Source organism: Schistocerca serialis, chromosome 5 (assembly GCF_023864345.2).
Source record: "Schistocerca serialis cubense isolate TAMUIC-IGC-003099 chromosome 5, iqSchSeri2.2, whole genome shotgun sequence".
Lineage (NCBI taxonomy): Eukaryota > Metazoa > Arthropoda > Insecta > Orthoptera > Acrididae > Schistocerca > Schistocerca serialis.
Genome location: NC_064642.1, coordinates 803,128,541 through 803,200,629, shown reverse-complemented (window position 1 = coordinate 803,200,629; position 72,089 = coordinate 803,128,541).

Below are 72,089 nucleotides of genomic sequence, written 5' to 3'. Positions count from 1 at the left end.
AAGGGATACAGTAAACCTGAAGTGAAGCTTCGGAATATAAAACTGGACTCACAGGAGAGGTCCAAATCATAGAAAGTGAGAGTGTCAGTCCTCTTGTACTTAAGTCGGCATAGTGTCATTTGTATTATATTCGGGTGCAATTTCTGTGATTCATCGTCAATAAGAGGGTCCAAGGGATACAGTAAACCTGAAGTGAAGCATCGGAATCTAAAACTGGACTCACAGGAGAGGTTCCAATCGTAGAAAGTGAGAGTGTCAGTCCTCTTGTACTTAAGTCGGAATGGTGCCATTTGTACTAAATTCATGTGCAATTTCTGTGTTTCATCGTTAATATGAAGGTCTACGGGATACAGTGTACCTGAAGTGAAGCATCGGAATCTAAAACTGGACTCACAGGAGAGGTTCGATTCATAGAAAGTTAGAGTGTCAGTCCTCTTGTACTTAAGTCGGCATTGTGCCGTTTGAATTTAATTACGATGCAATTTCTGTGTTTCATCGTCAATAAGAAGGTCCAAGGGATACAGACACCCTAAAGTGTAGCATCGGTATCTAAAACTGGATTCACAGGAGAGGTTCAAATCATAGAAAGTTTGAATGTCAGTCCTCTTGTACCTAAGTCGGCATTGTGCCATTTGTATTAAATTCATGTGCAATTTCTGTATTTCATCGTCAATAAGAAGGTCCAAGGGATGAAGGTTACCTGAAGTGAAGCACCGGAATCTAAAACTGGACTCACAGGAGAGGTTCAATTCATAGAAAGTTAGTGTCAGTCCTCTTGTACTTAATTCAGCATTGTGCTGTTTGAATATAATTTAATTTAATTTAATTTAATTTAATTTAATATAATAATTAAAGTTTGAGTGTCACTCCTCTTGTACTTAAGTCGGCATTGTGCCATTTGTATTAAATTCATGTGCAATTTCTGTGTTTCATCTTCAATAAGAAGGTCCAAGGGATACAGTAAACCTGAAGTGAAGTATTGAAATCTAAAACTGGACTCGCAGGAGAGGTCCAAATCATAGAAAGTTAGAATGTCAGTCCCCTTGTACTTAAGTCGGCATTGTGAGTTTTGTATTAAATTCGGATGCTTTTTCTGTGTTTCATCGCCAATAAGAAGGTGCAAGGTATACAGTAAACCTGAAGTGAAGCATCGAAATCGAAAACTAGGATCACAGGAGAGGTTCAAATAACAGAAAGTGAGAGTGTCAGTCCTCTTGTGCATATGGCGGCATTGTGGCATTTTTATTAATTTCGGATGCTATTTCTGTGTTTTATCGTCAGTAGGAAGGTCCAAGGGATACAGTAAACCTGAAGTGAAGCTTCGGAATCTAAAACTGGACTCACAGGAGAGGTTCCAATCGTAGAAAATGAGAAGGTCAGTCCTCTTGTACTTATGTCGGCATTGTGCCATTTGTATTAAATTCAGATGCAATTTCTGTGTTTCATCGTCAATAAGAAGGTCCAGGGGATACAGTAAACCTGAAGTGAAGCATCGGAATCTAAAACTGGACTCACGGGAGAGGTTCAAATCAAAGAAAGTTAGAATGTCAGTCCTCTTGTACTTAAGTCGGGATTGTGGCATTTGTATTAAATTTGGATGCAATTTCTGTGTTTCATCGTCAATAAGAAGCTCCAAGGGATACAGTGAACCTGAAGTGAAACATCGGAATCTAAAACTGGACTCACAGGAGAGGTTCAATTCATAGAAAGTGAGAGTGTCAGTCCTCTTGTACTTAAATCGGCATTGTGCCCTTTGAATTTAATTCGGATGCAATTTCTGTGTTTCATCGTCAATAAGAAGGTGCAAGGTATACAGTAAACCTGAAATGAAGCATCGGAATCTGAAACTGGACTCACAGGAGAGGTTCAAACCATAGAAAGTAAGAGTGTCAGTCCTCTTGTACTTAAGTCGGCTTTGTGCCATTTGTATTAAAATCATGTGCAATTTCTACGTTTCATCGTCAATAAGAAGGTCCAAGATATACAGTATACCTGAAGTGAAGCATCGGAATCTAAAACTGGACTCACAGGAGAGGTTCAATTCATAGAAAGTGAGAGTGTCAGTCCTCTTGTACTTAAGTCGGCATTGTGCCATTTGTATTAAATTCGGATGCAATTTCTCTGTTTCATCGCCAATAAGAAAATCCAAGGGATACAGTAAACCTGAAGTGAAGCATCGGAATAAAACTGGACTCACAGGAGAGGTTCAAATCATAGAAAGTTAGAGTGTCACTCCTCTTGTATTTGAGTCGGTATTGTGCCTTTTGTATTGAATTCGGGTGCATTTTCTGTGTTTCATCGTCAATAAGAAGGTCCAAGGGATACAGTAAACCTGAAGTGAAGCATCGGAATCTAGAACTGGACTCACAGGAGAGGTTCAAATCATTGAAAATGAGAGTGTCATCCCTCTTGTACTTAAGTCGGTATTGTGCCGTTTGAATTTATTTCCGATGCAATTTCTGTGTTTCATCGTCAATAAGAAGGTCCAAGGGATACAGTAAACCTGAAGTGAAGCATCGGAATCTAAAACTGGACTCACGGGAGAGGTTCAAATCATAGAAAGTGAGAGTGTCAGTCCTCTTGTACTTAAGTCGTCATTGTGATTTTTGTATTAAATTCGGATGCATTTTCTGTGTTTCATCGCCAATAAGAAGGTGCAAGGTATACAGTAAACCTGAAGTGAAGCATCGAAATCTAAAACTAGACTCACAGGAGAGGTTTAAATAAATGAAAGTGAGAGTGTCAGTCCTCTTGTGCTTATGTCGGCATTGTGGCATTTTTATTAATTTCGGATGCAATTTCTGTGTTTTATCGTCAGTAGGAAGGTCCAAGGGATACAGTAAACCTGAGGTGAAGCTTCGGAATATAAAACTGGACTCACAGGAGAGGTCCAAATCATAGAAAGTGAGAGTGTCAGTCCTCTTGTACTTAAGTCGGCATTGTGCCATTTGTATTAAATTCGGGTGCAATTTCTGTGTTTCATCGTCAATAAGAGGGTCCAAGGGATACAGTAAACCTGAAGTGAAGCATCGGAATCTAAAACTGGACTCACAGGAGAGGTTCCAATCGTAGAAAGTGAGAGTGTCAGTCCTCTTGTACTTAAGTCGGAATGGTGCCATTTGTACTAAATTCATGTGCAATTTCTGTGTTTCATCGTCAATAAGAAGGTCCACGGGATACAGTATACCTGAAGTGAAGCATCGGAATCTAAAACTGGACTCACAGGAGAGGTTCATTTCATAGAAAGTTAGAGTGTCAGTCCTCTTGTACTTAAGTCGGCATTGTGCCGTTTGAATTTAATTACGATGCAATTTCTGTGTTTCATCGTCAATAAGAAGGTCCAAGGGATACAGACACCCTGAAGTGTAGCATCGGTATCTAAAACTGGACTCACAGGAGAGGTTCAAATCATAGAAAGTTTGAATGTCAGTCCTCTTGTACCTAAGTCGGCATTGTGCCATTTGTATTAAATTCATGTGCAATTTCTGTGTTTCATCGTCAATAAGAAGGTCCAAGGGATGAAGTATACCTTAAGTGAAGCACCGGAATCTAAAACTGGACTCACAGGAGAGGTTCAATTCATAGAAAGTTAGTGTCAGTATTCTTGTACTTAATTCAGCATTGTGCTGTTTGAATGTAATTTAATTTAATTTAATTTAATTTAATTTAATTTAATATAATAATTAAAGTTTGAGTGTCACTCCTCTTGTACTTAAGTTGGCATTGTGCCATTTGTATTAAATTCATGTGCAATTTCTGTGTTTCATCGTCAATAAGAAGGTCCAAGGGATACAGTAAACCTGAAGTGAAGCATTGAAATCTAAAACTGGACTCGCAGGAGAGGTCCAAATCATAGAAAGTTAGAATGTCAGTCCTCTTGTACTTAAGTCGGCATTGTGAGTTTTGTATTAAATTCGGATGCATTTTCTGTGTTTCATCGCCAATAAGAAGGTGCAAGGTATACAGTAAACCTGAAGTGAAGCATCGAAATCGAAAACTAGGATCACAGGAGAGGTTCAAATAAAAGAAAGTGAGAGTGTCAGTCCTCTTGTGCATATGGCGGCATTGTGGCATTTTTATTAATTTCGGATGCTATTTCTGTGTTTTATCGTCAGTAGGAAGGTCCAAGGGATACAGTAAACCTGAAGTGAAGCTTCGGAATCTAAAACTGGACTCACAGGAGAGGTTCCAATCGTAGAAAATGAGAAGGTCAGTCCTCTTGTACTTAAGTCGGCATTGTGCCATTTGTATTAAATTCAGATGCAATTTCTGTGTTTCATCGTCAATAAGAAGGTCCAGGGGATACAGTAAACCTGAAGTGAAGCATCGGAATCTAAAACTGGACTCACAGGAGAGGTTCAAATCATAGAATATTAGAATGTCAGTCCTCTTGTACTTAAGTCGAGATTGTGGCATTTGTATTAAATTTGGATGCAATTTCTGTGTTTCATCGTCAATAAGAAGCTCCAAGGGATACAGTGAACCTGAAGTGAAACATCGGAATCTAAAAGTGGACTCACAGGAGAGGTTCAATTTCTAGAAAGTGAGAGTGTCAGTCCTCTTGTACTTAAATCGGCATTGTGCCCTTTGAATTTAATTCGGATGCAATTTCTGTGTTTCATCGTCAATAAGAAGGTGCAAGGTATACAGTAAACCTGAAATGAAGCATCGGAATCTGAAACTGGACTCACAGGAGAGGTTCAAACCATAGAAAGTAAGAGTGTCAGTCCTCTTGTACTTAAGTCGGCTTTGTGCCATTTGTATTAAAATCATGTGCAATTTCTACGTTTCATCGTCAATAAGAAGGTCCAAGGTATACAGTATACCTGAAGTGAAGCATCGGAATCTAAAACTGGACTCACAGGAGAGGTTCAATTCATAGAATGTGAGAGTGTCAGTCCTCTTGTACTTAAGTCGGCATTGTGCCATTTGTATTAAATTCGGATGCAATTTCTCTGTTTCATCGCCAATAAGAAAATCCAAGGGATACAGTAAACCTGAAGTGAAGCATCGGAATAAAACTGGACTCACAGGAGAGGTTCAAATCATAGAAAGTTAGAGTGTCACTGCTGTTGTATTTGAGTCGGTATTGTGCCTTTTGTATTGAATTCGGGTGCATTTTCTGTGTTTCATCGTCAATAAGAAGGTCCAACGGATAAAGTAAACCTGAAGTGAAGCATCGGAATCTAAAACTGGACTCACAGGAGAGGTTCAAATCATTGAAAATGAGAGTGTCAGTCCTCTTGTACTTAAGTCGGTAATGTGCCGTTTGAATTTATTTCCGATGCAATTTCTGTGTTTCATCGTCAATAAGAAGGTCCAAGGGATACAGTAAACCTGAAGTGAAGCATCGGAATCTAAAACTGGACTCACGGGAGAGGTTCAAATCATAGAAAGTGAGTGTGTCAGTCCTCTTGTACTTAAGTCGTCATTGTGATTTTTGTATTAAATTCGGATGCAATATCTGTCTTTCATCGTCAATAAGAAGGTCCAAGGGATACAGTGAACCAGATGTGAAGCATCGGAATCTTAAACTGGACTCACAGGTGAGGTTCAAATCATAGAAAATTTGAGTGTCAGTCCTCTTGTACTTAAGTCGGCATTGTACCTTTTGTATTAAATTCGGATGCAAACTCTGTGTTTCATCGTCAATAAGAAGGTCCAAGGGATACAGTAAACCTCAAGTGAAGCATCGGAATCTAAAACTGGACTCACACGAGAGGTTCAAATCATAGAAAGTTAGAGTGTCACTAGTCTTGTACTTAAGTGGGCATTGTGGCATTTGTATTAAATTCGGATGCAATTTCTTTGTTTCATCGTCAATAAGAAAATCCAAGGGATACAGTAAACCTGAAGTGAAGCATCGGAATCTAAAACTGGATTCACAGGAGAGGTTCAATTCATAGAAAGTGAGAGTGTATAGTCCTCTAGTACTTAAGTCGGCATTGTGCCATTTGTATCAAATTCGGGTGCAATTTCAGTGTTTCATCGTCAATAAGAAAATCCAAGGGATACAGTAAACCTGAAGTGAAGCATCGGAATAAAACTGGACTCACAGGAGAGGTTCAAATCATAGAAAGTAAGAGTGTCACTCCTCTTGTATTTGAGTCGGTATTGTGCCTTTTGTATTGAATTCGGGTGCAATTTCTGTGTTTTATCATCAATAAGAAGGTCCAACGGATACAGTAAACCTGAAGTGAAGCATCGGAATCTAAAACTGGACTCACAGGAGAGGTTCAAATCATAGAAAGTGAGAGTGTCAGTCCTCTTGTACCTAAGTCGGAATTGTGCCTTTTGTATTAAATTCGGATGCAATTTCTGTGTTTCATCGTCAATAAGAAGGTCCAAGGGATACAGTAACCCTAAAGTGAAGCATCGGTATCTAAAACCGACTTACGGGAGAGGTTCAAATCATAGAAAGTTTGAGTGGTAGTCCTCTTGTTCTTAAGTCGGCATTGTGCCATTTGTATTATATTCATGTGCAATTACTGTGTTTCATCGTGAATAAGAAAGTCCAAGGGATACACTATACCTGAAGTGAAGCACTGCAATCTAAAACTGGACTCACAGGAGAGGTTCAATTCATAGAAAGTTAGAGTGTCAGTCCTCTTGTACTGAAGTCAGCATTGTGCCGTTCGAATTTAATTTAATTTAATTTAATTTAATTTAATTTAATTTAATAATTAAAGTTTGTGTGTCAGTCCTATTGTACTTAAGTCGGCATTGTGAATTTTGTATTAAATTCGGATGCATTTTCTGTGTTTCATCGCCAATAAGAAGGTGCAAGGTATACAGTAAACCTGAAGTGAAGCATCGAAATCTAAAACTAGACTCACAGGAGAGGTTTAAATAAATGAAAGTGAGAGTGTCAGTCCTCTTGTGCTTATGTCGGCATTGTGGCATTTTTATTAATTTTGGATGCAATTTCTGTATTTTATCGTCAGCAGGAAGGTCCAAGGGATACAGTAAACCTGAAGTGAAGCTTCGGAATATAAAACTGGACTCACAGGAGAGGTCCAAATCAAAGAAAGTGAGAGTGTCAGTCCTCTTGTACTTAAGTCGGCATTGTGCCATTTGTATTAAATTCGGGTGCAATTTCTGTGTTTCATCGTCAATAAGAGGGTCCAAGGGATACAGTAAACCTGAAGTGAAGCATCCGAATCTAAAACTGGACTCACAGGAGAGGTTCCAATCGTAGAAAGTGAGAGTGTCCGTCCTCTTGTACTTAAGTCGGAATGGTGCTATTTGTACTAAATTCATGTGCAATTTCTGTGTTTCATCGTCAATAAGAAGGTCCACGGGATACAGTATACCTGAAGTGAAGCATCGGAATCTAAAACTGGACTCACAGGAGAGGTTCAATTCATAGAAAGTTAGAGTGTCAGTCCTCTTGTACTTAAGTCGGCATTGTGCCGTTTGAATTTAATTACGATGCAATTTCTGTGTTTCATCGTCAATAAGAAGGTCCAAGGGATACAGAAACCCTAAAGTGAAGCATCGGTATCTAAAACTGGACTCACAGGAGAGGTTCAAATCATAGAAAGTTTGAATGTCAGTCCTCTTGTGCCTAAGTCGGCATTGTGCCATTTGTATTAAATTCATGTGCAATTTCTGTGTTTCATCGTCAATAAGAAGGTCCAAGGGATGAAGTATACCTGAAGTGAAGCACCGGAATCTAAAACTGGACTCACAGGAGAGGTTCAATTCATAGAAAGTTAGTGTCAGTCCTCTTGTACTTAATTCAGCATTGTGCTGTTTGAATTTAATTTAATTTAATTTAATTTAATTTAATTTAATTTAATTTAATTTAATAATTAAAGTTTGAGTGTCACTCCTCTTGTACTTAAGTCGGCATTGTGCCATTTGTATTAAATTCATGTGCAATTTCTGTGTTTCATCGTCAATAAGAAGGTCCAAGGGATACAGTAAACCTGAAGTGAAGCATTGAAATCTAAAACTGGACTCGCAGGAGAGGTCCAAATTATAGAAAGTTAGAATGTCAGTCCTCTTGTACTTAAGTCGGCATTGTGAGTTTTGTATTAAATTCGGATGCATTTTCTGTGTTTCATCGCCAATAAGAAGGTGCAAGGTATACAGTAAACCTGAAGTGAAGCATCGAAATCGAAAACTAGTATCACAGGAGAGGTTCAAATAAAAGAATGTGAGAGTGTCAGTCCTCTTGTGCATATGGCGGCATTGTGGCATTTTTATTAATTTCGGATGCTACTTCTGTGTTTTATCGTCAGTAGGAAGGTCCAAGGGATAGAGTAAACCTGAAGTGAAGCTTCGGAATCTAAAACTGGACTCACAGGAGAGGTTCCAATCGTAGAAAATGAGAAGGTCAGTCCTCTTGTACTTAAGACGCCATTGTGCCATTTGTATTAAATTCGGATGCAATTTCTGTGTTTCATCGTCAATAAGAAGGTCCAAGGGATACAGTAAACCTCAAGTGAAGCATCGGAATCTAAAACTGGACTCACAGGAGAGGTTCAAATCATAGAAAGTTAGAATGTCAGTCCTCTTGTACTTAAGTCGGGGTTCTGGCATTTGTATTATATTTGGATGCAATTTCTGTGTTTCATCGTCAATAAGAAGGTCCAAGGGATACAGTGAACCTGAAGTGAAACATCGGAATCTAAAACTGGACTCACAGGAGAGGTTCAAATCATAGAAAGTTAGAGTGTCTATCCTCTTGTACTTAAGTCGGCATTGTGCCTTTTGTATTAAATTCGGATACAATTTCTGTGTTTTATCGTCAGTAAGAAGGTCCAAGGGATACAGTTAACCTGAAGTGAAGCATCGGAATCTAAAACTGACATCACAGGAGAGGTTCGAATCATAGAAAGTGAGAGTGTCAGTCCTCTTGTACTTAAGTCGGCATTGTGCAATTTGTATTAAATTCGGATGCAATTTCTGTGTTTCATCGTCCATAAGAAGGTCCCAGGGATACAGTAAACCTGAAGTGAAGCATCTGAGTCTAAAGCTGGACTCACAGGAGTGGTTCAAATCATAGCAAGTGAGAGTGTCAGTCCTCTTGTACTTAAGTCGGCATTGTGCATTTTGTATTAAATTCGGATGAATTTCTGTGTTTCATCGTCAATAAGAAGGTGCAAGGTATACAGTAAACCTGAAGTGAAGCATCGAAATCGAAAACTAGGATCACAGGAGAGGTTCAAATAAAAGAAAGTGAGAGTGTCAGTCCTCTTGTGCTTATGGCGGCATTGTGGCATTTTTATTAATTTCGGATGCTATTTCTGTGTTTTATCGTCAGTAGGAAGGTCCAAGGGATACAGTAAACCTGAAGTGAAGCTTCGGAATCTAAAACTGGACTCACAGGAGAGGTTCCAATCGTAGAAAATGAGAAGGTCAGTCCTCTTATACTTAAGTCGGCATTGTGCCATTTGTATTAAATTCGGATGCAATTTCTGTGTTTCATCGTCAATAAGAAGGTCCAAAGGATGAAGTATACCTGAAGTGAAGCACCGGAATCTAAAACTGGACTCACAGGAGAGGTTCAATTCATAGAAAGTTAGTGTCAGTCCTCTTGTACTTAATTCAGCATTGTGCTGTTTGAATTTAATTTAATTTAATTTAATTTAATTTAATTTAATTTAATTTAATTTAATAATTAAAGTTTGAGTGTCACTCCTCTTGTACTTAAGTCGGCATTGTGCCATTTGTATTAAATTCATGTGCAATTTCTGTGTTTCATCGTCAATAAGAAGGTCCAAGGGATACAGTAAACCTGAAGTGAAGCATTGAAATCTAAAACTGGACTCGCAGGAGAGGTCCAAATTATAGAAAGTTAGAATGTCAGTCCTCTTGTACTTAAGTCGGCATTGTGAGTTTTGTATTAAATTCGGATGCATTTTCTGTGTTTCATCGCCAATAAGAAGGTGCAAGGTATACAGTAAACCTGAAGTGAAGCATCGAAATCGAAAACTAGTATCACAGGAGAGGTTCAAATAAAAGAAAGTGAGAGTGTCAGTCCTCTTGTGCATATGGCGGCATTGTGGCATTTTTATTAATTTCGGATGCTACTTCTGTGTTTTATCGTCAGTAGGAAGGTCCAAGGGATAGAGTAAACCTGAAGTGAAGCTTCGGAATCTAAAACTGGACTCACAGGAGAGGTTCCAATCGTAGAAAATTAGAAGGTCAGTCCTCTTGTACTTAAGACGCCATTGTGCCATTTGTATTAAATTCGGATGCAATTTCTGTGTTTCATCGTCAATAAGAAGGTCCAAGGGATACAGTAAACCTCAAGTGAAGCATCGGAATCTAAAACTGGACTCACAGGAGAGGTTCAAATCATAGAAAGTTAGAATGTCAGTCCTCTTGTACTTAAGTCGGGGTTGTGGCATTTGTATTATATTTGGATGCAATTTCTGTGTTTCATCGTCAATAAGAAGGTCCAAGGGATACAGTGAACCTGAAGTGAAACATCGGAATCTAAAACTGGACTCACAGGAGAGGTTCAAATCATAGAAAGTTAGAGTGTCTATCCTCTTGTACTTAAGTCGGCATTGTGCATTTTGTATTAAATTCGGATGAATTTCTGTGTTTCATCGTCAATAAGACGGTGCAAGGTATACAGTAAACCTGAAGTGAAGCATCGAAATCGAAAACTAGGATCACAGCAGAGGTTCAAATAAAAGAAAGTGAGAGTGTCAGTCCTCTTGTGCTTATGGCGGCATTGTGGCATTTTTATTAATTTCGGATGCTATTTCTGTGTTTTATCGTCAGTAGGAAGGTCCAAGGGATACAGTAAACCTGAAGTGAAGCTTCGGAATCTAAAACTGGACTCACAGGAGAGGTTCCAATCGTAGAAAATGAGAAGGTCAGTCCTCTTATACTTAAGTCGGCATTGTGCCATTTGTATTAAATTCGGATGCAATTTCTGTGTTTCATCGTCAATAAGAAGGTCCAAGGGATACAGTAAACCTGAAGTGAAGCATCGGAATCTAAAACTGGACTCACAGGAGAGGTTCAAATCATAGAAAGTTAGAATGTCAGTCCTCTTGTACTTAAGTCGGGATTGTGGCATTTGTATTAAATTTGGATGCAATTTCTGTGTTTCATCGTCAATAAGAAGGTCCAAGGGATACAGTGAAAATGAAGTGAAACATCGGAATCTAAAACTGGACTCACAGGAGAGGTTCAAATCATAGAAAGTTAGAGTGTCTATCCTCTTGTACTTAAGTCGGCATTGTGCCTTTTGTATTAAATTCGGATACAATTTCTGTGTTTATCGTCAATAAGAAGTTCCAAGGGATACAGTTAACCTGAAGTGAAGCATCGGAATCTAAAACTGACATCACAGGAGAGGTTCGAATCATAGAAAGTGAAAGTGTCAGTCCTCTTGTACTTAAGTCGGCATTGTGCCATTTGTATTAAATTCGGATGCAATTTCTGTGTTTCATCGTCCATAAGAAGGTCCCAGGGATACAGTAAACCTGAAGTGAAGCATCTGAGTCTAAAGCTGGACTCACAGGAGTGGTTCAAATCATAGCAAGTGAGAGTGTCAGTCCTCTTGTACTTAAGTCGGCATTGTGCATTTTGTATTAAATTCGGATGAATTTATGTGTTTCATCGTCAATAAGAAGGTGCAAGGTATACAGTAAACCTGAAGTGAAGCATCGAAATCGAAAACTGGGATCACAGGAGAGGTTCAAATAAAAGAAAGTGAGAGTGTCAGTCCTCTTGTGCTTATGGCGGCATTGTGGCATTTTTATTAATTTCGGATGCTATTTCTGTGTTTTATCGTCAGTAGGAAGGTCCAAGGGATACAGTAAACCTGAAGTGAAGCTTCGGAATCTAAAACTGGACTCACAGGAGAGGTTCCAATCGTAGAAAATGAGAAGGTCAGTCCTCTTATACTTAAGTCGGCATTGTGCCATTTGTATTAAATTCGGATGCAATTTCTGTGTTTCATCGTCAATAAGAAGGTCCAAGGGATACAGTAAACCTGAAGTGAAGCATCGGAATCTAAAACTGGACTCACAGGAGAGGTTCAAATCATAGAAAGTTAGAATGTCAGTCCTCTTGTACTTAAGTCGGGATTGTGGCATTTGTATTAAATTTGGATGCAATTTCTGTGTTTCATCGTCAATAAGAAGGTCCAAGGGATACAGTGAAAATGAAGTGAAACATCGGAATCTAAAACTGGACTCACAGGAGAGGTTCAAATCATAGAAAGTTAGAGTGTCTATCCTCTTGTACTTAAGTCGGCATTGTGCCTTTTGTATTAAATTCGGATACAATTTCTGTGTTTATCGTCAATAAGAAGTTCCAAGGGATACAGTTAACCTGAAGTGAAGCATCGGAATCTAAAACTGACATCACAGGAGAGGTTCGAATCATAGAAAGTGAAAGTGTCAGTCCTCTTGTACTTAAGTCGGCATTGTGCCATTTGTATTAAATTCGGATGCAATTTCTGTGTTTCATCGTCCATAAGAAGGTCCCAGGGATACAGTAAACCTGAAGAGAAGCATCTGAGTCTAAAGCTGGACTCACAGGAGTGGTTCAAATCATAGCAAGTGAGAGTGTCAGTCCTCTTGTACTTAAGTCGGCATTGTGCCTTTTGTATTAAATTCGGATGCAATTTCTGTGTTTCATCGTCAATAAGAAGATCCAGGGGATACAGTAAACCTGAAGTGAAGCATCAGATTCTAAAACTGGACTAACAAGAGAGGTTCAAATCATAGAGAGTTAGAGTGTTACTCCACTTGTACTTAAGTCGGTATTGTGTCTTTTGTATTAAATTCGGATGCAATTTCTGTGTTTCATCGTCAATATAAAGGTCCAAGGGATACAGTAAACCTGAAGTGAAGCATCAGAATCTAAAACTGGACTCACAGGAGAGGTTCAAATCATAGAAAGTGAGAGTGTCAGTCCCCTTGTACTTAAGTCGGCATTGTGGCATTAGTATTAAATTCAGTTGCAATATCCGTGTTTCATCGTCAATAAGAAGGTCCAAGGGATACAGTAAACCTGAAGTGAAACATCGTAATCTAAAACTGGACTCACAGGAGAGGGTCAAATCATAGAAAGTTAGAGTGTCTATCCTCTTGTACTTAAGTCGGCATTGTGCCTTCTCTATTAAATTCGGATACAGTTTCTGTGTTTTATAGTAAATAAGAAGGTCCAAGGGATACAGCTAACCTGAAGTGAAGCATCGGAATCTAAAACTGACATCACAGGAGAGGTTCGAATCATAGAAAGTGAGAGTGTCAGTCCTCTTGTACTTAAGTCGGCATTGTGCCATTTGTATTAAATGCGGATGCAATTTCTGTGTTTCATAGTCCATAAGAAGGTCCCAGGGATACAGTAAACCTGAAGTGAAGCATCTGAGTCTAAAGCTGGACTCACAGGAGCGGTTCAAATCATAGCAAGTGAGAGTGTCAGTCCTCTTGTACTTAAGTCGGCATTGTGCCTTTTGTATTATATTCGGATGCAATTTCTGTGTTTCATCGTCAATAAGAAGGTCCAAGGGATACAGTAAACCTCAAGTGAAGCATCGGAATCTAAAACTAGACTCACAGGAGAGGTTCAAATTATAGAATGTTAGAATGTCAGTCCTCTTGCACTTAACTCGGCATTGTGAATTTTGTATTAAATTCGGATTCAATTTCTGTGTTTCATCGTCAATAAGAAGGTGCAAGGTATACAGTAACCTTAAGTGAAGCATCTAAATATAAAACTGGACTCACAGGAGAGGTTCAAATAAAAGAAAGTGAGAGTGTCAGTCCTCTTGTGCTTAAGTCGGCATTGTGGCATTTTTATTAAATTCGGATGCAATTTCTGTGTCTCATCGTCAATAAGAAGGTCCAAGGGATACAGTAAACCTGAAGTGAAGCATTGTAATCTAAAACTGGACTCACAAGAAAGGTTCAAATCATAGAAAGTGAGAGTGTCTGTCCTCTTGTACTTGAGTTGGTATTGTGCCTTTTGTTTTAAATTCGGGTGCAATTTCTGTGTTTCATCGTCAATAAGAAGGTCCAAGGGATACAGTAAACCTGAAGTGAAGCATCGGAATCTAAAACTGGACTCACAGGCGAGGTTCAAATCATAGAAAGTGAGAGTGTCAGTCCTCTTGTACTTAAGTTGGCATTGTGGCATTTGTATTAAATTCCGATGCAATATCTGTGTTTTATCGTCAATAAGAAGGTCAAAGGGATTGAGTAAACCTGAATTGAAGCATCGGAATCTAAAACTGGACTCACAGGAGAGGCTCAAATCATAGAAAGTTAGAGTGTCACTCCTCTTGTACTTGATTCGGTATTGGGCCTTTTGTATTTAATTCGGGTGCAATTTTGGGTGTTTCATCGTCAATAAGAAGGTCCAAGGGATACAGTAAACCTTAAGTGAAGCATCGGAATCTAAAACTGGACTCACAGGAGTGGTTCAAATCATAGAAATTTAGAATGTCAGTCCTCTTGTACTTAAGTCGGCATTGTGCCTTTTGTATTAAATTCGGATGCAATTTCTGTGTTTCATCGTCAATAAGAAGGTGCAAGGTGTACAGTAATCCTGAAGTCAAGCATCGGAATCTAAAACTGGACTCACAGGAGAGGTTCAAATCATAGAAAGTGAAAATGTCAGTCCTCTTGTACTTAAATCGGCATTGTGGCATTGGTATTAATTTCGGATGCAATTTCTGTGTTTCATCGTCAATAAGAAGGTCCAAGGGATACAGTAAACCTGAAGTGAAGCATCGGAATCTAAAACTGGACTCACAGGAGAGGTTCAAATAATAGAAAGTGAGAGTGTCAGTCCTCTTGTACTTAAGTCGCCATTGTGATTTTTGTATTTAATTCACATGCAATTTCTGTGTTTCATCGTCAATAAGAAAGCCCAAGGGATACAGTAAACCAGATGTGAAGCATCGGAATCTTAAACTGGACTCACAGGAGAGGTTCAAATCATAGAAAATTAGAGTGTCAGTCCTCTTATACTTAAGTCGGCATTGTGCCATTTGTATTAAATTCATGTGCAATTTCTGTGTTTCATCGTCAATAAGAAGGTCCAAGGGATACAGTAAACCTGAAGTGAAGCATCGAAATCTAAAACTGGACTCGCAGGAGAGGTCCAAATCATAGAAAGTGAAAATGTCAGTCCTCTTGTACTTAAGTCGGCATTGTGGCATTGGTATTAAATTCGGATGCAATTTCTGTGTTTTATCGTCAGTAGGAAGGTCCAAGGCATACAGTGAACCTGAAGTGAAACATCGGAATCTAAAACTGGACTCACAGCAGAGGTTCAAATCATAGAAAGTTAGAGTGTCTATCCTCTTGTACTTAAGTCGGCATTGTGTCTTTTGTATTAAATTCGGATACAATTTCTGTGTTTTATCGTCAAAAAGAAGGTCCAAGGGATACAGTTAACCTGAAGTGAAGCGTCGGAATCTAAAACTGACATCACAGGAGACGTTCGAATCATAGAAAGTGAGAGTGTCAGTCCTCTTGTACTTAAGTCGGCATTGTGCCATTTGTATTAAATTCGGATGCAATTTCTGTGTTTCATCGTCCATAAGAATGTCCCAGGGATACAGTAAACCTGAAGTGAAGCATCTGAGTCTAAAACTGGACTCACAGGAGTGGTTAAAATCATAGAAGGTGAGAGTGTCAGTCCTCTTGTACTTAAGTCGGCATTGTGCCTTTTGTATTAAATTCGGATGCAATCTCTGTGTTTCATCGTCAATAAGAAGGTCCAAGGGATACAGTAAACCTGAAGTGAAGCATCAGATTCTAAAACTGGACTAACAAGAGAGGTTCAAATCATAGAGAGTTAGAGTGTTACTCCTCTTGTACTTAAGTCCGTATTGTGTCTTATGTATTAAATTCGGATGCAATTTCTGTGTTTCATCGTCAATATAAAGGTCCAAGGGATACAGTAAACCTGAAGTGAAGCATCAGAATCTAAAACTGGACTCACAGGAGAGGTTCAAATCATAGAAAGTGAGAGTGTCAGTCCCCTTGTACTTAAGTCGGCATTGTGGCATTTGTATTATATTCGGATGCAATATCTGTGTTTCATCGTCAATAAGGAGGTCCAAGGGATACAGTAAACCTGAAGTGAAACATCGGAATCTAAAACTGGACTCACAGGAGAGGTTCAAATCGTAGAAAGTTAGAGTGTCTATCCTCTTGTACTTAAGTCGGTATTGTGCCTTTTGTATTAAATTCGGATACAATTTCTGTGTTTTATCGTCAATAAGAAGGTCCAAATGATACAGTTAACCTGAAATGAAGCCTCGGAATCTAAAACTGACCTCACAGGAGAGGTTCGAATCACAGAAAGTAAGAGTGTCAGTCCTCTTGTACTTAAGTCGGCATTGTGCCATTTGTATTAAATTCGGTTGCAATTTCTGTGTTTCATCGCCCATAAGAAGGTCCCAGGGATACAGTAGACCTGAAGTGAAGCATTTGAATCTAAAACTGGACTCACAGGAGAGGTTCAAATCATAGAAAATGTGAGTGTCAGTCCTCTTGTACTTAAGTCGGCATTGTGCGTTTTGTATTAAATTCGTATGCAATTTCTGTGTTTCATCGTCAATAAGAAGGTCCAAGGGATACAGTAAACCTGAAGTGAAGCATCAGAATCTAAAACTGGACTAACAAGAGAGGATCAAATCATAGAGAATTAGAGTGTCACTCCTCTTGTACTTTAGTCGGTATTGTGCCTTTTGTATTAAATTCGGATGCAATTTCTGTGTTTAATCGTCAATAAGAAGGTTCAAGGGATACAGTAAACCTGAAGTGAAGCATCGGAATCTAAAACTAGACTCACAGGAGAGGTTCAAATTATAGAAAGTTAGATTGTCAGTCCTCTTGCACTTAGGTCGGCATTGTAAATTTTGTATTAAATTCGGATTCGATTTCTGTGTTTCATCGTCAATAAGAAGGTGCAAGGTATACAGTAAACCTTAAGTGAAGCATCTAAATATAAAACAGGACTCACAGGAGAGGTTCAAATAAAAGAAAGTGAGAGTGTCAGTCCACTTTTGCTTAAGTCGGCATTGTGGCATTTTTATTAAATTCGGATGCAATTTCTGTGTTTCATCGTCAATAAGTAGGTCCAAGGGATACAGTAAACCTGAAGTGAAGCATTGTAATCTAAAACTGGACTCACAAGAAAGGTTCAAATCATAGAAAGTGAGAGTGTCTGTCCTCTTGTACTTGAGTTGGTATTGTGCCTTTTGTATTAAATTCGGGTGCAATTTCTGTGTTTCATCGTCAATAAGAAAGTCCAAGGGATACAGTAAACCTGAAGTGAAGCTTCGGAATCTAAAACTGGACACACAAGAGAGGTTCAAATCGTAGAAAGTTAGAATGTCAGTCCTCTTGTACTTAAGTCGGCATTGTGCCTTTTGTATTAAATTTCTGATGCAATTTCTGTGTTTCATCGTCAATACGAAGGTGCAAGGTATACAGTAAACCTGAAGTGAAGCATCGGAATCTGAAACTGGACTCACAGGCGAGGTTCAAATCATAGAAAGTGAGAGTGTCAGTCCTCTTGTACTTAAGTTGGCATTGTGGCATTTGTATTAAATTCCGATGAAATATCTGTGTTTCATCGTCAATACGAAGGTCGAAGGGATACAGTAAACCTGAAGTGAAGCATCGGAATCTAAAACTGGACTCACAGGAAAGGTTCAAATCATAGAAAGTGAGAGTGTCAGCCCTCTTGTACGTAAGTCGGCATTGTGGCATTTGTATTAAATTCGGATGCAATTTCTCTGTTTTATCGTCAATAAGAAGGTCCAAGGGATTCAGTAAACCTGAATTGAAGCATCGGAATCTAAAACTGGACTCACAGGAGAGGCTCAAATCATAGAAAGTTAGAGTGTCACTCCTCTTGTACTTGAGTCGGTATTGGGCCATTTGTATTAAATTCGGGTGCAATTTTGGGTGTTTCATCGTTAATAAGAAGGTCCAAGGGATACAGTAAACCTTAAGTGAAGCATCGGAATCTAAAACTGGACTCACATGAGTGGTTCAAATCATAGAAAGTTAGAATGTCAGTCCTCTTGTACTTAAGTCGTCATTGTGCCATTTGTATTAAATTCGGATGCAATTTCTGTGTTTCATCGTCAATAAGAAGGTGCAAGGTGTACAGTAATCCTGAAGTGAAGCATCGGAATCTAAAACTGGACTCACAGGAGAGGTTCAAATCATAGAATGTGAAAGTGTCAGTCCTCTTGTACTTAAGTCGGCATTGTGGCATTGGTATTAAATTCGGATGCAATTTCTGTGTTTCATCGTCAATAAGAAGGTCCAAGGGATACAGTAAACCTGAAGTGAAGCATCGGAATCTAAAACTGGACTCACAGGAGAGGATCAAATCATAGAAAGTGAGAGTGTCAGTCCTCTTGTACTTAAGTCGCCATTGTGATTTTTGTATTTAATTCACATGCAATTTCTGTGTTTCATCGTCTATAAGAAAGTCCAAGGGATACAGTAAACCAGATGTGAAGCATCGGAATCTTAAACTGGACTCACAGGAGAGGTTCAAATCATAGAAAATTAGAGTGTCAGTCCTCTTGTACTTAGGTCGGCATTGTACCTTTTGTATTAAATTCGGAAGCAAACTCTGTGTTTCATCATCAATAAGAAGGTCCAAGGGATAAAGTAAACCTTAAGTGAAGCATCGGAATCTAAAACTGGACTCACAGGAGAGGTTCAAATCGTAGAAAGTGAGAGTGTCAGTCCTCTTGTACTTAAGTCGGCATTGTGCCTTTTAAATTTAATTCCGATGCAATTTCTGTGTTTCATCGTCAATAAGAAGGGCCAAGGGATACAGTAAACCTGAAGTGAAGCATCAGAGACTTAAACTTGACTAACAAGACAGGTTCAAATCATAGAGAGTTAGAGTGTCACTCCTCTTGTACTTAAGTCGGCATTGTGGCATTTGTATTAAATTCGGATGCAATTTCTGTGTTTTATCGTCAATAAGAAGGTCCAAGGGATACAGTAAACCTGAAGTGAAGCATTGGAATCTAAAACTGGACTCACAGGAAAGGTTCAAAACATAGAAAGTGAGAGTGTCAGTCCTCTTGTACGTAAGTTGGCATTGTGGCATTTGTACTAAATTCGGATGCAATTTCTGTGTTTCATCGTAATAAGAAGGTCCAAGGGATACAGTAAACCTTAAGTGAAGCATCGGAATCTAAACCTGGACTCACAGGAGAGGTTCAAATCATAGAAAGTGAGAGTGTCAGTCCTCTTGTACTTAAGTCGGCATTGTGCCGTTTGAATTTAATTCCGATGCAATTTCTGTGTTTCATCGTCAATAAGAAGGTCCAAGGGATACAGTAAACCTAAAGTGAAGCATCGGTATCTAAAACTGGACTCACAGGAGTGGTTCAAATCATAGAAAGTGAGAGTGTCAGTCCTCTTTTACATAAGTCGGCATTGTGCCTTTTGAATTTAATTCCGATGCTATTTCTATGTTTCATCGTCAATAAGAAGGTCCAAGGGGTACAATAAACCTGAAGTGAAGCACCGGAATCTAAAACTGGACTCACAGGAAAAGTTCAAATCATAGAAAGTGAGAGTGTCAGTCCTCTTGTACTTAAGTGGGCATTGTGGCATTTGTATTACATTCGGATGCAATTTCTGTGTTTCATCGTCAATAAGAAAATCCAAGGGATACTGTAAACCTGAAGTGAAGCATCGGAATCTATAACTGGTCTCACGGGAGAGGTTCAAATCATAGAAAGTTAGAGTATCTCTCCTCTTGTATTTGAGTCGGTATTTTGCCTTTTGTATTAAATTCGTGTGCAATTTCTGTGTTTCATCGTCAATAAGAAGGTCCAAGGGATACAATAAACCTGAAGTGAAGCATCGGAATCTAAAACTGGACTCACAGGAGAGGTTCAAATCATAGAAAGTGAGAGTGTCAGTCCTCTTGTACTTAAGTCGGCATTGTGCCTATTAAATTTAATTCCGATGCAATTTCTGTGTTTCATCGTCAATAAGAAGGTGCAAGGTATACAGTAAACCTGAAGTGAAGCATCGGAATCTTAATCTGGACTCACAGGAAAGGTTCAAATCATAGAAAGTGAGAGTGTCAGTCCTCTTGTACTTAAGTCGCCATTGTGATTTTTGTATTAAATTCGGATGCAATTTCTGTGTTTCATCGTCAATAATACGGTCCAAGGGATACAGTAAACCTGAAGTGAAGCATCGGAATCTTAATCTGGACTCACAGGAGTGGTTCAAATCATAGAAAGTTATAGTGTCAGTCCTCTTGTACTTAAGTCGGCATTGTACCTTTTGTATTAAATTCGGATGCAGATTCTGTGTTTCATCGTCAATAAGAAGTTCCAAGGGATACAGTAAACCTGAAGTGAAGCATCGGAATCTAAAACTGGACTCACAGGAGAGGTTCAAATCATAGAAAGTGAGAGTGTCAGTCCTCTTGTACTTAAGTCGGCATTGTGCCTATTAAATTTAATTCCGATGCAATTTCTGTGTTTCATCGTCAATAAGAAGGTCCAAGGGATACAGTAAACCTAAAGTGAAGCATCGGAATCTAAAACTGGACTCACAGGAGAAGTTCAAATCATAGAAAGTGAGAGTGTCAGTCCTCTTTTACATAAGTCGGCATTGTGCCTTTTGAATTTAATTCCGATGCTATTTCCATGTTTCATCGTCAATAAGAAGGTCCAAGCGATACAGTAAACCTAAAGTGAAGCATCGGAATCTAAAACTGGACTCACAGGAAAAGTTCAAATCATAGAAAGTGAGAGTGTCAGTCCTCTTGTACGTAAGTCGGCATTGTGGCATTTGTATTAAATTCGGATGCAATCTCTCTGTTTCATCGTCAATAAGAATATCCAAGGGATTCAGTAAACCTGAATTCAAGCATCGGAATCTAAAACTGGATTCACAGGAGAGGCGCAAATCATAGAAAGTTAGAGTGTCACTCCTCTTGTACTTGAGACGGTATTGGGCCTTTTGTATTAAATTCGGGTGCAATTTCTGTGTTTCATCGTCAATAAGAAGGTCCAAGGGTTGCAGTAAACCTTAAGTGAAGCATCGGAATCTAAAACTGGACTCACAGGAGAGGTTCAAATCATAGAAAGTGAGAGTGTCAGTCCTCTTGTACTTAAGTCGGCATTGTGCCTATTAAATTTAATTCCGATGCAATTTCTGTGTTTCATCGTCAATAAGAAGGTGCAAGATATACAGTAAACCTGAAGTGAAGCATCGGAATCTTAATCTGGACTCACAGGAAAGGTTCAAATCATAGAAAGTGAGAGTGTCAGTCCTCTTGTACTTAAGTCGCCATTGTGATTTTTGTATTAAATTCGGATGCAATTTCTGTGTTTCATCGTCAATAATACGGTCCAAGGGATACAGTAAACCTGAAGTGAAGCATCGGAATCTTAATCTGGACTCACAGGAGAGGTTCAAATCATAGAAAGTTATAGTGTCAGTCCTCTTGTACTTAAGTCGGCATTGTACCTTTTGTATTAAATTCGGATGCAGATTCTGTGTTTCATCGTCAATAAGACGTTCCAAGGGATACAGTAAACCTGAAGTGAAGCATCGGAATCTAAAACTGGACTCACAGGAGAGGTTCAAATCATAGAAAGTGAGAGTGTCAGTCCTCTTGTACTTAAGTCGGCATTGTGCCTATTAAATTTAATTCCGATGCAATTTCTGTGTTTCATCGTCAATAAGAAGGTCCAAGGGATACAGTAAACCTAAAGTGAAGCATCGGAATCTAAAACTGGACTCACAGGAGAAGTTCAAATCATAGAAAGTGAGAGTGTCAGTCCTCTTTTACATAAGTCGGCATTGTGCCTTTTGAATTTAATTCCGATGCTATTTCCATGTTTCATCGTCAATAAGAAGGTCCAAGCTATACAGTAAACCTGAAGTGAAGCATCGGAATCTAAAACTGGACTCACAGGAAAAGTTCAAATCATAGAAAGTGAGAGTGTCAGTCCTCTTGTACGTAAGTCGGCATTGTGGCATTTGTATTAAATTCGGATGCAATCTCTCTGTTTCATCGTCAATAAGAAGGTCCAAGGGATTCAGTAAACCTGAATTCAAGCATCGGAATCTAAAACTGGATTCACAGGAGAGGCGCAAATCATAGAAAGTTAGAGTGTCACTCCTCTTGTACTTGAGACGGTATTGGGCCTTTTGTATTAAATTCGGGTGCAATTTCTGTGTTTCATCGTCAATAAGAAGGTCCAAGGGATGCAGTAAACCTTAAGTGAAGCATCGGAATCTAAAACTGGACTCACAGGAGAGGTTCAAATCATAGAAAGTGAGAGTGTCAGTCCCCTTGTATTTAAGTCGCCATTGTGATTTTTGTATTTAATTCACATGCAATTTCTGTGTTTCATCGTCAATAAGAAGGTCCAAGGGATACAGTAAACCAGATGTGAAGCATCGGAATCTTAAACTGGACTCACAGGAGAGGTTCAAATCTTAGAAAGAGAGAGTGTCAGTCCTCTTGTACTTAATTCGGCATTGTACCTTTTGTATTAAATTCGGATGCAAACTCTGTGTTTCATCGTCAATAAGAAGGTCCAAGGGATACAGAAAACCTTAAGTGAAGCATCGGAATCTAAAACTGGACTCACAGGAGAGGTTCAAATCATAGAAAGTTAGAGTGTCAGTCCTCTTGTACTTAAGTCGGCATTGTGCCTTTTAAATTTAATTCCGATGCAATTTCTGTGTTTCATCGTCAATAAGAAGGGCCAAGGGATACAGTAGACCTGAAGTGAAGCATCAGAAACTAAAACTGGACTTACAAGAGAGGTTCAAATCATAGAGACTTAGAGTGTCACTCCTCCTGTACTTAAGTCGGCATTGTGGCATTTGTATTAAATTCGGATGCAATTTCTGTGTTTCATCGTTAATAAGAAGGTCCAAGGGATACAGTAAACCTGAAGTGAAGCATTGGAATCTAAAACTGGACTCACAGGAAAGGTTCAAAACATAGAAAGTGAGAGTGTCAGTCCTCTTGTACGTAAGTTGGCATTGTGGCATTTGTATTAAATTCGGTTGCAATTTCTGTGTTTCATCGTAATAAGAAGGTCCAAGGGATACAGTAAACCTTAAGTGAAGCATCGGAATCTAAAACTGGACTCACAGGAGAAGTTCAAATCATAGAAAGTGAGAGTGTCAGTCCTCTTGTACTTAAGTCGGCATTGTGCCGTTTGAATTTAATTCCGATGCAATTTCTGTGTTTCATCGTCAATAAGAAGGTCCAAGGGATACAGTAAACCTAAAGTGAAGCATCGGAATCTAAAACTGGACTCAAGGCGAGGTTCAAATCATAGAAAGTGAGAGTGTCAGTCCTCTTGTACTTAAGTCGGCATTGTGCCTTTTAAATTTAATTCCGATGCAATTTCTGTGTCTCATCGTCAATAAGAAGGTCCAAGGGATACAGTAAACCTGAAGTGAAGCATTGTAATCTAAAACTGGACTCACAAGAAAGGTTCAAATCATAGAAAGTGAGAGTGTCTGTCCTCTTGTACTTGAGTTGGTATTGTGCCTTTTGTTTTAAATTCGGGTGCAATTTCTGTGTTTCATCGTCAATAAGAAGGTCCAAGAGATACAGTAAACCTGAAGTGAAGCATCGGAATCTAAAACTGGACTCACAGGCGAGGTTCAAATCAAAGAAAGTGAGAGTGTCAGTCCTCTTGTACTTAAGTTGGCATTGTGGCATTTGTATTAAATTCCGATGCAATATCTGTGTTTTATCGTCAATAAGAAGGTCAAAGGGATTGAGTAAACCTGAATTGAAGCATCGGAATCTAAAACTGGACTCACAGGAGAGGCTCAAATCATAGAAAGTTAGAGTGTCACTCCTCTTGTACTTGAGTCGGTATTGGGCCTTTTGTATTTAATTCGGGTGCAATTTTGGGTGTTTCATCGTCAATAAGAAGGTCCAAGGGATACAGTAAACCTTAAGTGAAGCATCGGAATCTAAAACTGGACTCACAGGAGTGGTTCAAATCATAGAAATTTAGAATGTCAGTCCTCTTGTACTTAAGTCGGCATTGTGCCTTTTGTATTAAATTCGGATGCAATTTCTGTGTTTCATCGTCAATAAGAAGGTGCAAGGTGTACAGTAATCCTGAAGTCAAGCATCGGAATCTAAAACTGGACTCACAGGAGAGGTTCAAATCATAGAAAGTGAAAATGTCAGTCCTCTTGTACTTAAATCGGCATTGTGGCATTGGTATTAATTTCGGATGCAATTTCTGTGTTTCATCGTCAATAAGAAGGTCCAAGGGATACAGTAAACCTGAAGTGAAGCATCGGAATCTAAAACTGGACTCACAGGAGAGGTTCAAATAATAGAAAGTGAGAGTGTCAGTCCTCTTGTACTTAAGTCGCCATTGTGATTTTTGTATTTAATTCACATGCAATTTCTGTGTTTCATCGTCAATAAGAAAGCCCAAGGGATACAGTAAACCAGATGTGAAGCATCGGAATCTTAAACTGGACTCACAGGAGAGGTTCAAATCATAGAAAATTAGAGTGTCAGTCCTCTTATACTTAAGTCGGCATTGTGCCATTTGTATTAAATTCATGTGCAATTTCTGTGTTTCATCGTCAATAAGAAGGTCCAAGGGATACAGTAAACCTGAAGTGAAGCATCGAAATCTAAAACTGGACTCGCAGGAGAGGTCCAAATCATAGAAAGTTAGAATGTCAGTCCTCTTGTACTTAAGTCGGCATTGTGAGTTTTGTATTAAATTCGGATGCATTTTCTGTGTTTCATCGCCAATAAGAATGTGCAAGGTGTACAGTAATCCTGAAGTGAAGCATCGGAATCTAAAACTGGACTCACAGGAGAAGTTCAAATCATAGAAAGTGAGAGTGTCAGTCCTCTTGTACTTAAGTCGGCATTGTGCCGTTTGAATTTAATTCCGATGCAATTTCTGTGTTTTATCGTCAATAAGAAGGTCCAAGGGATACAGTAAACCTAAAGTGAAGCATCGGAATCTAAAACTGGACTCAAGGCGAGGTTCAAATCATAGAAAGTGAGAGTGTCAGTCCTCTTGTACTTAAGTCGGCATTGTGCCTTTTAAATTTAATTCCGATGCAATTTCTGTGTCTCATCGTCAATAAGAAGGTCCAAGGGATACAGTAAACCTGAAGTGAAGCATTGTAATCTAAAACTGGACTCACAAGAAAGGTTCAAATCATAGAAAGTGAGAGTGTCTGTCCTCTTGTACTTGAGTTGGTATTGTGCCTTTTGTTTTAAATTCGGGTGCAATTTCTGTGTTTCATCGTCAATAAGAAGGTCCAAGGGATACAGTAAACCTGAAGTGAAGCATCGGAATCTAAAACTGGACTCACAGGCGAGGTTCAAATCATAGAAAGTGAGAGTGTCAGTCCTCTTGTACTTAAGTTGGCATTGTGGCATTTGTATTAAATTCCGATGCAATATCTGTGTTTTATCGTCAATAAGAAGGTCAAAGGGATTGAGTAAACCTGAATTGAAGCATCGGAATCTAAAACTGGACTCACAGGAGAGGCTCAAATCATAGAAAGTTAGAGTGTCACTCCTCTTGTACTTGAGTCGGTATTGGGCCTTTTGTATTTAATTCGGGTGCAATTTTGGGTGTTTCATCGTCAATAAGAAGGTCCAAGGGATACAGTAAACCTTAAGTGAAGCATCGGAATCTAAAACTGGACTCACAGGAGTGGTTCAAATCATAGAAATTTAGAATGTCAGTCCTCTTGTACTTAAGTCGGCATTGTGCCTTTTGTATTAAATTCGGATGCAATTTCTGTGTTTCATCGTCAATAAGAAGGTGCAAGGTGTACAGTAATCCTGAAGTCAAGCATCGGAATCTAAAACTGGACTCACAGGAGAGGTTCAAATCATAGAAAGTGAAAATGTCAGTCCTCTTGTACTTAAATCGGCATTGTGGCATTGGTATTAATTTCGGATGCAATTTCTGTGTTTCATCGTCAATAAGAAGGTCCAAGGGATACAGTAAACCTGAAGTGAAGCATCGGAATCTAAAACTGGACTCACAGGAGAGGTTCAAATAATAGAAAGTGAGAGTGTCAGTCCTCTTGTACTTAAGTCGCCATTGTGATTTTTGTATTTAATTCACATGCAATTTCTGTGTTTCATCGTCAATAAGAAAGCCCAAGGGATACAGTAAACCAGATGTGAAGCATCGGAATCTTAAACTGGACTCACAGGAGAGGTTCAAATCATAGAAAATTAGAGTGTCAGTCCTCTTATACTTAAGTCGGCATTGTGCCATTTGTATTAAATTCATGTGCAATTTCTGTGTTTCATCGTCAATAAGAAGGTCCAAGGGATACAGTAAACCTGAAGTGAAGCATCGAAATCTAAAACTGGACTCGCAGGAGAGGTCCAAATCATAGAAAGTTAGAATGTCAGTCCTCGTGTACTTAAGTCGGCATTGTGAGTTTTGTATTAAATTCGGATGCATTTTCTGTGTTTCATCGCCAATAAGAATGTGCAAGGTGTACAGTAATCCTGAAGTGAAGCATCGGAATCTAAAACTGGACTCACAGGAGAGGTTCAAATCATAGAAAGTGAAAATGTCAGTCCTCTTGTACTTAAGTCGGCATTGTGGCATTGGTATTAAATTCGGATGCAATTTCTGTGTTTTATCGTCAGTAGGAAGGTCCAAGGCATACAGTGAACCTGAAGTGAAACATCGGAATCTAAAACTGGACTCACAGCAGAGGTTCAAATCATAGAAAGTTAGAGTGTCTATCCTCTTGTACTTAAGTCGGCATTGTGTCTTTTGTATTAAATACGGATACAATTTCTGTGTTTTATCGTCAAAAAGAAGGTCCAAGGGATACAGTTAACCTGAAGTGAAGCATCGGAATCTAAAACTGACATCACAGGAGAGGTTCGAATCATAGAAAGTGAGAGTGTCAGTCCTCTTGTACTTAAGTCGGCATTGTGCCATTTGTATTAAATTCGGATGCAATTTCTGTGTTTCATCGTCCATAAGAATGTCCCAGGGATGCAGTAAACCTGAAGTGAAGCATCTGAGTCTAAAACTGGACTCACAGGAGTGGTTAAAATCATAGAAAGTGAGAGTGTCAGTCCTCTTGTACTTAAGTCGGCATTGTGCCTTTTGTATTAAATTCGGATGCAATCTCTGTGTTTCATCGTCAATAAGAAGGTCCAAGGGATACAGTAAACCTGAAGTGAAGCATCAGATTCTAAAACTGGACTAACAAGAGAGGTTCAAATCATAGAGAGTTAGAGTGTTACTCCTCTTGTACTTAAGTCGGTATTGTGTCTTATGTATTAAATTCGGATGCAATTTCTGTGTTTCATCGTCAATATTAAGGTCCAAGGGATACAGTAAACCTGAAGTGAAGCATCAGAATCTAAAACTGGACTCACAGGAGAGGTTCAAATCATAGAAAGTGAGAGTGTCAGTCCCCTTGTACTTAAGTCGGCATTGTGGCATTTGTATTATATTCGGATGCAATATCTGTGTTTCATCGTCAATAAGGAGGTCCAAGGGATACAGTAAACCTGAAGTGAAACATCGGAATCTAAAACTGGACTCACAGGAGAGGTTCAAATCGTAGAAAGTTAGAGTGTCTATCCTCTTGTACTTAAGTCGGTATTGTGCCTTTTGTAATAAATTCGGATACAATTTCTGTGTTTTATCGTCAATAAGAAGGTCCAAATGATACAGTTAACCTGAAATGAAGCCTCGGAATCTAAAACTGACCTCACAGGAGAGGTTCGAATCACAGAAAGTAAGAGTGTCAGTCCTCTTGTACTTAAGTCGGCATTGTGCCATTTGTATTAAATTCGGTTGCAATTTCTGTGTTTCATCGTCAATAAGTAGGTCCAAGGGATACAGTAAACCTGAAGTGAAGCATTGTAATCTAAAACTGGACTCACAAGAAAGGCTCAAATCATAGAAAGTGAGAGTGTCTGTCCTCTTGTACTTGAGTTGGTATTGTGCCTTTTGTATTAAATTCGGGTGCAATTTCTGTGTTTCATCGTCAATAAGAAAGTCCAAGGGATACAGTAAACCTGAAGTGAAGCTTCGGAATCTAAAACTGGACACACAAGAGAGGTTCAAATCATAGAAACTTAGAATGTCAGTCCTCTTGTACTTAAGTCGGCATTGTGCCTTTTGTATTAAATTTCTGATGCAATTTCTGTGTTTCATCGTCAATACGAAGGTGCAAGGTATACAGTAAACCTGAAGTGAAGCATCGGAATCTGAAACTGGACTCACAGGCGAGGTTCAAATCATAGAAAGTGAGAGTGTCAGTCCTCTTGTACTTAAGTTGGCATTGTGGCATTTGTATTAAATTCCGATGCAATATCTGTGTTTCATCGTCAATACGAAGGTCGAAGGGATACAGTAAACCTGAAGTGAAGCATCGGAATCTAAAACTGGACTCACAGGAAAGGTTCAAATCATAGAAAGTGAGAGTGTCAGCCCTCTTGTACGTAAGTCGGCATTGTGGCATTTGTATTAAATTCGGATGCAATTTCTCTGTTTTATCGTCAATATGAAGGTCCAAGGGATTCAGTAAACCTGAATTGAAGCATCGGAATCTAAAACTGGACTCACAGGAGAGGCTCAAATCATAGAAAGTTAGAGTGTCACTCCTCTTGTACTTGAGTCGGTATTGGGCCATTTGTATTAAATTCGGGTGCAATTTTGGGTGTTTCATCGTTAATAAGAAGGTCCAAGGGATACAGTAAACCTTAAGTGAAGCATCGGAATCTAAAACTGGACTCACAGGAGTGGTTCAAATCATAGAAAGTTAGAATGTCAGTCCTCTTGTACTTAAGTCGGCATTGTGCCATTTGTATTAAATTCGGATGCAATTTCTGTGTTTCATCGTCAATAAGAAGGTGCAAGGTGTACAGTAATCCTGAAGTGAAGCATCGGAATCTAAAACTGGACTCACAGGAGAGGTTCAAATCATAGAAAGTGAAAGTGTCAGTCCTCTTGTACTTAAGTCGGCATTGTGGCATTGGTATTAAATTCGGATGCAATTTCTGTGTTTCATCGTCAATAAGAAGGTCCAAGGGATACAGTAAACCTGAAGTGAAGCATCGGAATCTAAAACTGGACTCACAGGAGAGGATCAAATCATAGAAAGTGAGAGTGTCAGTCCTCTTGTACTTAAGTCGCCATTGTGATTTTTGTATTTAATTCACATGCAATTTCTGTGTTTCATCGTCTATAAGAAAGTCCAAGGGATACAGTAAACCAGATGTGAAGCATCGGAATCTTAAACTGGACTCACAGGAGAGGTCCAAATCATAGAAAATTAGAGTGTCAGTCCTCTTGTACTTAGGTCGGCATTGTACCTTTTGTATTAAATTCGGAAGCAAACTCTGTGTTTCATCATCAATAAGAAGGTCCAAGGGATAAAGTAAACCTTAAGTGAAGCATCGGAATCTAAAACTGGACTCACAGGAGAGGTTCAAATCGTAGAAAGTGAGAGTGTCAGTCCTCTTGTACTTAAGTCGGCATTGTGCCTTTTAAATTTAATTCCGATGCAATTTCTGTGTTTCATCGTCAATAAGAAGGGCCAAGGGATACAGTAAACCTGAAGTGAAGCATCAGAAACTTAAACTGGACTAACAAGACAGGTTCAAATCATAGAGAGTTAGAGTGTCACTCCTCTTGTACTTAAGTCGGCATTGTGGCATTTGTATTAAATTCGGATGCAATTTCTGTGTTTCATCGTCAATAAGAAGGTCCAAGGGATACAGTAAACCTGAAGTGAAGCATTGGAATCTAAAACTGGACTCACAGGAAAGGTTCAAAACATAGAAAGTGAGAGTGTCAGTCCTCTTGTACGTAAGTTGGCATTGTGGCATTTGTACTAAATTCGGATGCAATTTCTGTGTTTCATCGTAATAAGAAGGTCCAAGGGATACAGTAAACCTTAAGTGAAGCATCGGAATCTAAACCTGGACTCACAGGAGAGGTTCAAATCATAGAAAGTGAGAGTGTCAGTCCTCTTGTACTTAAGTCGGCATTGTGCCGTTTGAATTTAATTCCGATGCAATTTCTGTGTTTCATCGTCAATAAGAAGGTCCAAGGGATACAGTAAACCTAAAGTGAAGCATCGGTATCTAAAACTGGACTCACAGGAGTGGTTCAAATCATAGAAAGTGAGAGTGTCAGTCCTCTTTTACATAAGTCGGCATTGTGCCTTTTGAATTTAATTCCGATGCTATTTCTATGTTTCATCGTCAATAAGAAGGTCCAAGGGGTACAATAAACCTGACGTGAAGCACCGGAATCTAAAACTGGACTCACAGGAAAAGTTCAAATCATAGAAAGTGAGAGTGTCAGTCCTCTTGTACTTAAGTGGGCATTGTGGCATTTGTATTACATTCGGATGCAATTTCTGTGTTTCATCGTCAATAAGAAAATCCAAGGGATACTGTAAACCTGAAGTGAAGCATCGGAATCTAAAACTGGTCTCACGGGAGAGGTTCAAATCATAGAAAGTTAGAGTGTCTCTCCTCTTGTATTTGAGTCGGTATTTTGCCTTTTGTATTAAATTCGTGTGCAATTTCTGTGTTTCATCGTCAATAAGAAGGTCCAAGGGATACAATAAACCTGAAGTGAAGCATCGGAATCTAAAACTGGACTCACAGGAGAGGTTCAAATCATAGAAAGTGAGAGTGTCAGTCCTCTTGTACTTAAGTCGGCATTGTGCCTATTAAATTTAATTCCGATGCAATTTCTGTGTTTCATCGTCAATAAGAAGGTGCAAGATATACAGTAAACCTGAAGTGAAGCATCGGAATCTTAATCTGGACTCACAGGAAAGGTTCAAATCATAGAAAGTGAGAGTGTCAGTCCTCTTGTACTTAAGTCGCCATTGTGATTTTTGTATTAAATTCGGATGCAATTTCTGTGTTTCATCGTCAATAATACGGTCCAAGGGATACAGTAAACCTGAAGTGAAGCATCGGAATCTTAATCTGGACTCACAGGAGAGGTTCAAATCATAGAAAGTTATAGTGTCAGTCCTCTTGTACTTAAGTCGGCATTGTACCTTTTGTATTAAATTCGGATGCAGATTCTGTGTTTCATCGTCAATAAGAAGTTCCAAGGGATACAGTAAACCTGAAGTGAAGCATCGGAATCTAAAACTGGACTCACAGGAGAGGTTCAAATCATAGAAAGTGAGAGTGTCAGTCCTCTTGTACTTAAGTCGGCATTGTGCCTATTAAATTTAATTCCGATGCAATTTCTGTGTTTCATCGTCAATAAGAAGGTCCAAGGGATACAGTAAACCTAAAGTGAAGCATCGGAATCTAAAACTGGACTCACAGGAGAAGTTCAAATCATAGAAAGTGAGAGTGTCAGTCCTCTTTTACATAAGTCGGCATTGTGCCTTTTGAATTTAATTCCGATGCTATTTCCATGTTTCATCGTCAATAAGAAGGTCCAAGCGATACAGTAAACCTAAAGTGAAGCATCGGAATCTAAAACTGGACTCACAGGAAAAGTTCAAATCATAGAAAGTGAGAGTGTCAGTCCTCTTGTACGTAAGTCGGCATTGTGGCATTTGTATTAAATTCGGATGCAATCTCTCTGTTTCATCGTCAATAAGAATATCCAAGGGATTCAGTAAACCTGAATTCTAGCATCGGAATCTAAAACTGGATTCACAGGAGAGGCGCAAATCATAGAAAGTTAGAGTGTCACTCCTCTTGTACTTGAGACGGTATTGGGCCTTTTGTATTAAATTCGGGTGCAATTTCTGTGTTTCATCGTCAATAAGAAGGTCCAAGGGTTGCAGTAAACCTTAAGTGAAGCATCGGAATCTAAAACTGGACTCACAGGAGAGGTTCAAATCATAGAAAGTGAGAGTGTCAGTCCTCTTGTACTTAAGTCGGCATTGTGCCTATTAAATTTAATTCCGATGCAATTTCTGTGTTTCATCGTCAATAAGAAGGTGCAAGGTATACAGTAAACCTGAAGTGAAGCATCGGAATCTTAATCTGGACTCACAGGAAAGTTTCAAATCATAGAAAGTGAGAGTGTCAGTCCTCTTGTACTTAAGTCGCCATTGTGATTTTTGTATTAAATTCGGATGCAATTTCTGTGTTTCATCGTCAATAATACGGTCCAAGGGATACAATAAACCTGAAGTGAAGCATCGGAATCTTAATCTGGACTCACAGGAGAGGTTCAAATCATAGAAAGTTATAGTGTCAGTCCTCTTGTACTTAAGTCGGCATTGTACCTTTTGTATTAAATTCGGATGCAGATTCTGTGTTTCATCGTCAATAAGACGTTCCAAGGGATACAGTAAACCTGAAGTGAAGCATCGGAATCTAAAACTGGACTCACAGGAGTGGTTCAAATCATAGAAAGTGAGAGTGTCAGTCCTCTTGTACTTAAGTCGGCATTGTGCCTATCAAATTTAATTCCGATGCAATTTCTGTGTTTCATCGTCAATAAGAAGGTCCAAGGGATACAGTAAACCTAAAGTGAAGCATCGGAATCTAAAACTGGACTCACAGGAGAAGTTCAAATCATAGAAAGTGAGAGTGTCAGTCCTCTTTTACATAAGTCGGCATTGTGCCTTTTGAATTTAATTCCGATGCTATTTCCATGTTTCATCGTCAATAAGAAGGTCCAAGCTATACAGTAAACCTGAAGTGAAGCATCGGAATCTAAAACTGGACTCACAGGAAAAGTTCAAATCATAGAAAGTGAGAGTGTCAGTCCTCTTGTACGTAAGTCGGCATTGTGGCATTTGTATTAAATTCGGATGCAATCTCTCTGTTTCATCGTCAATAAGAAGGTCCAAGGGATTCAGTAAACCTGAATTCAAGCATCGGAATCTAAAACTGGATTCACAGGAGAGGCGCAAATCATAGAAAGTTAGAGTGTCACTCCTCTTGTACTTGAGACGGTATTGGGCCTTTTGTATTAAATTCGGGTGCAATTTCTGTGTTTCATCGTCAATAAGAAGGTCCAAGGGATACAGAAAACCTTAAGTGAAGCATCGGAATCTAAAACTGGACTCACAGGAGAGGTTCAAATCATAGAAAGTTAGAGTGTCAGTCCTCTTGTACTTAAGTCGGCATTGTGCCTTTTAAATTTAATTCCGATGCAATTTCTGTGTTTCATCGTCAATAAGAAGGGCCAAGGGATACAGTAAACCAGATGTGAAGCATCGGAATCTTAAACTGGACTCACAGGAGAGGTTCAAATCTTAGAAAGAGAGAGTGTCAGTCCTCTTGTACTTAAGTCGGCATTGTACCTTTTGTATTAAATTCGGATGCAAACTCTGTGTTTCATCGTCAATAAGAAGGTCCAAGGGATACAGAAAACCTTAAGTGAAGCATCGGAATCTAAAACTGGACTCACAGGAGAGGTTCAAATCATAGAAAGTTAGAGTGTCAGTCCTCTTGTACTTAAGTCGGCATTGTGCCTTTTAAATTTAATTCCGATGCAATTTCTGTGTTTCATCGTCAATAAGAAGGGCCAAGGGATACAGTAGACCTGAAGTGAAGCATCAGAAACTAAAACTGGACTTACAAGAGAGGTTCAAATCATAGAGACTTAGAGTGTCACTCCTCCTGTACTTAAGTCGGCATTGTGGCATTTGTATTAAATTCGGATGCAATTTCTGTGTTTCATCGTTAATAAGAAGGTCCAAGGGATACAGTAAACCTGAAGTGAAGCATTGGAATCTAAAACTGGACTCACAGGAAAGGTTCAAAACATAGAAAGTGAGAGTGTCAGTCCTCTTGTACGTAAGTTGGCATTGTGGCATTTGTATTAAATTCGGTTGCAATTTCTGTGTTTCATCGTAATAAGAAGGTCCAAGGGATACAGTAAACCTTAAGTGAAGCATCGGAATCTAAAACTGGACTCACAGGAGAAGTTCAAATCATAGAAAGTGAGAGTGTCAGTCCTCTTGTACTTAAGTCGGCATTGTGCCGTTTGAATTTAATTCCGATGCAATTTCTGTGTTTCATCGTCAATAAGAAGGTCCAAGGGATACAGTAAACCTAAAGTGAAGCATCGGAATCTAAAACTGGACTCAAGGCGAGGTTCAAATCATAGAAAGTGAGAGTGTCAGTCCTCTTGTACTTAAGTCGGCATTGTGCCTTTTAAATTTAATTCCGATGCAATTCCTGTGTTTCATCGTCAATAAGAAGGGCCAAGGGATACAGTAAACCAGAAGTGAAGCATCAGAAGCTAAAACTGGACTAACAAGAGAGGTTCAAATCATAGAGACTTAGAGTGTCACTCCTCTTGTACTTAAGTCGGCATTGTGGCATTTGTATTAAATTCGGATGCAATTTCTGTGTTTCATCGTCAATAAGAAGGTCCAAGGGATACAGTAAACCTGATGTGAAGCATTGGAATCTAAAACTGGACTCACAGGAAAGGTTCAAAACATAGAAAGTGAGAGTGTCAGTCCTCTTGTACGTAAGTCGGCATTGTGGCATCTTTATTAAATTCGGATGCAATTTCTGTGTTTCATCGTCAATAAGAAGGTCCAAGGGATACAGTAAACCTGAAGTGAAGCATCGGATTTTAAAACTGGACTCACCGGAGAGGTTCAAATTATAGAAAATTAGAGTATCACTCCTCTTGTCCTTAGGTCGGCATTGTGCCTTTTGTATTAAATTCGGATGCAATTTCTGTGTTTCATCGTCAATAAGAAGGTGCATGGTATGAAGTAAACCTGTAGTGAAGCATCGGAATCTAAAACTGGACTCACAGGAGAGGTTCAAATCATAGAAAGTGAGAGTGTCAGTCCACTTGTACTTAAGTCGGCATTGTGGCATTTGTATCACATTCGGATGCAATTTCTGTGTTTCATCGTCAATAAGAAGGTCCAAGGGATACAGTAAACCTGATGTGAAGCATTGGAATCTAAAACTGGACTCACAGGAAAGGTTCAAAACATAGAAAGTGAGAGTGTCAGTCCTCTTGTACTTAAGTCGGCATTGTGGCATTTGTATCACATTCGGATGCAATTTCTGTGTTTCATCGTCAATAAGAAGGTCCAAGGGATACAGTAAAACTGAAGTGAAGCATCGGAATCTAAAACTGGACTCACAGGAGAGGTTCCAATCATAGAAAGTGGCAGTGTCAGTCCTCTTGTACTTAATTCGCCATTGTGATTTTTGTATTTAATTCGGATGCAATTTCTGTGTTTCATCGTCAATAAGAAGGTCCAAGGGATACAGTAAACCAGATGTGAAGCATCGGAATCTTAAACTGGACTCACAGGAGAGGTTCAAATCACAGAAAATTAGAGTGTCAGTCCTCTTGACTTAAATCGGCATTGTACCTTTTGTATTACATTCGGATGCAAACTCTGTGTTTCGTCGTCAATAAGAATGTCCAAGGAATACAGTAAACCTTAAGTGAAGCATCGGAATCTAAAACTGGACTCACAGGAGAGGTTCAAATCATAGAAAGTGAGAGAGTCAGTCCTCTTGTACTTAAGTCGGCATTGTGCCTTTTAAATTTAATTCCGATGCAATTCCTGTGTTTCATCGTCAATAAGAAGGGCCAAGGGATACAGTAAACCAGAAGTGAAGCATCAGAATCTAAAACTGGACTAACAAGAGAGGTTCAAATCATAGAGAGTTAGAGTGTCACTCCTCTTGTACTTAAGTCGGCATTGTGGCATTTGTATTAAATTCGGATGCAATTTCTGTGTTTCATCGTCAATAAGAAGGTCCAAGGGATACAGTAAACCTGATGTGAAGCATTGGAATCTAAAACTGGACTCACAGGAAAGGTTCAAAACATAGAAAGTGAGAGTGTCAGTCCTCTTGTACGTAAGTCGGCATTGTGGCATCTTTATTAAATTCGGATGCAATTTCTGTGTTTCATCGTCAATAAGAAGGTGCAAGGTATGAAGTAAACCTTAAGTGAAGCATCGTAATCTAAAACTGGACTCACAGGAGAGGTTCAAATCATAGAAAGTGAGAGTGTCAGTCCTCTTGTACTTAAGTCGGCATTGTGCCTTTTAAATTCAATTCCGATGATATTTCTGTGTTTCATTGTCAATAACAAGGTGCAAGGTATACAGTAAACCGGAACTGAAGCATCGGAATCTAACACAGGACTCACAGGAGAGGTTCAAATCATAGAAAGTGAGAGTGTCAGTCCTCTTCTACTTAGGTCGGCATTGTGCCTTTCGAATTTAATTCCGATGCAATTTCTGTGTTTCATCATCAATAAGAAGGTCCAAGGGATACAGTAAACCTGAAGTGAAGCATCGGAATCTGAAACTGGACTCACAGGGGAGATTCATATCATAGAAAGTTAGAGTGTCACTCCTCTTGTACTTAAGTCGGTATTGTGCCATTTGTATTACATTCGGATGCTATTTCTGTGTTTCATCGTCAATAAGAAAGTCCAAGGGATACAGTAAACCTGAAGTGAAGCATCGGAATCTAAAACTGGACTCACAGGAGAGGTTCAAATCATAGAAAGTGAGAGTGTCAGTCCTCTAGTACTTAAGTCGTCACTGTGCCTTTTGTGTTAAATTCGGATGCAATTTCTGTGTTTCATCGTCAATAAGAAGGTCCAAGGGATACAGTAAACCTGAAGTGAAGCATCGGAATCTAAAACTGGACTCACAGGAGAGGTTCAAATCATAGAAAGTGAGAGTGTCAGTCCTCTTGTACATAAGTCGGCATTGTGCCATTTGTATTAAATTCGGATGCAATTTCTGTGTTTTATCGTCAAAAGGAGGTCCAAGGGATACAGTAAACCTGAAGTGAAACATCGGAATCTAAAACTGGACTCACAGGAGAGGTTGAAATCATAGAAAGTTAGAGTGTCAGTCCCGTTTTACGTAAGTCGGCATTGTGCCTTTTGTATTAAATTCGGATCCAATTTCTGTGTTTCATCGTCAATAAGAAGGTACAAGGTATAAAGTAAACCTTTAGTAAAGCATCGGAATCTAAAACTGGACTCACAGGAGAGGTTCAAATCATAGACAGTGAGAGTGTCAGTCCTCCTGTACTTAAGTCGGCATTGTGGCATTTGTATTAAATTCGGATGCAATTTCTGTGTTTCATCGTTAATAAGAAGGTCCAAGGGATACAGTAAACCTGAAGTGAAGCATTGGAATCTAAAACTGGACTCACAGGAAAGGTTCAAAACATAGAAAGTGAGAGTGTCAGTCCTCTTGTACGTAAGTTGGCATTGTGGCATTTGTATTAAATTCGGTTGCAATTTCTGTGTTTCATCGTAATAAGAAGGTCCAAGGGATACAGTAAACCTTAAGTGAAGCATCGGAATCTAAAACTGGACTCACAGGAGAAGTTCAAATCATAGAAAGTGAGAGTGTCAGTCCTCTTGTACTTAAGTCGGCATTGTGCCGTTTGAATTTAATTCCGATGCAATTTCTGTGTTTCATCGTCAATAAGAAGGTCCAAGGGATACAGTAAACCTAAAGTGAAGCATCGGAATCTAAAACTGGACTCAAGGCGAGGTTCAAATCATAGAAAGTGAGAGTGTCAGTCCTCTTGTACTTAAGTCGGCATTGTGCCTTTTAAATTTAATTCCGATGCAATTCCTGTGTTTCATCGTCAATAAGAAGGGCCAAGGGATACAGTAAACCAGAAGTGAAGCATCAGAATCTAAAACTGGACTAACAAGAGAGGTTCAAATCATAGAGACTTAGAGTGTCACTCCTCTTGTACTTAAGTCGGCATTGTGGCATTTGTATTAAATTCGGATGCAATTTCTGTGTTTCATCGTCAATAAGAAGGTCCAAGGGATACAGTAAACCTGATGTGAAGCATTGGAATCTAAAACTGGACTCACAGGAAAGGTTCAAAACATAGAAAGTGAGAGTGTCAGTCCTCTTGTACGTAAGTCGGCATTGTGGCATCTTTATTAAATTCGGATGCAATTTCTGTGTTTCATCGTCAATAAGAAGGTCCAAGGGATACAGTAAACCTGAAGTGAAGCATCGGATTTTAAAACTGGACTCACCGGAGAGGTTCAAATTATAGAAAATTAGAGTATCACTCCTCTTGTCCTTAGGTCGGCATTGTGCCTTTTGTATTAAATTCGGATGCAATTTCTGTGTTTCATCGTCAATAAGAAGGTGCATGGTATGAAGTAAACCTGTAGTGAAGCATCGGAATCTAAAACTGGACTCACAGGAGAGGTTCAAATCATAGAAAGTGAGAGTGTCAGTCCACTTGTACTTAAGTCGGCATTGTGGCATTTGTATCACATTCGGATGCAATTTCTGTGTTTCATCGTCAATAAGAAGGTCCAAGGGATACAGTAAACCTGATGTGAAGCATTGGAATCTAAAACTGGACTCACAGGAAAGGTTCAAAACATAGAAAGTGAGAGTGTCAGTCCTCTTGTACTTAAGTCGGCATTGTGGCATTTGTATCACATTCGGATGCAATTTCTGTGTTTCATCGTCAATAAGAAGGTCCAAGGGATACAGTAAAACTGAAGTGAAGCATCGGAATCTAAAACTGGACTCACAGGAGAGGTTCCAATCATAGAAAGTGGCAGTGTCAGTCCTCTTGTACTTAATTCGCCATTGTGATTTTTGTATTTAATTCGGATGCAATTTCTGTGTTTCATCGTCAATAAGAAGGTCCAAGGGATACAGTAAACCAGATGTGAAGCATCGGAATCTTAAACTGGACTCACAGGAGAGGTTCAAATCACAGAAAATTAGAGTGTCAGTCCTCTTGACTTAAATCGGCATTGTACCTTTTGTATTACATTCGGATGCAAACTCTGTGTTTCGTCGTCAATAAGAATGTCCAAGGAATACAGTAAACCTTAAGTGAAGCATCGGAATCTAAAACTGGACTCACAGGAGAGGTTCAAATCATAGAAAGTGAGAGAGTCAGTCCTCTTGTACTTAAGTCGGCATTGTGCCTTTTAAATTTAATTCCGATGCAATTCCTGTGTTTCATCGTCAATAAGAAGGGCCAAGGGATACAGTAAACCAGAAGTGAAGCATCAGAATCTAAAACTGGACTAACAAGAGAGGTTCAAATCATAGAGAGTTAGAGTGTCACTCCTCTTGTACTTAAGTCGGCATTGTGGCATTTGTATTAAATTCGGATGCAATTTCTGTGTTTCATCGTCAATAAGAAGGTCCAAGGGATACAGTAAACCTGATGTGAAGCATTGGAATCTAAAACTGGACTCACAGGAAAGGTTCAAAACATAGAAAGTGAGAGTGTCAGTCCTCTTGTACGTAAGTCGGCATTGTGGCATCTTTATTAAATTCGGATGCAATTTCTGTGTTTCATCGTCAATAAGAAGGTGCAAGGTATGAAGTAAACCTTAAGTGAAGCATCGGAATCTAAAACTGGACTCACAGGAGAGGTTCAAATCATAGAAAGCGAGAGTGTCAGTCCTCTTGTACATAAGTCGGCATTGTGCCATTTGTATTAAATTCGGATGCAATTTCTGTGTTTTATCGTCAAAAGGAGGTCCAAGGGATACAGTAAACCTGAAGTGAAACATCGTAATCTAAAACTGGACTCACAGGAGAGGTTCAAATCATAGAAAGTGAGAGTGTCAGTCCTCTTGTACTTAAGTCGGCATTGTGCCTTTTAAATTCAATTCCGATGATATTTCTGTGTTTCATTGTCAATAACAAGGTGCAAGGTATACAGTAAACCGGAACTGAAGCATCGGAATCTAACACAGGACTCACAGGAGAGGTTCAAATCATAGAAAGTGAGAGTGTCAGTCCTCTTCTACTTAGGTCGGCATTGTGCCTTTCGAATTTAATTCCGATGCAATTTCTGTGTTTCATCATCAATAAGAAGGTCCAAGGGATACAGTAAACCTGAAGTGAAGCATCGGAATCTGAAACTGGACTCACAGGGGAGATTCATATCATAGAAAGTTAGAGTGTCACTCCTCTTGTACTTAAGTCGGTATTGTGCCATTTGTATTACATTCGGATGCTATTTCTGTGTTTCATCGTCAATAAGAAAGTCCAAGGGATACAGTAAACCTGAAGTGAAGCATCGGAATCTAAAACTGGACTCACAGGAGAGGTTCAAATCATAGAAAGTGAGAGTGTCAGTCCTCTAGTACTTAAGTCGTCACTGTGCCTTTTGTGCTAAATTCGGATGCAATTTCTGTGTTTCATCGTCAATAAGAAGGTCCAAGGGATACAGTAAACCTGAAGTGAAGCATCGGAATCTAAAACTGGACTCACAGGAGAGGTTCAAATCATAGAAAGTGAGAGTGTCAGTCCTCTTGTACATAAGTCGGCATTGTGCCATTTGTATTAAATTCGGATGCAATTTCTGTGTTTTATCGTCAAAAGGAGGTCCAAGGGATACAGTAAACCTGAAGTGAAACATCGGAATCTAAAACTGGACCCACAGGAGAGGTTGAAATCATAGAAAGTTAGAGTGTCAGTCCCGTTTTACGTAAGTCGGCATTGTGCCTTTTGTATTAAATTCGGATCCAATTTCTGTGTTTCATCGTCAATAAGAAGGTACAAGGTATAAAGTAAACCTTTAGTAAAGCATCGGAATCTAAAACTGGACTCACAGGAGAGGTTCAAATCATAGACAGTGAGAGTGTCAGTCCTCCTGTACTTAAGTCGGCATTGTGGCAATTGTATTAATTTCGGATGCAATTTCTGTGTTTCATCGTCAATAACAAAGTGCAAGAGATACAGTAAACCTGAAGTGAAGCATCGGAATCTAAAACTGGACTCACAGGAGAGGTTCAAATCAGAGAAAGTGAGAGTGTCAGTTCTCTTGTACTTAAGTCGACATTGTGCAATTTGTATTAAATTCGGATGCAGTTTCTGTGTTTTATCGTCAATAAGGAGGTCCTAGGGATACAGTAAATCTGAAGTGAACCATCGGAATCTAAAACTGGACTCACAGGAGAGGATGAAATCATAGAAAGTTAGAGTGTCAGTCCCCTTTTACTTAAGTCGGCATTGTGCCTTTTGTATTAAATTCGGATGCAAACTCTGTGTTTCATCGTCAATAAGAATGTCCAAAGGTTACAGTGAACCTGAAGTGAAGCATCGGAATCAAAAACTGGACTCACTGGAGAGGTTCAACACATAGAAAGTTAGAGTGTCAGTCCACTTGTACTCAGGTCGGCATTGTGCCTTTTGAATTTAATTCCGATGCAATTTCTGTGTTTCATCGTCAATAAGAAGGTCCAATGGATACAGTAAACCTGAAGTGAAGCATCGGAATCTAAAACTGGACTCACAGTAGAGCTACAAATCATAGAAAGTGAGAGTGTCAGTCCTCTTTTACTTAAGTCGGCACTGTGCGTTTTGAATTTAATTCCGATGCAATTTCTGTGTTTCATCGTCAATAAGAAGGTCCAAGGGATACAATATACTGAAGTGAAGCATCGGAATCTAATACTGGACTCACAGGAAAGGTTCACATCATAGAAAGTGAGAGTGTCAGTCCTCTTGTACATATGTCGGCATTGTGCCATTTCTATTAAATTCGGGTGCAATATCTGTGTTTCACCGTCAGTAAGAAGGTCCAAGGGATACAGTAAACCTGAAGTGAACCATCGGAATGTAAAACTGGACTCACAGGAAAGGTTCAAATCATAGAAAGTGAGAGTGTCAATCCTCATGTACTTAAGTCGGCATTGTGCCATTTGTATTAAATTCGAATGCAATTTCTGTGTTTTATCGCCAATAAGGAGGTCCAAGGGATACAGTAAACCTGAAGTGAAGCATAGGTATCTAAAACTGGACTCACAGGAGAGGTTGAAATCATAGAAAGTTAGAGTGTCAGTCCCCTTTTACTTAAGTCGGCATTATGCCCTTTGTATGAAATTCGGATGCAAGCTCTGTGTTTCATCGTCAATAAAAAGGTCCAAGGGATACAGTAAACCCGAAGTGAAGCTTCAGAATCTAAAACTGGACTCACAGGAGAGGTTCAAATCGTAGAAAATTAGAATGTCAGTCCTCTTGTTCTTGAGTCGGCATTGTGCCTTTTGTATTAAATTCGAATGCAATTTCTGTGTTCCATCGTCAATAAGAAGGTGCAAGGTATACAGTAAACCTGAAGTGAAGCATCAGAATCTAAAACTGGACTCACAGGAGAGGTTCAAATCATAGAAAGTGAGAGTGTCAGTCCTCTTGTACTTAAGTCGGCATTGTGGCAATTGTATTAAATTCGGATGCAATTTCTGTGCTTCATCGTCAATAAGAAGGTCCAAGGGATACAGTAAACCTGAAGTGAAGCATTGGTATCTAAAACTGGACTCACAGGAAAGGTTCAAATCATAGAAAGAGAGAGTGTCAGTCCTCTTGTACGTAAGACGGCATTGGGGCATTTGTATTAAATTCGGATGCAATTTCTGTGTTTCATCGTCAATAAGAAGGTCCAAGGGATACAGTACACGTGAAGTGAAGCATCGGATTCTAAAACTGGACTCACCGGAGAGGTTCAAATTATAGAAAATTAGAGTATCACACCTCTTGTCCTTAGGTCGGCATTGTGCCTTTTGTATTAAATTCGGATGCAATTTCTGTGTTTCATCGTCAATAAGAAGGTGCAAGGTATACAGTAAACCTGATGTGAAGCATCGGAATCTAAAACTGGACTCACAGGAGAGGTTCAAATCATAGAAAGTTAGAATGTCAGTCCTCTTGTACTTAAGTCGGCATTGTGCCTTTTGTATTAAATTCGGATGCAATTTCTGTGTTTCATCGTCAATAAGAAGGTGCCAGGTATACAGTAAACCTGAAGTGAAGCATCGAAATCTAAAACTGGACCCACAGGAGAGGTTCAAATAATAGAAAGTGAGAGTGTCAGTCCTCTTGTGCTTAAGTCGGCATTGTGCCATTTGTATTAAATTCGAGTGCAATATCTGTGTTTCATCGTCAATTAGAAGGTCCAAAGGATACCGTAAACCTGATGTGAAGCATCGAAATCTAAAACTGGACTGACAGGAAAGGTTCAAATCATAGCAATTGAGAGGGTCAGCCCTCTTGTACTTAAGTCGGGATTGTAACATTTGGATTAAATTCGGAAGCAATTTCTGTGTTTCATCGTCAATAAGAAGGTCCAAGGGATTCAGTAAACCGGAAGTGAAGTATCGGAATCTAAAACTGGACTCACAGGAGAGGTTCAAATCACAGAAAGTTAGGATGTCAGTCCTCTTGTACTTAAGTCGTTATTGTGCCTTTTGTATTAAATTCGGAATGAATTTCTGTGTTTCATCGTCAATAAGATGGTGCAAGGTATACAGTAAACCTGAAGTGAAGCATCGGAATCTAAAACTGGACTCACAGGAGAGGTTCAGATCATAGAAAGTGAGAGTGTCAGTCCTCTTGTACGTAAGTCGGCATTGTGGCATTTGTATTACATTAGGATACCATTTCTGTGTTTCATCGTCAATAAGAGGGTGCAAGGGATACAGTAAACCTGAAGTGAAGCATCGTATTCAAAAGCTGGACTCACCGGAGAGGCTCAAATCATAGAAAGTTTGAGTGTCACTCCTCTTGTACTTAAGTCGGCATTGTACCTTTTGTATTAATTTCGGATGCAAACTCTGTGTTTCATCGTCAATGAGAAGGTCCAAGGGATACAGTAAACCTGAAGTGTAGCATCGGAACCTAAAACTGGACTCACAGGAGAGGTTCAAATCATAGAAAGTGAGAGTGTCAGTCCTCTTCCACTTAGGTCGGCATTGTGCCTTTTGAATTTAATTCCGATGCAATTTCTGTGTTTCATCGTCAATAAGAAGGTCCAAGGGATACAGTAAACCTGAAGTGAAGCATCGGAATCTAAAACTGGACTCACAGGCGAGGTTCAAATCATAGAAAGTGAGAGTGTCAGTCCTCTTGGTCTTAAGTCGGAATTGTGCCATTTGTATTAAATTCGGATGCAAACTCTGTGTTTCATCGTCAATAAGAAGGTCCAAGGGATACAGTAAACCTGAAGTGAAGCATCGGAATCTAAAACTGAACTCACAGGAAAGGTTCAGATCATAGAAAGTTAGAGTGTCAGTCCACTTGTACTCAAGTCGGCATTGTGCCTTTTGAATTTAATTCCGATGCAATATCTGTGTTTCATCGTCAATAAGAAGGTCCAAGGGATACAGTAAACCTGAAGGGAAGCATCGGAATCTAAAACTGGACTCACAGGAGAGGTTCAAATCATAGAAAGTGAGAGTGTCAGTCACCTTTTACTTAAGTCGGCTTTTTGCGTTTTGAATTTAATTCCGATGCAATTTCTGTGTTTCATCGTCAATAAGAAGGTCCAAGGGATACAAAAAAACCGAAGTGAAGCATCGGAATCTAAAACTGGACTCACAGGAGAGGTTCAAATCATAGAAAGTGAGAGTGTCAGTCCTCTTGTTCTTAAGTCGGAATTGTGCCATTTGTATTAAATTTGGATGCAATTTCTGTGTTTTATCGTCAATAAGGAGGTCCAAGGGATACAGTAAACTTGAAGTCAAGCATGGGAATCTACAACTGGACTCACAGGAGAGGTTGAAATCATAGAAAGTTAGAGTGTCAGTCCCCTCGTACTTAATTCGGAATTGTGCCTTTTGTATTAAATTCGGATGCAAACACTGTGTTTCATCGTCAATAAGAAGGTCCAAGGGATACAGTAAACCTGAAATGAAGCATCGGAATCTAAAACTGGACTCACAGGAGAGGTTCAAATCATAGAAACTGAGAGTGTCAGTCCTCTCGTACTTAAGTCGGCATTGTGGCTTTTGAATTTAATTCCGATGCAAGTTCTGTGTTTCATCGTCAATAAGAAGGTGCAAGGTATACAGTAAACCTGAAGTGAAGCATCGGAATCTAAAACTGGACTCACAGGAGTCGTTCAAGTCATAGAATGTTAGAATGTCAGTCCTCTTGTACTTAATCGGCATTGTGCCTTTTGTATTAAATTAGGATGCAATTTCTGTGTTTCATCGTCAATTAGAAGGTGCAAGGTATACAGTAAACCTGAAGTGAGGCATCTGAATCTAAATCTGGATTCACAGGAGAGGTTCAAATCATAGAAAGTGAGTGTGTCAGTCCTCTTGTACTTAAGTCGACATTGTGACATTTGTATTAAATTCGGATGCAATTTCTGTGTTTCATCGTCAATAAGAAGGTCCAAGGGATACAGTAAACCTGAAGTGAAGCATCGTAATCTAAAACTTGGCTCATAGGAGAGGTTCAAGGCATAGAATGTGAGTGTGCAAGTCCTCTTGTACTTAAGTCGACATTGTGCCTTTTGTATTAAATTCGGATGCAATTTCTGTGTTTTATCGTCAATAAGAAGGTCCAAGGGATACAGTAAACCTGAAGTGAAGCATCGGAACCTAAAACTGACCTCACAGGAGAGGTTCGAATCATAGAAAGTGAGAGTGTCAGTCCTCTTGTACTTAAGTCGGCATTGTGCGATTTGTGTTAAATTCGGTTGCAATGTCTGTGTTTCATCCTCAATAAGAAGGTCCAAGGGATACAGTTACCCTGAAGTGAAGCATCGGAATCTAAAACTGGACTCACAGGAGAGGTTCAAATCATAAAAAGTGAGAGTGTCATTCCTCTTGTACTTAAGTCGGCATTGTGCCATTTCTATTGAATTCGGATGCTATTTCTGTGCTTCAACGTCAAAAAGTAGGTCCAAGGGATACAGTAAAACTGAAGTGAAGCATCGGAATGTAAAACTGGACTCACAGGAAAGGTTCAAATCATAGAAAGTGAGAGTGTCAATCCTCATGTACTTAAGTCGGCATTGTGCCATTTGTATTAAATTCGAATGCAATTTCTGTGTTTTATCGCCAATAAGGAGGTCCAAGGGATACAGTAAACCTGAAGTGAAGCATAGGTATCTAAAACTGGACTCACAGGAGAGGTTGAAATCATAGAAAGTTAGAGTGTCAGTCCCCTTTTACTTAAGTCGGCATTATGCCCTTTGTATGAAATTCGGATGCAAGCTCTGTGTTTCATCGTCAATAAAAAGGTCCAAGGGATACAGTAAACCCGAAGTGAAGCTTCAGAATCTAAAACTGGACTCACAGGAGAGGTTCAAATCGTAGAAAATTAGAATGTCAGTCCTCTTGTTCTTGAGTCGGCATTGTGCCTTTTGTATTAAATTCGAATGCAATTTCTGTGTTCCATCGTCAATAAGAAGGTGCAAGGTATACAGTAAACCTGAAGTGAAGCATCAGAATCTAAAACTGGACTCACATTAGAGGTTCAAATCATAGAAAGTGAGAGTGTCAGTCCTCTTGTACTTAAGTCGGCATTGTGGCAATTGTATTAAATTCGGATGCAATTTCTGTGCTTCATCGTCAATAAGAAGGTCCAAGGGATACAGTAAACCTGAAGTGAAGCATTGGTATCTAAAACTGGACTCACAGGAAAGGTTCAAATCATAGAAAGAGAGAGTGTCAGTCCTCTTGTACGTAAGACGGCATTGGGGCATTTGTATTAAATTCGGATGCAATTTCTGTGTTTCATCGTCAATAAGAAGGTCCAAGGGATACAGTACACGTGAAGTGAAGCATCGGATTCTAAAACTGGACTCACCGGAGAGGTTCAAATTATAGAAAATTAGAGTATCACACCTCTTGTCCTTAGGTCGGCATTGTGCCTTTTGTATTAAATTCGGATGCAATTTCTGTGTTTCATCGTCAATAAGAAGGTGCAAGGTATACAGTAAACCTGATGTGAAGCATCGGAATCTAAAACTGGACTCACAGGAGAGGTTCAAATCATAGAAAGTTAGAATGTCAGTCCTCTTGTACTTAAGTCGGCATTGTGCCTTTTGTATTAAATTCGGATGCAATTTCTGTGTTTCATCGTCAATAAGAAGGTGCCAGGTATACAGTAAACCTGAAGTGAAGCATCGAAATCTAAAACTGGACCCACAGGAGAGGTTCAAATAATAGAAAGTGAGAGTGTCAGTCCTCTTGTGCTTAAGTCGGCATTGTGCCATTTGTATTAAATTCGAGTGCAATATCTGTGTTTCATCGTCAATTAGAAGGTCCAAAGGATACCGTAAACCTGATGTGAAGCATCGAAATCTAAAACTGGACTGACAGGAAAGGTTCAAATCATAGCAATTGAGAGGGTCAGCCCTCTTGTACTTAAGTCGGGATTGTAACATTTGGATTAAATTCGGAAGCAATTTCTGTGTTTCATCGTCAATAAGAAGGTCCAAGGGATTCAGTAAACCGGAAGTGAAGTATCGGAATCTAAAACTGGACTCACAGGAGAGGTTCAAATCACAGAAAGTTAGGATGTCAGTCCTCTTGTACTTAAGTCGTTATTGTGCCTTTTGTATTAAATTCGGAATGAATTTCTGTGTTTCATCGTCAATAAGATGGTGCAAGGTATACAGTAAACCTGAAGTGAAGCATCGGAATCTAAAACTGGACTCACAGGAGAGGTTCAGATCATAGAAAGTGAGAGTGTCAGTCCTCTTGTACGTAAGTCGGCATTGTGGCATTTGTATTACATTAGGATACCATTTCTGTGTTTCATCGTCAATAAGAGGGTGCAAGGGATACAGTAAACCTGAAGTGAAGCATCGTATTCAAAAGCTGGACTCACCGGAGAGGCTCAAATCATAGAAAGTTTGAGTGTCACTCCTCTTGTACTTAAGTCGGCATTGTACCTTTTGTATTAATTTCGGATGCAAACTCTGTGTTTCATCGTCAATGAGAAGGTCCAAGGGATACAGTAAACCTGAAGTGTAGCATCGGAACCTAAAACTGGACTCACAGGAGAGGTTCAAATCATAGAAAGTGAGAGTGTCAGTCCTCTTCCACTTAGGTCGGCATTGTGCCTTTTGAATTTAATTCCGATGCAATTTCTGTGTTTCATCGTCAATAAGAAGGTCCAAGGGATACAGTAAACCTGAAGTGAAGCATCGGAATCTAAAACTGGACTCACAGGCGAGGTTCAAATCATAGAAAGTGAGAGTGTCAGTCCTCTTGGTCTTAAGTCGGAATTGTGCCATTTGTATTAAATTCGGATGCAAACTCTGTGTTTCATCGTCAATAAGAAGGTCCAAGGGATACAGTAAACCTGAAGTGAAGCATCGGAATCTAAAACTGAACTCACAGGAAAGGTTCAGATCATAGAAAGTTAGAGTGTCAGTCCACTTGTACTCAAGTCGGCATTGTGCCTTTTGAATTTAATTCCGATGCAATATCTGTGTTTCATCGTCAATAAGAAGGTCCAAGGGATACAGTAAACCTGAAGGGAAGCATCGGAATCTAAAACTGGACTCACAGGAGAGGTTCAAATCATAGAAAGGGAGAGTGTCAGTCACCTTTTACTTAAGTCGGCTTTTTGCGTTTTGAATTTAATTCCGATGCAATTTCTGTGTTTCATCGTCAATAAGAAGGTCCAAGGGATACAAAAAAACCGAAGTGAAGCATCGGAATCTAAAACTGGACTCACAGGAGAGGTTCAAATCATAGAAAGTGAGAGTGTCAGTCCTCTTGTTCTTAAGTCGGAATTGTGCCATTTGTATTAAATTTGGATGCAATTTCTGTGTTTTATCGTCAATAAGGAGGTCCAAGGGATACAGTAAACTTGAAGTCAAGCATGGGAATCTACAACTGGACTCACAGGAGAGGTTGAAATCATAGAAAGTTAGAGTGTCAGTCCCCTCGTACTTAATTCGGAATTGTGCCTTTTGTATTAAATTCGGATGCAAACACTGTGTTTCATCGTCAATAAGAAGGTCCAAGGGATACAGTAAACCTGAAATGAAGCATCGGAATCTAAAACTGGACTCACAGGAGAGGTTCAAATCATAGAAACTGAGAGTGTCAGTCCTCTCGTACTTAAGTCGGCATTGTGGCTTTTGAATTTAATTCCGATGCAAGTTCTGTGTTTCATCGTCAATAAGAAGGTGCAAGGTATACAGTAAACCTGAAGTGAAGCATCGGAATCTAAAACTGGACTCACAGGAGTCGTTCAAGTCATAGAATGTTAGAATGTCAGTCCTCTTGTACTTAATCGGCATTGTGCCTTTTGTATTAAATTAGGATGCAATTTCTGTGTTTCATCGTCAATTAGAAGGTGCAAGGTATACAGTAAACCTGAAGTGAGGCATCTGAATCTAAATCTGGATTCACAGGAGAGGTTCAAATCATAGAAAGTGAGTGTGTCAGTCCTCTTGTACTTAAGTCGACATTGTGACATTTGTATTAAATTCGGATGCAATTTCTGTGTTTCATCGTCAATAAGAAGGTCCAAGGGATACAGTAAACCTGAAGTGAAGCATCGTAATCTAAAACTTGGCTCATAGGAGAGGTTCAAGGCATAGAATGTGAGTGTGCAAGTCCTCTTGTACTTAAGTCGACATTGTGCCTTTTGTATTAAATTCGGATGCAATTTCTGTGTTTTATCGTCAATAAGAAGGTCCAAGGGATACAGTAAACCTGAAGTGAAGCATCGGAACCTAAAACTGACCTCACAGGAGAGGTTCGAATCATAGAAAGTGAGAGTGTCAGTCCTCTTGTACTTAAGTCGGCATTGTGCGATTTGTGTTAAATTCGGTTGCAATGTCTGTGTTTCATCCTCAATAAGAAGGTCCAAGGGATACAGTTACCCTGAAGTGAAGCATCGGAATCTAAAACTGGACTCACAGGAGAGGTTCAAATCATAAAAAGTGAGAGTGTCATTCCTCTTGTACTTAAGTCGGCATTGTGCCATTTCTATTGAATTCGGATGCTATTTCTGTGCTTCAACGTCAAAAAGTAGGTCCAAGGGATACAGTAAAACTGAAGTGAAGCATCGGAATCTGAAACTGGACTCACAGGAGAGGTTCGAATCATAGATAGTGAGAGTGTCAGTCCTCTTCTACTTAGGTCGGCATTGTGCCTTTTGAATTTAATTCCGTTGCAATTACTGTGTTTCATCGTCAATACGAAGGTCCAAGGTATACAGTAAACCTGAAGTGAAGCATCGGAATCTAAAACTGGACTCACAGGAGAGGTTCAAATCATAGAAAGTGAGAGTGTCAGTCCTCTTGTTCATAAGTCTTAATTGTGCCTTTTGTATTAAATTTGGATGCAATTTCTGTGTTTCATCGTCAATAAGAAGGTCCAAGGGATACAGTAAACCTGAAGTGTAGCATCGGAATCTAAAACTGGTCTCACAGGAGAGGTTCAAGTCATAGAAAGTGAGAGTGTCAGTCCTCTTGTACTTAAGTCGGCATTGTGCCATTTGTATGTAATTCGGATGCAATTTCGGTGTTTTATCGTCAATAAGGAGGTCCAAGGGATACAGTAAACCTGAAGTGAAGCATCGGAATCTAAAACTGAACTCACACGAGATGTTGTAATCATAGAAAGTTAGAGTGTCAGTATCCTTGTACGTAAGTCGGCATTGTGCCTTTTGTATTAAATTCGGATGCAAACTCTGTGTTTCATGGTCAATACGAAGGTCCAAGGGATACAGTAAACCTGAAGTGAAGCATCGGAATCTAAAACTGAACTCACAGGAAAGGTTCAAATCATAGAAAGTTAGAGTGTCAGTCCCCTTGTACTTATGTCGGCATTGTGCGATTTGTATTTAATTCGGGTGCAATATCTGTGTTTCATCGTCAATAAGAAGGTCGAAGGGATACAGTAAACCTGAAGTGAAGCATCGGAATGTAAAACTGGACTCACAGGAAAGGTTCAAATCATAGAAAGTGTGAGTGTCAGTCCTCTTGTACTTAAGTCGGCATTGTGGCATTTGTATTAAATTCGGATCCAATTTCTGTGTTTCATCGTCAATAAGAAGGTGCAAGGTATATTGTAAACCTGAAGTGAAGCATCGGAATCTAAAACGGGACTCACAGGAGAGGTTCAAATCATAGAAAGTGAGAGTGTTAGTCCTTTTCTAATTGGGTCGGCATGGTGCCCTCTGAATTTAATTCCGATGCAATTCCTGTGTTTCTTCGTCAATAAAATCGTCCAAGGGATACAGTAAACCTGAAGTGAAGCATCGGAATCCAAAACTGGACTCGCAGGAGAGGTTCAAATCATAGAATGTTAGAGTGTTAGTCCTCTTTTACTTAAGTCGGCATTGTGACTTTTGTATTAAATTCGGATGCAATTTCTGTGTTTCATCGTCAATAAGAAGGTCCAAGGGATACAGTAAACCTGAGGTGAAGCATCGGAATCTATAACTGGACTCACAGGAGAGGTTCAAATCATAGAAAGTTAGAGTGTCAGTCCTCTTGTACTTAAGTCGGCATTGTACCTTTTGTATTAAATTCGGATGGTAACTCTGTGTTTCATCGTCAATTAGAGGGTCCAAGGGATGCAGTAAACCTGAAATGAAGCATCGGAATCTAAAACTGGACTCACAGGAGAGGTTCAAGTCATAGAAAGTGAGAGTGTCAGTCCCCTTGTACTTAAGTCGGCATTGTGGCTTTTGAATGTAATTCCGACGCAATTCCTGTGTTTCATCGTCAATAAGAAGGTGCAAGGTATATTGTAAACCTGAAGTGAAGCAACGGAATCTAAAACGGGACTCACAGGAGAGGTTCAAATCATAGAAAGTGAGAGTGTTAGTCCTTTTCTAATTGGGTCGGCATGGTGCCTTCTGAATTTAATTCCGATGCAATTCCTGTGTTTCTTCGTCAATAAAATCGTCCAAGGGATACAGTAAACCTGAAGTAAAGCATCGGAATCCAAAACTGGACTCGCAGGAGCGGTTCAAATCATAGAATGTTAGAGTGTTAGTCCTCTTTTACTTAAGTCGGCATTGTGACTTTTGTATTAAATTCGGATGCAATTTCGGTGTTTCATCGTCAATAAGAAGGTCCAAGGGATACAGTAAACCTGAAGTGAAGCATCAGATTCTAAAACTGGACTCACAGGAGAGGTTCAAATCATAGAAAGTTAGGGTGTCTGTCCTTTTTACTTAAGTCGGCATTGTGCCTTTTGTATTAAATTCGGATGCAATTTCTGTGTTTCATCGTCTATCAGAAGGTACAAGGTATACAGTAAACCCGAAGTGAAGCATCGGATTCTAAAACTGGACTCACAGGAGAGGTCCAAATCATAGAAAGTGAGGGTGTCAGTCCTCTTGTACTTAAGTCGGCATTGTGCCATTTGTATGATATTCGGATGCACTTTCTGTGTTTCATAGTCAATAAGAAGGTCCAAGGTATACAGTAAACCTGAAGTGAAGCATCGGAATCTAAAACTGGTCTCACAGGAAAGGTTCAAATCATAGAAAGTGAGAGAGTCAGTCCTCTTGTACTTAAGTCGACATTGTGACATTTGTATTAAATTCGGATGCAATTTCTGTGTTACATCGTCAATAAGAAGGTCCAAGAGATACAGTAAACCTGAAGTGAAGCATCGGAATCTAAAACTGGGCTCACAGGAGAGGTTCAAGTCATAGAAAGTGAGAGTGTCAGTCCTCTTGTACTTAAGTCGACATTGTGCCTTTTGTATTAAATTCGGATGCAATTTCTGTGTATTATCGTCAATAAGAAGGTCCAAGGGATACAGTAAACCTGAAGTGAAGCATCGGAATCTAAAACTGACCTCACAGGAGAGGTTCGAATCATAGATAGTGAGAGTGTCAGTCCTCTTGTGCTTAAGTCGGCATTGTGCGATTTGTGTTAAATTCGGATGCAATTTCTGTGTTTCATCCTCAATAAAAAGGTCCAAGGGATACAGTATCCCTGAAGTGAAGCATCGGAATCTAAAACTGGACTCACAGGAGAGGTTCAAATCATAGAAAGTGAGAGTGTCAGTCCTCTTGTACTTAAGTCGTTATTATGCCATTTGTATTACATTCGGATGCAATATCTGTGTTTCATCGTCAATAAGAATGTCCAAGGGTTATAGTAAACCTGAAGTGAAGAATCGGAATCTAAAACTGGACTCACAGGAGAGGGTCAAATCATAGAAAGTGAGAGTGTCAGTCCTCTTGTACATAGGTCTTAATTGTAATTTTTGTATTAAATTCGGATGCAATTTCTGTGTTTCATCGTCAATAAGAAGGTCCAAGGGATACAGTAAACCTGAAGTGAAGCATCGGAATCTAAAACTGGACTCACAGGAGAGGTTCAAATCATAGAAAGTAAGAGTGTCAGTCCTCTTGTACTTAAGTCGGCATTGTGCCATTTGTATTTAATTCGGATGCAATTTCTGTGTTTTATCGTCAATAAGGTGGTCCAAGGGATACAGTAAACCTGAAGTGAAGCATCGGATTCTAAAACTGGACTCACAGGAGAGGTTCACATCATAGAAAGTTAGTGTGTCAGTCCTCTTGTACTTAAGTCGGCATTGTACCTTTTGTATTAAATTCGGATTTAAACTCTGTGTTTCATCGTCAATTAGAATGTCCAAGGGATGCAGTAAACCTGAAATGAAGCATCGGAATCTGAAACTGGACTCACAGGAGAGGTTCAAATCATAGAAAGTGAGAGTGTCAGTCCTCTTGTCCGTAAGTCGGCATTGTTGATTTTGAATTTAATTCCGATGCAATTTCTGTGTTTCATCGTCAATAAGAAGGTGCAAGGTATATTGTAAACCTGAAGTGAAGCTTTGGAATCTAAAACTGGTCTCACAGGAGAGGTTTAAATCATAGAAAATGAGAGTGTTAGTCCTTTTCTAATTGGGTCGGCATTGTGCCTTTTGAATTAAATTCCGATGCAATTCCTGTGTTTCTTCGTCAATAAGATCGTCCAAGGGATACAGTAAACCTCAAGTGAAGCATCGGAATCTAAAACTGGACTCACAGGAGATATTCAAATCATAGAAAGTTAGAGTGTCACTCCCCTTGTACTTAAGTCGGTATTGTGCTTTCTGTATAAAATTGGGATGCAAATTCTGTGTTTCATCGTCAATAAGAATGTCCAAGGGATACAGTAAACCTTAAGTGAAGCATCGGAATCTGAAACTGGACTCGCAGGAGAGGTCCAAATCATAGAATGTTAGAGTGTTAGTCCTCTTTTATTTAAGTCGGCATTGTGACTTTTGTGTTAAATTCGCATGCAATTTCTGTGTTTCATCGTCAATAAGAAGGTCCAAGGGATACAGTAAACCTGAAGTGAAGCATCAGAATCTAAAACTGGACTCACAGGAGCGGTTCAAATCATAGAAAGTTGGAGTGTCTGTCCTCTTTTACTTAAGTCGGCATTGTTCCTTTTGGATTAAATTCGGATGCAATTTCTGTGTTTCATCGTCTATCAGAAGGTACAAGGTATACAGTAAACCCAAAGTGAAGCATCGGAGTCTAAAACTGGACTCACAGGAGAGGTTCAAATCATAGAAAGTAAGAGTGTCAGTCCTCTTGTACTTAAGTCGGCATTGTGCCATTTGTATTAAATTCGGAATGCAATTTCTGTGTTTCATAGTCAATAAGAAGGTCCAAGGTATACAGTAAACCTGAAGTGAAGCATCGGAATCTAAAACTGAACTCACACAAATGGTTGTAATCATAGAAAGTTAGAGTGTCAGTCCCCTTGTACTTAAGTCGGCATTGTGCCTATTGTATTAAATTCGGATGCAAACTCTGTGTTTCATCGTCTATCAGAAGGTACAAGGTATACAGTAAACCCAAAGTGAAGCATCGGAATCTAAAAGTGGACTCACAGGAGAGGTTCAAATCATAGAAAGTGAGAGTGTCGGTCCTCTTGTACTTAAGTCGGTATTATACCATTTGTATTACATTCGGATGCAATTTCTGTGTTTCATCGTCAATAAGAAAGGCCAAGGGATATAGTAAACCTGAAGTGAAGAATCGGAATCTAAAACTGGACTCACAGGAGAGGTTCAAATCATAGAAAGTGAGAGTGTCAGTTATCTTGTACATATGTCTTAATTTTGCCTTTTGTATTAAATTCGGATGCAATTTCTGTGTTTCATCGTCAATAAGAAGGTCCAAGGGATACAGTAAACCTGAAGTGAAGCATCGGAATCTAAAACTGGACTCACAGGAGAGGTTCAAGTCATAGAAAGTGAGAGTATCAGTCCTCTTGTACCTAAGTCAAGATTGTGCCATTTGTATTTAATTCGGATGCAATTTCTGTGTTTTATCGTCAATAAGGAGGTCCAAGGGATACAGTAAACCTGAAGTGAAGCATCGGAATCTAAAATTGAACTCACACAAGAGGTTGTAATCATAGAAAGTTAGAGTGTCTGTCCCCTTGTACTTAAGTCGGCATTGTGCCTATTGAATTAAATTCGGGTGCAAACTCTGTGTTTCATTGTCAATAAGAAGGTCCAAGGGATACAGTAAACCTGAACTGAAGCGTCGGAATCTAAAACTGAACTCACAGGAAGGTTCAAATCATAGAATGTGAGAGTGTCAGTCCTCTTGTACTTAAGTCGGCATTGTGGCATTTGTATTAAATTCGGATGCAATTTCTGTGTTTCATCGTCAATAAGAAAGTCCAAGGGATACAGTAATCCTGAAGTGAAGCATCGGAATCTATAACTGGACTCACAGGAGAGGTTCAAATCATAGAAAGTTAGAGTGTCAGTCCTCTTGTACTTAAGTCGGCATTGTACCTTTTGTATTAAATTCGGATGCAAACTCTGTGTTTCATCTTCAATTAGAAGGTCAAAGGGATGCAGTAAACCTGAAATGAAACATCGGAATCTGAAACTGGACTCACAGGAGAGGTTCAAATCATAGAAAGTTAGAGTGTCAGACTTCTTGTACTTAAGTCGGCATTGTGGCTTTTGAATTTAATTCCGATGCAATTTCTGTGTTTCATCGTCAATAAGAAGGTGCAAGGTATATTGTAAACCTGAAGTGAAGCATCGGAATCTAAAACTGGACTCACAGGAGAGGTTCAAATCATAGAAAGTGAGAGTGTTAGTCCTTTTCTAATTGGGTCGGCATTGTGCATTTTGAATTTAATTCCGATGCAATTCCTGTGTTTCATCGTCAATAAGATCGTCCATGGGTTACAGTAAACCTGAAGTGAAGCATCGGAATCTAAAACTGGACTCACAGGAGATATTCCAATCATAGAAAGTTAGAGTGTCACTCCTCTTGTACTTAAGTCGGTATTGTGCCTTTTGTATTAAATTCGGATGCTATTTCTGTGTTTCATCGTCTATAAGAAGGTACAAGGTATACAGTAAACCCGAAGTGAAGCATCGGAATCTAAAACTGGACTCACAGGAGAGGTTCAAATCATAGAAATTGAGAGTGTTAGTCCTCTTGTACTTAAGTCGGCATTGTGCCATTTGTATTAAATTCGGATGCAATTTCTGTGTTTCATAGTCAATAAGAAGGTCCAAGGTATACAGTAAACCTGAAGTGAAGCATCGGAATCTAAAACTGGACTCACAGGAGAGGTACAAATCATAGAAAGTTAGAGTGTTACTCCTCTTGTACTTAAGTCGGTATTGTGCCATTTGTATTAAATTTGAATGCAATTTCTGTGTTTCATCGTCAATAAGAAAGTCCAAGGGATACAGTAAACCTGAAGTGAAGCATCGGAATCTAAAACTGGACTCACAGGAGTGGTTCAAATCATCGAATGTTAGAATGTCAGTCCTCTTGTACTTAAGTCGGCATTGTGATTTTTGTATTAAATTCGGATGCAATTCCTGTTTTTCATCGTCTATCAGAAGGTGCAAGGTATACAGTAAACCTGAATTGAAGCATCGGAATCTAAGTCTGGACTTACAGGAGAGGTTCAAATCATAGAAAGTGAGTGTGTCAGTCCTCTTGTACTTAAGTCGACATTGTGCCATTTGTATTAAATTCGGATGCAATTTCTGTGTTTCATAGTCAATAAGAAGGTCCAAGGTATACAGTAAACCTGAAGTGAATCATCGGAATCTAAAACTGGACTCACAGGAGAGGTACAAATCATAGAAAGCTAGAGTGTTACTCCTCTTGTACTTAAGTCGGTATTGTGCCATTTGTATTAAATTTGTATGCAATTTCTGTGTTTCATCGTCAATAAGAAAGTCCAAGGGATACTGTAAATCTGACGTAAAGTATCGGAAACTAAAACTGGACTCACAGAAGTGGTTCAAATCATAGAATGTTAGAATGTCAGTCCTCTTGTACTTAAGTCGGCATTGTGCCTTTTGTATTAAATTCGGATGCAATTTCTGTGTTTCATCGTCAATAAGAAGGTCCAAGGGATTCAATAAACCTGAAGTGAAGCATCGGAATTTAAAACTGGGGTCACAGGGGAGGTTCGAATCATAGAAAGTTAGAGTGTCAGTCCTCTTGTACTTAAGTCGGCATTGTGCTATTTGCGTTAAATTCGGATGCAATTTCTGTGTTTCATCCTCAATAAGAAGGTCCAAGGGATACAGTAAACTTGAAGTGAAGCATCGGAATCTAAAACTGGACTCACAGGAGAGGTTCAAATCATAGAAAGTGAGAGTGTCAGTCCTCTTTTACTTAAGTCGACATTGTGCCATTTGTATTAAATTCGGCTGCAATTTCTGTGTTTCATCGTCAATAAGAAGTTCCAAGGAATACAGTAAACCTGAAGTGAAGCATCGGAATCTAAAACTGGACTCACAGGAAAGGTTCAAATCATAGAAAGTGAGAGAGTCAGTCCTTTTGTACTTAAGTCGGCATTGTAACATTTGTATTAAATTCGGATGCAATTTCTGTGTTTCATCGTCAATAAGAAGGTCCAAGGGATACAGTAAACCTTAAGTGAAGCATCGGAATCTAAAACTGGACTCAGAGGAGAGGTTCAAATCATAGAAAGTGTGAGTGTCAGTCCTCTTGTACTTGAGTCGTCATTGTACCTTTTCTATTAAATTCGGATGCAAACTCTGTGTTTCATCGTCAATGAGAAGGTCCACGGGATACAGTAAACTTGAAGTGAAGCATCGGAATCTAAAGCTTGGTATCACAATAGAGGTTCAAATCTTAGAAGGTGAGAGTGTCAGTCCACTTGTACTCAAGTCGGCATTGTGGTTTTTGAATTTAATTCCGATGGAATTTCTGTATTTCATCGTCAATAAGAAGGTCCAAGGGATACAGTAAACCTGAAGTGAAGCATCGGAATCTAAAACTGGACTCACAGGAGAGGTTCAAATCATAGATATTGAGAGTGTCAGTCATCTTTTACTTAAGTCGGCATTGTGCGTTTTGAATTTAATTCCGATGCAATTTCTGTGTTTCATCGTCAATAAGAAGGTACAAGGGATACAAAAAACGGAAGTGAAGTATCGGAATCTAATACTGGACTTACAGGAGAGGTTCAAATCATAGAAAGTGAGAGTGTCAGTCCTCTTGAACTTAAGTCGTTATTGTGGCATTTGTATTAAGTTTGGATGCAATTTCTGTGTTTCATCGTCAATAAGAAGGTCCAAGTTATACAGTAACCCTGAAGTGAAGCATCGGAATCTAAAACTGAACTCACAGGAGAGGTTCAAATAATAGAAAGTCAGAGTGTCAGTCCTCTTGTACTTAAGTCGGCATTTGTATTAAATTCGGATGGAATTTCTGTGTTTCATCGTCAATAAGAAGGTCCAAGGGATACAGTAAACCTGAAGTGAAGCATCGGAATCTAAAACTGGACTCACAGGAAAGGTTCAAATCATAGAAAGTGAGAGAGTCAGTCCTCTTGTACTTACGTCGGCAGTGTATCATTTGTATTAAATTCGGATGCAATTTCTGTGTTTCATCGCCAATAAGAAGGTCCAAGGGATACAGTAAACCTTAAGTGAAGCATCGGAATCTAAAACTGGACTCACAGGGGAGGTTCAAATCATAGAAAGTGAGAGTGTCAATCCCCTTGTACTTAAGTCGGCATTGTACCTTTTGTATTAAATTCGGATGCAAACTCTGTGTTTCATCGTCAATGAGAAGGTCCACGGGATACAGTAAACTTGAAGTGAAGCATCGGAATCTAAAACTGGAATCACAATAGAGGTTCAAATCATAGAAAGTGAGAGTGTCAGTCCACTTGTACTCAAGTCGGCATTGTGGTTTTTGAATTTAATTCCGATGGAGTTTCTGTATTTCATCGTCAATAAGAAGGTCCAAGGGATACAGTAAACCTGAAGTGAAGCATCGGAATCTAAAACTGGACTCACAGGAGAGGTTCAAATCATAGATAGTGAGAGTGTCAGTCATCTTTTACCTAAGTCGGCATTGTGCGTTTTGAATTTAATTCCGATGCAATTTCTGTGTTTCATCGTCAATAAGAAGGTACAAGGAATACAAAAAACTGAAGTGAAGCATCGGAATCTAATACTGGACTTACAGGAGAGGTTCAAATCATAGAAAGTGAGAGTGTCAGTCCTCTTGCACTTAAGTCGGCATTGTGGCATTTGTATTAATTTCGGATGCAATTTCTGTGTTTCATCGTCAATAAGAAGGTCCAGGGGATACAGTAAACCTGAAGTGAAGCATCGGAATCTAAAACTGGACTCACAGGAGAGGTTCAAATCATAGAAAGTGAGAGTGTCAGTCCTCTTGTACTTAAGTCGCCATTGTGATTTTTGTATTAAATTCGGATGCAATTTGTGTGTTTCATCGTCAGTAAGAACGTCCAAGGGATACAGTAAACCTGAAGTGAAGCATCGGAATCTTTACCTGGACTCACAGGAGAGGTTCAAATCATAGAAAGTTAGAGTGTCAGTCCTCTTGTACTTAAGTCGGCATTGTCCCTTTTGTATTAGATTCGGATGCAAACTCTGTGTTTCATCGTCAATGAGAAGGTCCACGGGATACAGTAAACTTGAAGTGAAGCATCGGAATCTAAAACTGGACTCACAATAGAGGTTCAAACCATAGAAAGTGAGAGTGTCAGTCGTCTTGTACTTAAGTCGGCATTGTGCCATTTAAATTTCATTCCGATGCTATTTCTGTGTTTCATCGTCAATAAGAAGGTGCAAGAAATACAGTAAATCTGAAGTGAAGCATCGGAATCTAAAACTGGACTCACAGGGGAGATTCAAATCATAGAAAGTTAGAGTGTCACTCCTCTTGTAATTAAGTCGGTATTGTGCCATTTGTATTACATTCGGATGCTTTTTCTGTGTTTCATCGTCAATAAGAAAGTCCAGGGGATACAGTAAACCTGAAGTGAAGCATCGGAATCTAAATCTGGACTCACAGGAGAGGATCAAATCATCGAAAGTGAGAGTGTCAGTCCTCTTGTACTTAAGTCGTCATTGTGCCTTTTGTATTAAATTCGGATGCAATTTCTGTGTTTCATCGTCAATAAGAAGGCCCAAGGGATACAGTAAACCTGAAGTGAAGCATCGGAATCTATAACTGGACTCACAGGAGAGGTTTAAAGCATAGAAAGTGAGAGTGTCAGTCCACTTGTACTTAAGTCGGCATTGTGCAATTTGTATCAAATTCGGATGCAATTTCTGTGTTTTATCGTCAATAAGGAGGTCCAAGGGACATAGTAAACCTGAAGTGAAGCATCGGAATCTAAAACTGGACTCACAGGAGAGGTTCAAATCACAGAAAGTTAGAGTGTCAGTCCCCTTGTACTTAAGTCGGCATTCTGCCTTTTGTATTAAATTCGGATGCAAACTCTGTGTTTCATCGTCAATAAGAAGGTCCAAGGTATACAGTAAACCTGAAGTGAAGCATCGGAATCTAAAATTGGACTCACAGGAGAGGTTCAAATCATAGAATGAGAGAGTGTCAGTCATCTTTTACTTAAGTCGGCATTGTGCGTTTTGAATTTAATTCCGATGCAATTTCTGTGTTTCATCGTCAATAAGAAGGTCCAAGGGATACAAAAAACTGAAGTGAGGCATCGGAATCTAAAACTGGACTCACAGCAGAGGTTCAAGTCATACAAAGTGAGAGTGTCAGTCCTCTTGTACTTAAGTCGGCATTGTGCCATTTGTATTAAATTCGGGTGCAATATCTGTGTTTCATCGTCAATAAGAAGGACCAAAGGATACAGTAAACCTGAAGTGAAGCATCGGAATGTAAAACTGGTCTCACAGGAAAGGTTCAAATCACAGAAAGTGAGAGTGTCAGTCCTCTTGTACTTAAGTCGGCATTGTGGCATTTGTATTAAATTCGGATGCAATTTCTGTGTTTCATGGTCAATAAGAAGGTCCAAGGGATACAGTAAACCTAAAGTGAAGCATCGGAATCTGTAACTGGACTCACAGGAGAGGTTCAAATCATAGAAAGTTAGAGTGTCAGTCCTCTTGTACTCGGTATTGTGGCATTTGTATTAAATTCGGATGCAATTTCTGTGTTTCATGGTCAATAAGAAGGTCCAAGGGATACAGTAAACCTAAAGTGAAGCATTGGAATCTATAACTGGACTCACAGGAGAGGTTCAAATCATAGAAAGTTAGAGTGTCAGTCCTCTTGTACTTAAGTCGGAATTGTACCTTTTGTATTAAATTCGGATGCAAACTCTGTGTTTAATCGTCAATTAGAAGGTCCAAGGGATACGGTAAACCTGAAATGAAGCATCGGAATCTAAAACTGGACTCACAGGAGAGGTTCAAATCATAGAAAGTGAGAGTGTCAGTCCTCTTGTACTTAAGTCGGCATTGTGGCTTTTGAATTTAATTCCGATGCATTTTCGGTGTTTCATCGACAATAAGAAGGTGCAAGGTATACAGTAAACCTGAAGTGAAGCATCGGAATCTAAAACTGGACTCACAGGAGAGGTTCAAATCATAGAAAGTTAGAGTGTCGCTCCTCTTGTACTTCAGTCGGTATTGTGCCTTTTGTATTAAATTCGGATGCAATTTCTGTGTTTCATCGTCGATAAGAATGTCCGAGGGATACAGTAAACCTTAAGTGAAGCATCGGAATCTGAAACTGGACTCGCAGGAGTGGTTCAAATCATAGAATGTTAGAGTGTCAGTCCTCTTTTACTTAAATCGGCATTGTGGCTTTTGTATTAAATTCATATGCAATTTCTGTGTTTCATCGTCAATAAGAAGGTCCAAGGAATACAGTAAACCTGAAGTGAAGCATCAGAATCTAAAACTGGACTCACAGGAGAGGTTCAAATCATAGAAAGTTAGAGTAGCTGTCCTCTTTTACTTAAGTCGGCATTGTGCCTTTTGTACTAAATTCGGATGCACTTTCTGTGTTTCATCGTCAATCAGAAGGTGCAAGGTATACAGTAAGCCCGAAGTGAAGCATTGGAATCTAAAACTGGACTCACAGGAGAGGTTCAAATCATAGAAAGTGAGAGTGTCAGTCCTCTTGTACTTAAGTCGGCATTGTGCCATTTGTATTAAATTCGGATGCAATTTCTGTGTTCGATAGTCAATAAGAAGGTCCATGGTATACAGTTAACCTGAAGTGAAGCATCGGAATCTAAAATTGGACTCACAGGAGAGGTACAAATCATAGAAAGTTAATGTGTTACTCCTCTTGTACTTAAGTCGGCGTTGTGCCATTTGTATTAAATTTGAATGCAATTTCTGTGTTTCATCGTCAATAAGAAGGTCCAAGGGATACAGTAAACCTGAAGTGAAGCATCGGAATCTAAAACCGGGCTCACAGGAGAGGTTCAAATCGTAGAAAGTGTGAGTGACAGTCCTCTTCTACTTAGGTCGGCATTGTGCATTTTGAATTTAATTCCGATGCAATTTCTGTGTTTCATCGTCAATAAAAAGGTCCAAGGGATACAGTAAACCTGAAGTGAAGCATCGGAATCTAAAACTGGACTCACAAGGGAGATTCAAATCATAGTAAGTTAGAGTGTCACTCCTCTTGTAATTAATTCGGTATTGTGCCATTTGTATTACATTCGGATGCTTTTTCTGTGTTTCATCGTCAATAGGAAAGTCCAAGGGATACAGTAAACCTGAAGTGAAGCATCGGAATCTAAAACTGGACTCACAGGAGAGGTTCAAATCATCGAAAGTGAGAGTGTCAGTCCTCTTGTACTTAAGTCGTCATTGTGCCTTTTATATTGAATTCGGATGCAATTTCTGTGTTTCATCGTCAATAAGAAGGCCCAAGGGATACAGTAAACCTGAAGTGAAGCATCGGAATCTATAACTGGACTCACAGGAGAGGTTCAAAGCATAGAAAGTGAGAGTGTCAGTCCACTTGTACTTAAGTCGGCATTGTGCCATTTGTATCAAATTCGGATGCAATTTCTGTGTTTTATCGTCAATAAGGAGGTCCAAGGGACACAGTAAACCTGAAGTGAAGCATCGGAATCTAAAACTGGACTCACAGGAGAGGTTCAAATCACAGAAAGTTAGAGTGTCAGTCCCCTTGTACTTAAGTCGGCATTCTGCCTTTTGTATTAAATTCGGATGCAAACTCTGTGTTTCATCGTCAATAAGAAGGTCCAAGGGATACAGTAAACTTGAAGTGAAGCATCGGAATCTATAACTGAACTCACAGGAAAGGTTCAAATCATAGAAAGTTAGGGTGTCAGTCCACTTGTACTCAAGTCGTCATTGTGCTTTTTGAATGTAATTCCGATGCTATTTCTGTGTTTCATCGTCAATAAGAAGGTCCAAGGGATACAGTAAACCTGAAGTGAAGCATCGGAATCTGAAATTAGACTCACAGGAGAGGTTCAAATCATAGAATGTGAGAGTTTCAGTCATCTTTTACTTAAGTCGGCATTGTGCGTTTTGAATTTAATTCCGATGCAATTTCTGTGTTTCATCGTCAATAAAAAGGTCCAAGGGATACAGTAAACCTGAAGTGAAGCATCGGAATCTAAAACTGGACTCACAAGGGAGATTCAAATCATAGCAAGTTAGAGTGTCACTCCTCTTGTAATTAAGTCGGTATTGTGCCATTTGTATTACATTCGGATGCTTTTTCTGTGTTTCATCGTCAATAGGAAAGTCCAAGGGATACAGTAAACCTGAAGTGAAGCATCGGAATCTAAAACTGGACTCACAGGAGAGGTTCAAATCATCGAAAGTGAGAGTGTCAGTCCTCTTGTACTTAAGTCGTCATTGTGCCTTTTATATTGAATTCGGATGCAATTTCTGTGTTTCATCGTCAATAAGAAGGCCCAAGGGATACAGTAAACCTGAAGTGAAGCATCGGAATCTATAACTGGACTCACAGGAGAGGTTCAAAGCATAGAAAGTGAGAGTGTCAGTCCACTTGTACTTAAGTCGGCATTGTGCCATTTGTATCAAATTCGGATGCAATTTCTGTGTTTTATCGTTAATAAGGAGGTCCAAGGGACACAGTAAACCTGAAGTGAAGCATCGGAATCTAAAACTGGACTCACAGGAGAGGTTCAAATCACAGAAAGTTAGAGTGTCAGTCCCCTTGTACTTAAGTCGGCATTCTGCCTTTTGTATTAAATTCGGATGCAAACTCTGTGTTTCATCGTCAATAAGAAGGTCCAAGGGATACAGTAAACTTGAAGTGAAGCATCGGAATCTATAACTGAACTCACAGGAAAGGTTCAAATCATAGAAAGTTAGGGTGTCAGTCCACTTGTACTCAAGTCGTCATTGTGCTTTTTGAATGTAATTCCGATGCTATTTCTGTGTTTCATCGTCAATAAGAAGGTCCAAGGGATACAGTAAACCTGAAGTGAAGCATCGGAATCTGAAATTAGACTCACAGGAGAGGTTCAAATCATAGAATGTGAGAGTTTCAGTCATCTTTTACTTAAGTCGGCATTGTGCGTTTTGAATTTAATTCCGATGCAATTTCTGTGTTTCATCGTCAATAAGAAGGTCCAAGGGATACAAAAAACTGAAGTGAAGCATCGGAATCTAAGACTGGACTCACAGCAGAGGTTCAAGTCATACAAAGTGAGAGTGTCAGTCCTCTTGTACTTAAGTCGGCATTGTGCCATTTGTATTAAATTCGGGTGCAATATCTGTGTTTCATCGTCAATAAGAAGGACCAAAGGATACAGTAAACCTGAAGTGAAGCATCGGAATGTAAAACTGGTCTCACAGGAAAGGTTCAAATCATAGAAAGTGAGAGTGTCAGTCCTCTTTTACTTAAGTCGGCATTGTGGCATTTGTATTAAATTCGGATGCAATTTCTGTGTTTAATGGTCAATAAGAAGGTCCAAGGGATACAGTAAACCTAAAGTGAAGCATCGGAATCTATAACTGGACTCACAGGAGAGGTTCAAATCATAGAAAGTTAGAGTGTCAGTCCTCTTGTACTTAAGTCGGAATTGTACCTTTTGTATTAAATTCGGATGCAAACTCTGTGTTAAATCGTCAATTAGAAGGTCCAAGGGATACAGTAAACCTGAAATGAAGCATCAGAATCTAAAACTGGACTCACAGGAGAGGTTCAAATCATAGAAAGTTAGAGTAGCTGTCCTCTTTTACTTAAGTCGGCATTGTGCCTTTTGTATTAAATTCGGATGCACTTTCTGTGTTTCATCGTCAATCAGAAGGTGCAAGGAATACAGTAAGCCCGAAGTGAAGCATCGGAATCTATAACTGGACTCACAGGGGAGGTTCAAATCATAGAAAGTGAGAGTGTCAGTCCTCTTGTACTTAAGTCGGCATTGTGTCATTTGTATTAAATTTGGATGCAATTTCTGTGTTTGATAGTCAATAAGAAGGTCCATGGTATACAGTAAACCTGAAGTGAAGCATCAGAATCTAAAACTGGACTCACAGGAGAGGTACAAATCATAGAAAGTTAATGTGATACTCCTCATGTACTTAAGTCGGCATTGTGCCATTTGTATTAAATTTGAATGCAATTTCTGTGTTTCATCGTCAATAAGAAGGTCCAAGGGATACAGTAAACCTGAAGTGAAGCATCGGAATCTAAAACCGGGCTCACAGGAGAGGTTCAAATCATAGAAAGTGAGAGTGTCAGTCCTCTTCTACTTAGGTCGGCATTGTGCCTTTTGAATTTAATTCCGATGCAATTTCTGTGTTTCATCGTCAATAAGAAGGTCCAAGGGATACAGTAAACCAGTAGTGAAGCATCGGAATCTAAAACTGGACTCACAGGAGAGGTTCAAATCATAGAAAGTTAGAGTGTCAGTCCCCTTGTACTTAAGTCGGCACTATGCCTTTTGTATTAAATTCGGATGCAAACTCAGTGTTTCATCGTCAATAAGAAGGTCCAAGGGATACCGTAAACCTAAAGTGAAGCATCGGAATCTATTACTGAACTCATAGGAAAAGTTCAAATCATAGAAATTTAGTGTGTCAGTCCACTTGTACTCAAGTAGTCATTGTGCTTTTTGAATTTAATTCCGATGCAATTTCTGTGTTTCATCGTCAATAAGAAGGTCCAAGGGATACAGTAAACCTGAAGTGAAGCATCGGAGTCTAAAACCGGGCTCACAGGAGAGGTTCAAATCATAGAAAGTGAGAGTTGCAGTCCTCTTGTACTTGAGTCGACATTGTGCCTTTTGTATTAAATTCGGATGCAATTTCTGTGTTTTATCGTCAATAAGAAAGTCCAAGGGATACAGTAAACCTGAAGTGAAGCATCGGAATCTAAAACTGGACTCACAGGAGAGGTTCAAATCATAGAAAGTGGGAGAGTCAGTGCTCTTCTACTTAGGTCAGCATTGTGCCTTTTGAATTTATTTCCGCTGCAATTTCTGTGTTTCATCGTCAATAAAAAGGTCCAAGGGATACAGTAAACCTGAAGTGAAGCATCGGAATCTAAAACAGGACTCACAAGGGAGATTCAAATCATAGCAAGTTAGAGTGTCACTCCTCTTGTAATTAAGTCGGTATTGTGCCATTTGTATTACATTCGGATGCTTTTTCTGTGTTTCATCGTCAATAGGAAAGTCCAAGGGATACAGTAAACCTGAAGTGAAGCATCGGAATCTAAAACTGGACTCACAGGAGAGGTTCAAATCATCGAAAGTGAGAGTGTCAGTCCTCTTGTACTTAAGTCGTCATTGTGCCTTTTATATTGAATTCGGATGCAATTTCTGTGTTTCATCGTCAATAAGAAGGCCCAAGGGATACAGTAAACCTGAAGTGAAGCATCGGAATCTATAACTGGACTCACAGGAGAGGTTCAAAGCATAGAAAGTGAGAGTGTCAGTCCACTTGTACTTAAGTCGGCATTGTGCCATTTGTATCAAATTCGGATGCAATTTCTGTGTTTTATCGTCAATAAGGAGGTCCAAGGGACACAGTAAACCTGAAGTGAAGCATCGGAATCTAAAACTGGACTCACAGGAGAGGTTCAAATCACAGAAAGTTAGAGTGTCAGTCCCCTTGTACTTAAGTCGGCATTCTGCCTTTTGTATTAAATTCGGATGCAAACTCTGTGTTTCATCGTCAATAAGAAGGTCCAAGGGATACAGTAAACTTGAAGTGAAGCATCGGAATCTATAACTGAACTCACAGGAAAGGTTCAAATCATAGAAAGTTAGGGTGTCAGTCCACTTGTACTCAAGTCGTCATTGTGCTTTTTGAATGTAATTCCGATGCTATTTCTGTGTTTCATCGTCAATAAGAAGGTCCAAGGGATACAGTAAACCTGAAGTGAAGCATCGGAATCTAAAACCGGGCTCACAGGAGAGGTTCAAATCATAGAAAGTGAGAGTGTCAGTCCTCTTCTACTTAGGTCGGCATTGTGCCTTTTGAATTTAATTCCGATGCAATTTCTGTGTTTCATCGTCAATAAGAAGGTCCAAGGGATACAGTAAACCAGTAGTGAAGCATCGGAATCTAAAACTGGACTCACAGGAGAGGTTCAAATCATAGAAAGTTAGAGTGTCAGTCCCCTTGTACTTAAGTCGGCATTATGCCTTTTGTATTAAATTCGGATGCAAACTCAGTGTTTCATCGTCAATAAGAAGGTCCAAGGGATACCGTAAACCTAAAGTGAAGCATCGGAATCTATTACTGAACTCATAGGAAAAGTTCAAATCATAGAAATTTAGTGTGTCAGTCCACTTGTACTCAAGTAGTCATTGTGCTTTTTGAATTTAATTCCGATGCAATTTCTGTGTTTCATCGTCAATAAGAAGGTCCAAGGGATACAGTAAACCTGAAGTGAAGCATCGGAGTCTAAAACCGGGCTCACAGGAGAGGTTCAAATCATAGAAAGTGAGAGTTGCAGTCCTCTTGTACTTAAGTCGACATTGTGCCTTTTGTATTAAATTCGGATGCAATTTCTGTGTTTTATCGTCAATAAGAAGGTCCAAGGGATACAGTAAACCTGAAGTGAAGCATCGGAATCTAAAACTGGACTCACAGGAGAGGTTCAAATCATAGAAAGTGGGAGAGTCAGTGCTCTTCTACTTAGGTCAGCATTGTGCCTTTTGAATTTATTTCCGCTGCAATTTCTGTGTTTCATCGTCAATAAAAAGGTCCAAGGGATACAGTAAACCTGAAGTGAAGCATCGGAATCTAAAACAGGACTCACAGGGGAGATTCAAATCATAGAAAGTTAGAGTGTCACTCCTCTTGTAATTAAGTCGGTATTGTGCCATATGTATTACATTCGGATGCAATTTCTGTGTTTCATCGTCAATAAGAAAGTCCAAGGGATACAGTAAACCTGAAGTGAAGCATCGGAATCTAAAACTGGACTCACAGGAGAGGTTCAAATCATAGAAAGTTAGAGTGTCAGTCCCCTTGTACTTAAGTCTTCATTCTGCCTTTTGTATTAAATTCAGATGCAAACTCTGTGTTTCATCGTCAATAAGAAGGACCAAGGGATACAGTAAACCTGAAGTGAAGCATCAGAATCTAAAACTGGACTCACAAGAGAGGTTCAAATCATAGAAAGTGAGAGTGTCAGTCCTCTTGTACTCAAGTCGGCATTGTGCCATTTGTATTAAATTCGGATGCAATTTCTGTGTTTTATCGTCAATAAGGAGTTCCAAGGGATACAGTAAACCTGAAGTGAAGCATCGGAATCTAAAACTGGACTCACAGGAGAGGTTCAAATCATTGAAAGTTAGAGTGTCAGTCCCCTTGTACTTAAGTCGGCATTCTGCCTTTGTATTAAATTCAGATGCAAACTCTGTGTTTCATCGTCAATAAGAAGGACCAAGGGATACAGTAAACCTGAAGTGAAGCATCGGAATCTATAACTGAACTCACGGGAAAGGTTCAAATCATAGAAAGTTAGGGTGTCAGTCCACTTGTACTCAAGTCGTCATTGTGCTTTTTGAATTTAATTCTGATGTAATTTCTGTGTTTCATCTTCAATAAGAAGGTCCAAGGGATACAGTAAACCTGAAGTGAAGCATCGGAATCTAAAACTGGACTCACAGGAGATGTTCAAAACATAGGATGTGAGAGTGTCAGTCATCCTTTACTTAAGTCGGCATTGTGCGTTTGGAATTTAATTCCGATGCAATTTCTGTGTTTCATTGTCAATAAGAAGGTCCAAGGGATACAAAAAACTGAAGTGAAGCATCGGAATCTAAAACTGGACTCACAGCAGGGGTTCACGTTATAGAATGTGAGAGTGTCAGTCCTCTTGTACTTAAGTCGGCATTGTGCCATTTGAATTTAATTCCGATGCAATTTCTGTGTTTCATCGTCAATAAGATCGTCCAAGGGATACAGTAAACCTGAAGTGAAGCATCGGAATCTAAAACTGGACTCACAGGAGATATTCAAATCATAGAAAGTTAGAGTGTCACTCCTCTTGTACTTAAGTCGGTATTGTGCCTTTTGTATTAATTTCGGATGCAATTTCAGTGTTTCATCGTCGATAAGAATGTCCAAGGGATACAGTAAACCTTAAATGAAACATCGGAATCTAAAACTGGACTCGCAGGAGAAGTTCAAATCATAGAATGTTAGAGTGTCAGTCCTCTTTTACTTCAGTCAGCATTGTGCTTTTTGTATTAAATTCGGATGCACTTTCTGTGTTTCATCGTCAATCAGAAGGTGCAAGGTATACAGTAAACCCGATGTGAAGCATCGGAATCTAAAACTGGACTCACAGGAAAGGTTCAAATCATAGAAAGTGAGAGTGTCAGTCCTCTTGCACTTAAGTCGGCATTGTGCCATTTGTATTAAATTCGGATGCATTTTCTGTGTTTCATAGTCAATAAGAAGGTCCATGGTATACAGTAAACCCGAAGTGAAGCATCGGAATCTAAAACTGGACTCACAGGAGTGGTTCAAATCATAGAATGTTAGAATGTCAGTCCTCTTGTACTTAAGTCGGCATTGTGCCATTTGTATTAAATTCGGATGCAATTTCTGTGTTTCATAGTCAATAAGAAGGTCCATGGTATACAGTAAACCTGAAGTGATGCATCGGAATCTAAAACCGGGCTCACAGGAGAGGTTCAAATCATAGAAAGTGAGAGTGACAGTCCTCTTGTACTTAAGTCGTCATTGTGCCTTTTGTATTAAATTCGGATGCAATTTCTGTGTTTCATCGTCAATAAGAGGGCCCAAGGGATACAGTAAACCTGAAGTGAAGCATCGGAATCTAAAACTGGACTCACAGGAGAGGTTCAAATCATACAAAGTGAGAGTGTCAGTCCTCTTGTACTCAAGTCGGCATTGTGCCATTTGTATTAAATTCGGATGCAATTTCTGTTTTTTATCGTCAATAAGGAGGTCCCAGGGATACAGTAAACCTGAAGTGAAGCATCGGAATCTAAAACTGGACTCACAGGAGAGGTTCAAATCATAAAAAGTTAGAGTGTCAGTCCCCTTGTACTTAAGTCGGCATTCTGATTTTGTATTAAATTCGGATGCAAACTCTGTGTTTCATCGTCAATAAGAAGGTCCAAGGGATACAGTAAACCTGAAGTGAAGCATCGGAATCTATAACTGAACTCACAGGAAAGGTTCAAATCATAGAAAGTTAGGGTGTCACTCCACTTGTACTCAAGTCGTCATTGTGCTTTTTGAATTTAATTCCGATGCAATTTCTGTGTTTCATCGTCAATAAGAAGGTCCAAGGGATACAGTAAACCTGAAGTGAAGCATCGGAATCTAAAACTGGACTCACAGCAGAGGTTCACATCATAGAATGGGAGAGTGTCAGTCCTCTTGTACTTAAGTCGGCATTGTGCCATTTGTATTAAATTCGGGTGCAAAATCTGTGTTTCGTCGTCAATAAGAAGGACCAAAGGATGCAGTAAACCTGAAGTGAAGCATCGGAATGTAAAACTGGTCTCACAGGAAAGGTTCAAATCATAGAAAGTGAGAGTGTCAGTCCTCTTGTATTTAAGTCGGCATTGTGGCATTTGTATTAAATTCGGATGCAATTTCTGTGTTTCATCGTCAATGAAACAGGTCCAAGGGATACAGTAAACCTGAAGTGAAACATCGGAATCTAAAACTGGACCCACAGGAGAGGTTCAAATCATAGAAAGTGAGAGTGTCAGTCCTCTTGTACTTAAGTCGGAATTGTACCTTTTGGATTAAGTTCGGATGCAAACTCTGTGTTTAATCGTCAATTAGAAGGTCCAAGATATACAGTAAACCTGAAATGAAGCATCGGAATCTAAAACTGGACTCACAGGAGAGGTTCAAATCATAGAAACTGAGAGTGTCAGTCCTCTCGTACTTAAGTCGGCATTGTGGCTTTGAATTTAATGCCGATGCATTTTCGGTGTTTCATCGTCAATAAGAAGGTGCAAGGTTTACAGTAAACCTGAAGTGAAGCATCGGAATCTAAAACTGGACTCGCAGGAGAGGTCCAAATCATAGAAAGTTAGAGTAGCTGTCCTCTTTTACTTAAGTCAGCATTGTGCCTTTTGTATTAAATTCGGATGCACTTTCTGTGTTTCATCGTCAATCAGAAGGTGCAAGGTATACAGTAAACCCGAAGTGAAGCATCGCAATCTAAAACTGGACTCACAGGAGAGGTTCAAATCATAGAAAGTGAGAGTGTCAGTCCCCTTGTACTTAAGTCGGCATTGTGCCATTTGTATTAAATTCGGATGCAATTTCTGTGTTTCATAGTCAATAAGAAGGTCCATGGTATACAGTAAACCTGAAGTGAGGCATCGGAATCTAAAACTGGACTCACAGGAGAGGTACAAATCATAGAAAGTTAAAATGTTACTCCTCTTGTACTTAAGTCGGCATTGTGCCATTTTTATTAAATTTGGATGCAATTTCTGTGTTTCATCGTCAATAAGAGAGTCCAAGGGATACAGTAAACCTGAAGTGAAGCATCGGAATCTAAAACTGGACTCACAGGAGTGGTTCAAATCATAGAATGTTAGAATGTCAGTCCTCTTGTACTTAAGTCGGTATTGTGCCATTTGTATTAATTTTGGATGCAATTTCTGTGTTT